Source organism: Xenopus laevis, chromosome 4L (assembly GCF_017654675.1).
Source record: "Xenopus laevis strain J_2021 chromosome 4L, Xenopus_laevis_v10.1, whole genome shotgun sequence".
In the NCBI taxonomy this organism is placed as follows: Eukaryota; Metazoa; Chordata; class Amphibia; order Anura; family Pipidae; genus Xenopus; species Xenopus laevis.
Window position 1 is genome coordinate 154,872,845 of NC_054377.1, and position 72,089 is coordinate 154,944,933.

Genomic DNA, 72,089 nt, shown 5'->3' on the forward strand with positions numbered 1-72,089 from the left:
GCAGAATTTTAAAAGATATAAAGACAAAGACACTTGAGGGGAAGGGGTGGATATATATATATATATATATATATATATATATATATATATATATATATATATATATATATATGGGTGTGTTAGGGAGATCGTTTAATTATTCTTTTAATTCCATCCTATCAATCAGCAATGAATGGCAGGAATAACCCGTGAGTGAATGCTGACATTGATCGTCAGGAAAGGAAAATTCCGATAAGTTGGTGTTGAATTTTTCCTTATTATTATTATTATAAATTAAAGTGATACAAATATAGACATAATGATTACTGTTATTACATAAACTTGATCTAATGAGCTGCACCAAATATTCACACTCTAGAAATACATGTTAATAATTAATAGGGATCATATAAGGATTTATCCAGTACATATTGGGTTCTCTGCATCAACTTGTTTGTATGTTGAATTAATAATCTCTGTGTACAGCAGGTTTAACCAGGGTCTCACCTCTCAAAATTGTAAATATTTTCATGTACATTTCAGTTATGTCCTCCTCCCTCTTAGTTAGATCACTATCAATATGCACCACCCTAATATTTGTGACTTCAGTAGATGCCTAGAATGGTTGTTATAGTAATGTACCAGCATATTTCTATATCTGGGTTATATAAATATATATATATATATCAAAGTGTCTGGATGCAGTCATAAAACATAGAATAATCCAACAACAATGTCCACAGGTGTGAAAGTTATTTATTAAAAAAACTTTCAACTAGAGTGCTCTCTCTCTATATACAGTATATATATATAAATTACACAAAGTTTAACCCCAGCACTCCAATATAGAACCCCAAGAGAGACCTATTTTTGCACAGCTGAACTGTAACTAGTAAAAAAGTTACAAAGTTTGTACAAAATATGCATAAGCTGACGCGCCCCGTCAAGGCAGTGTCCCCGTAATGCTAGCTCTCCCTACCCCCATTCAATGGTGTTTTTGGAAGAGATCATGCTAAATAAAGAGAAAAGCAGGTATGGTCTTTCTCCCCCCAAAAATAACACTTTTTTCACTTAGGTAGGACTGACGCATGGACACTGCCTTGACGGGGCGCGTCAGCTTATGCATATTTTGTACAAACTTTGTAACTAAAAGTGTCTTTTTTACTAGTTACAGTTCAGCTGTGCAAAAATAGGTTTCTCTTGGGGTTCTATATTGGAGTGCTGGGGTTAAACTTTGTGTAATTTGTTTATCAAGCCTCACCCGCGTGCACCCAATAAAAAGGGATGACCTGCAGTTTATTGTGTTTTATTATATATATATATATATATATATATACTCACTAGTGTTTTTATAAAAAGTAACCACACAAATTCATGCTTCAAATTTTAATAGGGAGGGAGTGTTGCTGCCGAAGGGACTAATGGAAAAGTAAATTACAATAAGTAGAAATTTACTTAATGTCTTGTAGAGATGTTCTGAATGAGGGACTCTGAAACTGCAGAAATGAGCCAGTCGTCTAAGTAAGGAATAATTCTTATGTCTTCTTGTCTTAATATTTCTACCACTGCCAAACACACGTGGAGCTGTGCTAATTCCAAAAGGCAGAACCTTGAATTGCAAATGATGAAGATTTCCTCTCAGAAAAACTGCAATGCGCAGAAACCTCCTGTGTTCTGGGAATATCGGCTCATGCAAGTAGACATCCCTGAGGTCCAAACAAGCCATGTAGTCGCCTTTGTCTACTATGTTTATGACGGACCTGATAGTTTCCATGTGAAAGGTCTTTTTCTTGATAAATCAGTTGACAAACTGCAAGTCTATGATTGTTCTGAAGGTCCCATTTGACTATGGAACAAGAAAAACCTTTGAATATGTCCCTTGATACCGTTATCCTGCTGAAACTGGTTTAAGAACATTTGAATGGACAAGTCTAAAATCGCTTGTTCTAGAGCCTCCTGCTTTAATAGAGAATTCAGAGGAGAGACTTAGAATCTCTTTGGAGGAAGAGGATGAAATTCTACTCAGTAACATTCCTTTACTTGAAGGACCCAAGGATCTGAAATGGTTTCCACCCATTCTGCCTGAAAATTTAGTTTTCCTCCCACAGGAAGCAGATTTCTGACATTAAAAGGATTCATTCATTAAAGGATTCATTCTTTCTCTGGAAAGGCTTAGAATCTCCTTTCTCTGCTGTGGAGGTTGAAACCCTCTTAAATGAACAAAAGGCGTAGGAATCTTGTTTTTTTACCTTCGCTTCTTAAGGAAAAGCTTTCCTGGGAGATGATCTTCTAGACCTAAAGAAAGAATTTCTGGTCCGTCTATAAGAATTTTCCTGAGGCCGTTTCTTCATTTTAGATCCAGACAGGGATTCAAGCAGTTTATCTAATTCAGAACCGAAGAGATGTCCAGGTTCGAAAGACATGGTACAAAGACACAAAATCCGCAGTCCAGGTCCTCAGCCACAACGCCCTCCTGGCTGATGTGGCAAAGCCATTGACTTGGCTGATAATTTTACTGCTTCAATTGTAGAATCACATAAGAAATCCACAGCCATGTTGATTTTGGTCAAGGATTCTAATAAGTCTTCTCTAGGACCTTTGTTATTGATATCCGTCTATAGTTAGTATAGGTATGGGTATATAGAATTTAATTAAAAGTAGAGAGGGGTGTGTATGGATTCTGGGTTTTCATTTGGAGGGGTTGAACTTGATGGACTTTGTCTTTTTTCAACCCAATTTAACTGTGTAACTATGTAACTGTCTCAACCAGTGTCTGGTGGAACGTGCGACCCCTGAAGCAGCCAATGCTGGTTTACACGAGGCCACTGCCGTAGAAAAGGTTCTTTTAAGGATGCTCTCCACTTTCCTATCCATAGGGTCTTTTAACCTTGAACTGGTATGAGAGTTCTTTTGGATAGCCCAGCTATCACCACATCCACCTTTGGTGGAGCCTCCCAAGACTTGAATTCCTTCTCCTGGGTTTAAAACAATAGTTTATGCCGTTTTGAGACCGTTGTTGCTTTTTCTGGACACTTCCATTCTCTAAGCATCAAATCCTTCATGATGGAATGTACAGGAAATGTTTTGATAATTCTTATTATCAGATGATAACTGACCCTCATCTGCATCCAATATATTCATTGTATATCTAACCCTTTTGGCTAACTTAGGGGTAGCTTCAGTAGGAAAAAGTACCAAAGTCTCTTGTTCTGAAGAAGATGAAGAATCTTCCCCTGAATTCTCAAATGCCATGTTGCCAGACTCTGGTAATTGATGGTCTCAGACACCTGACGTGCAGCACTAGATTGAAGTTCAGCCACCATCTCCTTCATAGAGACCCTTAGGAACTCTTCAATCCAGCAAGTCTGTTTCTTGTCCTTCTGTGCCAAATATTCCATACACGAATTGTAGAATCTCTCTCTACAGAATTATGTGGAAGCTTCTCCTCACAAGCTCTGCAAACTAGATGCTTTACTTTTCTCTGCTTCTTGGCAGGTGGATCCTCAGGAATAGAGGTGAAAATTCTGTAAATCAATAAACAGAGCTGTTAGTATCATGGTGAACACTATGACATGCTCAGGACAAAGGTGAGATGCTGTACCTATAAGCCTACACAGAAGGCTGCAACCAAGGTAGAAATCGGTACTTAGTACCTTCAACAAAGACTGCGTTCAAATGTTCCCATCAGTCACAAAAGGACACACCGTATACGCATCATCACAATAAATCATTTTACCTTGTGCGAAAATCTGAGACCTCGCTCGCGAAAAAAATCCTGAGACTTCTCGCGCATGGCAAAATCCCGCGAGCATCGTGACCATTGATAGGTGCGTTCGTCCAAGACAGTCCGAGATTAAACACCGCTTGCAGGAACTCCAGCTGTCAGACTCGGCCATCTTTGATAAGGGCAAACCCTGGGTTTACATTCCATCAAATATAAACGACCTAAGGGAAACCTTAGTCCCCCCGAATGAACCTTCCCCTAGGGTAGTCAGTTCTGCAGTCATTGGGCCCCATAGGAACCCGGACAGAACCTAAAAGAAAAAATGTTAATAGAGCCAGCACTTGCCTACAGCAGGTGGGATAATACAACTCTAGTGTGTATATAGATATAGATATAGATATAGAGATAGATATATATATAGAGATTTGGTGCCAAGGGTGACTTCATTTACTTTAAAAAAAAACGTTCCCATCAGCCTCAGTCGTATAAATTCCACGTTCATTGTATATAATAACTCACCACTAGGTGTCACCAGTACAGATCATGGCCATCCTGGGATCTGTAAAAGTGCATCGAAATGATATACACAGTGTTCAGAAAATGACATTATATATTAATACAAAGTTACCAATCACAGTATGTTAAAAACAATGTTGCAATAAACCTTGTTTTTGTCGTTTCTTGTTTCTTGTCCCACTTATGAGAAAACTCTGCTGTTATCACAGAAACAATTCAGCACCAATTGCCCAATTAACCCTCGTGGGGCAACACAGTCTGACTCATAGATCCACAAAGCTTCTCTTTATTATAGGGCCTTGTTACAGCAAATACGTCATCCATGGAGCCAAATTCAAATGGGGATTGATTGGTATAAAGCTCTATTTTATTCTACGCACATTATCCTTGAAGAAGGCGCCAATGGGGGCCGAAACATTGGATTGATGTACTGAATAAAGATTTATTAATTAAATCATACCTCCCAACATTTTGGAAGTAAAAAGAGGGACAAAAATGTTTTCTGCGTGTAGTGCGGCAATTTTTTTGACCACACCCATTTTAGTGGCCACACCCCATAATTACCATGTTCATTATAAAAATTTGAAAAGTTTCTATTTATCTAAACTGTTAAATTTACTTATTTTCTTATCTCAAAATTGTTACAAAGTATCTTATTTGCACCTGTTAGCTGTTCTGGGCTCTCTGCTAAAAGCCAATTAAGTGAGAAACTTTGTTTCTTTTTCTGGCTGTTCAGTGCAGAGAAAAGAGGGACTTTCCAGTACAAATGAGGGACTGCGGATTGAGCTGTCAAAAGAGGGACTGTCCCTCCGAAAAAGGGACATTTGGGAGGTATGATTAAATAACAGATTGGAGTGCAGCTGCTTATTACTAACTATATATATATATATATATATATATATATATATATATATATATATATATATATATATATATATATATATATATATATATATATATTGTGACAAAGAGCTATGTCCCAATAGGCTGCCTGTATATGATGGGAGGTATATAGCACCCAGCCTGAGGTATTGGCTCCTTTAAATCTCCAGGGTAAGACAGGTTAGGACCCTGGAGCAAGGATAGTTCAGTATGCTGCCCAATTAGTCCGCAGGTGGGGCTGTTTAAGGGAGCCTGGCGGGGAGTGGGGGTGTGTTGTACTGGGAGGCAGAGAGAACCTCTGAACACACGCTGTGAAGTGTTTTGTGAACAAACTGTGTGTTTGACTGCAACTCCAAATGGCAAATGTTTGTTACCATCGCTAGGAACTTTCCTATGGACTGTAACACTGCAAACCGGTGAGGTTTACATTATTATTTGACTGTTTAGCACAGAAATTGTGCCTGTTTAAGTTGTCCGGTTTGAACAATAAAACCCCAGGCAGGAGCCTGTTTCACTTTTGTTGCAAACCTAAGCCTCCTGTCTCCTCTGTAAGAACTGTTTTACCTGAGCCCTACCGGCTGCTTTGAGCTATTCCCCACAAATGGTGTTTCGGATGCGGGCAACAGAGAGACAGTGAGCATAATAGGACAACCATTGTTAAAAGGGCAGTGCTATCTGCTGCAGACTGTGGGAGTTGTAGTTCAACAACATGGAGGAACTTGTGTTGCAGCTGGCCAAAGTCAATGCTAGTCAGCAGGAGGCAAATGCTGCCCAGCAAGAGACCAATACCATCCAGAGGCAGAGTATGGCCACCCAGCAAGAGACTAATTGTTTGCTTGCAGCTCAACTGACAGCATTAGCAAAGGCGGTTGAGGCTGATCGACAACTCTTGACGGATGTGGTACAGCAGATGATTGCACTGGGGTCCAATGTGTCGAGTGGGGCCCCTAACACAGATAGCTCCATTAAGGCCAGTCGTTTTCTGCAAAAGATGACGCCACATGATGATGTTGAGGCATATCTGCATACTTTTGAAAGGACTGCCGAGAGGGAGTCTTGGCCCAAGTCCCAGTGGGCAGGTCTGGTAGCGCCTTTTCTGACTGGGGATTCGCAAAAGGCATACTTTGATTTGACCATAGCCGATGCCAAAGACTATGACAAGTTAAAAACGGAGATACTCCACCGCTTGGGTGTCACCTCAGCCGTGCGAGCTCAACGGGTGCACAAGTGGTCATACCAGCAAGAGAGGTCTCCCCGTGCCCAGATGTATGACTTAATTCATCTTGTGAAAAAGTGGCTGCAGCCAGAATCTCTGTCAGCTCCTCAAGTCGTGGAAAGGGTCACTATGGATCGCTTTCTGAGAGCTCTTCCGCCATCCTTGAGGAGATGGGTGAGTCATGCAGATCCCCAGACAGCCGATCACCTGGTGGAAATGGTGGAACGTTATATTGCCGCTGAGGACAACTTAGGATCGTTTCCACAACACCGCAAGCCAGCCACAAAACATCCATCTGCAAGGTCCCCAGGAAAAGCCAGTGATTCGTTGCCTCAGGATACTGGGGCTGACCAAAAGGCTATAGAATGGTCTAAAGGAGCTGACAAAACTCAGCTGTCCCCTCCAACCAAGGGTCAAGGCCAAGTGCAATGCTGGCGATGTAATGAGTGGGGTCATGTTGCTGCCAGGTGCCCACTACCTGCAGAGCCCATGGATTGTCACTCGGCTCAACAGGTGTCGTTGTTTGCTCACCCTGCGTGCACCGCAGACACTGACTTGCATATGGCGGTGGTAAAGGTGGGTGGAAAGTCTGTTCAAGCTCTGTTGGATTCCGGGAGCTTAGTCACAATGGTACACGCCAGTTTGGTAAGCCCAGACCAAGTTAATGAACGTAATCTTGGGGTGCTCTGTATTCATGGAGACTGTAAAAGTTATCCCACTGCTATAGTGACATTTGAAACTGTTACTGGTACTGCATGTCATGAAGTGGGTGTTTCCTCTGTTTTGATGCATAGTGTAATTTTGGGACGAGACTTTCCCCTCTTTTGGAAGCTCTGGCGAAAGGAGGGTTCTCCACAGGGGTCTGAGAAAGGGATTCCTAAGGATGCACCAGGGGTTTGTAAACCTAACTCAGAGGTAGTAACTGAAGGGGAGACCATGCTTGAAGCAGATAATTTTCCCCTAGAGGTACTAGCAGGTGAAACAGAGTTGCCCTTGGAGCCCTCCGAAGCATCCGATATGCCAGACTTGGAGGTCTCTCGGGTTAACTTTGGAACAGCCCAAATGAGGGACCCTACCCTGAATAGGGCCTGGGAAAATGTTAAGGTAATTAATGGTGAACCTCAGGAACCTGGGGCTGAGAGTGTATTCCCTCATTTTTCTGTCAGTCAAGATTTACTGTATCGGGTTGACAAAGTCCAAGGGGGGTGGTAGAGCAGTTGTTAGTGCCCCAGCCCTATAGGTGAATTGTCTTGGACCTGGCCCACACTCACCCCCTGGGTGGTCACCTACGTCAGGAGAAAACCCAACAGCGAATTTTACAAAGGTTTTATTGGCCCGGTATATTTGCGGAGGTGAAGGGGTATTGTGACTCTTGCCCAGAATGCCAACTGTCTGCCCCGGTACCTCACTTCCGTAGCCCTCTAGTGCCATTGCCTATCATTGAGGTCCCATTTGAAAGAATTGCAATGGACTTGGTAGGGCCACTGGTTAAGTCAGCTCGGGGGCATCAGTATATTCTCGTAATTATGGATTATGCTACGCGGTATCCTGAGGCAGTCCCTTTAAGAAACACAGCCTCCAAAAATATTGCTAAAGAGCTGTTCTATATGTTTACCCGCACTGGCATTCCTAAAGAAGTCCTCACAGACCAGGGTACACCCTTTATGTCTCGGGTTATGAAGGAACTATGTAAGCTCTTGAAAATTAAACAGTTAAGAACTTCTGTTTATCACCCCCAGACTGATGGGTTGGTAGAGCGCTTTAACAAAACCCTGAAAAACATGTTAAAGAAGGTGGTAGATAAGGATGGGAGGGATTGGGACTGTCTCCTGCCATACCTTATGTTCGCCATTAGAGAGGTGCCCCAGTCATCCACAGGTTTTTCGCCCTTTGAGTTATTGTATGGTCGTCATCCCAGGGGTCTCTTGGATGTAGCAAAAGAGACCTGGGAGCAAGAGGTAACACCCCATAAGAGTGTGGTGGAACATGTTACCCTCATGCAGGATAGAATTGCTGCAGTCATGCCCATAGTCAGGGAACACATGCAGCAAGCACAGAAGGCCCAGAGTCGGGTTTACAACCGTTCAGCTAAGGTTCGAACTTTCAACCCTGGGGACCGAGTATTGGTTCTTGTCCCAACAGTTGAGAGCAAGTTCCTGGCTAAGTGGCAGGGCCCGTATGAAATAATCGAGAAAATAGGTGAGGTGAACTATAAAGTTTACCAACCAAATAAAAGGAAGAAAGAACAGCTTTACCACGTAAACTTAATAAAACCCTGGAAGGACAGAGAAGTCCTCACGGCTATAATTCAACCCCTTCCTCCTACCCAGGACGGTATACAAAAGGTGAAAATAGCTGAAACCTTGTCAGAGCCACAAAAGCAAGAAGTCAGGGAGTTTCTGCAAAGAAACACTGAGGTGTTTTCTGACATACCAGGTTGTACAAATTTGATAAAACATGATGTCATTACTGATCCTCAGGTTCGGGTCCGCCTTAAGCCCTATCGGATCCCAGAGGCCCGTAGACAGGCAGTCGACGAGGAAGTGCAGAGGATGCTGGATTTGGGGGTAATTGAGAAGTCTGTAAGTGAGTGGAATAGTCCCATTGTGCTTGTTCCTAAACCAGATGGGTCTATACGATTTTGCAATGACTTCAGGAAGGTAAATGAAGTCTCAAAGTTTGATGCTTACCCTATGCCAAGGGTTGACGAGTTGATTGAACGACTAGGTCCTGCTAGGTACATAACAACTCTTGACCTAACTAGAGGGTATTGGCAGGTACCAATGTCAGAAACAGCTAGGGAGAAAACAGCCTTTTCTACCCCACAAGGGCTCTTCCAGTATGTTCGTATGCCATTTGGCCTCCAGGGGGCCCCAGCCACGTTTCAAAGAATGATGGACCAAATTCTTAGACCTCATCAACATTTTGCCTCTGCTTATTTGGATGACGTGGTCATTTTTAGCAGGGATTGGCAAAGTCACCTCCCCAGAGTACAGGCCGTCCTAAATTCCATTAGAGAAGCAGGCCTGACGGCAAATCCCAAGAAATGTGCCCTAGGTTTGGAAGAAGCCCGTTATCTGGGGTACACTATAGGGAGAGGTGTTATCAAGCCTCAAGTGAACAAGGTGGAGGCAATTAAAGACTGGCCCCAGCCACTCACTAAAAAACAGGTTCGTACTTTTCTTGGTATGGTGGGCTATTATCGTAGGTTCATTCCAAATTTTGCAAGCAGGGCTGCTCCTTTGACCGACCTGACCAAAGGGAAATGGTCCACAATGATTAAGTGGGGACCAGAGGCAGAGGAGGCATTCCATGATTTGAAAGTGGTTTTATGCCAAGATCCAGTGTTGGTCGCACCAGACTTCAAAGAGAAATTTGTTGTGCAAACTGATGCCTCTGGTGTTGGATTAGGTGCGGTATTGTCACAGTTAGTTGGGGAAGAAGAGCATCCAGTGGTCTACTTGAGCAGGAAGTTGACCCCTGCAGAAAAAAATTATAGTATTGTTGAGCGGGAGTGCTTAGCAATTAAATGGGCACTGGAAGCTTTGCGGTACTACCTTCTGGGCCGCCAGTTTGTGCTCATTACGGACCACTCTCCCTTAACCTGGATGTCACAGGCAAAAGAAAGAAATGCAAGGGTCACACGTTGGTTCCTTTCCTTGCAGAATTTCAATTTTACAGTGGAACACCGAGCAGGCAAACTGCAAGGTAATGCAGATGCCTTGTCAAGGGTCCACTGTATGGTGGCTAATGGTGTCCGAAACCCCGGGTTCGAACAGAGGGGGGAGGTATGTGACAAAGAGCTATGTCCCAATAGGCTGCCTGTATATGATGGGAGGTATATAGCACCCAGCCTGAGGTATTGGCTCCTTTAAATCTCCAGGGTAAGACAGGTTAGGACCCTGGAGCAAGGATAGTTCAGTATGCTGCCCAATTAGTCCGCAGGTGGGGCTGTTTAAGGGAGCCTGGCGGGGAGTGGGGGTGTGTTGTACTGGGAGGCAGAGAGAACCTCTGAACACACGCTGTGAAGTGTTTTGTGAACAAACTGTGTGTTTGACTGCAACTCCAAATGGCAAATGTTTGTTACCATCGCTAGGAACTTTCCTATGGACTGTAACACTGCAAACCGGTGAGGTTTACATTATTATTTGACTGTTTAGCACGGAAATTGTGCCTGTTTAAGTTGTCTGGTTTGAACAATAAAACCCCAGGCAGGAGCCTGTTTCACTTTTGTTGCAAACCCAAGCCTCCTGTCTCCTCTGTAAGAACTGTTTTACCTGAGCCCTACCGGCTGCTTTGAGCTATTCCCCACAATAAATATATATATATATATATATATATATATATATATATATATATATATATATATATATATATATATATATATACACACACACACTCATGCACTGATTACTGCTGTAATATTAAATGTAACATGTAATAAGTTTTGTCCTTTAACTGATCTCCTGTATAAATGTTTGTCATGCTAATTAACTAGTTGAATACTAACAGGAGAGGGAGTTTGAATGTACTTTAACCTTCTGACTGCTGATGTACTTGTGAATTAGTAGAACTAACCCTGAGCTCAGTTAGAGAGAGTGCCTGATACACTGGTTATTAAGTGAGGGATTGGAGAGAACAAGAGAATTATAGTAGATCTCTAGTTAATGAGAAATGGTGCCAGTGAGTACATGTGTTGGGTGTTGGTAAGTTTGGGGCATTTCATCGTCTAACCTTCATGTAAGTGATTGACACACTCACATTAACCCCTTGTAACAAACCCAAAGTCACATGTGGCTGAGATTCCCATTTCATGACACCAGAATTTGAGTGTTTTTTGTCTAGAGATGAACAAAAAGAGCTGCTATTTACTCTCATTATGTCTGGTGACCCTGTTGAGCAGCTGCTTTAAAGAAACATCACAGTAGAGATTTCACATCATGTAGGACTTGTAACAATCCTGCAATGAAGCACAAGCAACTCTTAGTCCTGTTTTCAAGAATATGATATGTATTAAAGAGACAGTAGCTGATTTGGTAAAGCAAACCACCAGAGGCGGGACATGCAACAAGGTCACCAAGGCAACCCAGCTGGCAGCTCAACGGCCTCCCTTCACGCGTCACAAGAAGAAATTCAAAAGAGACTTGAACAGGTTAAGATTAACAAAGGTCCAGGGCCAGATGGTATTCATCCCAGGGTAATTAGCGAGCTTAGCTCTGTGATTGCCAAACCTCTTTACTTAATTTTTCAGGATTCATTGAGATCTGGTATTGTGCCAAGAGACTGGCGAATTGCTAATGTGGTGCCTCTATTCAAAAAAGGATCCCGTTCTCAGCCTCAAAACTATAGGCCAGTTAGTCTGACGTCAGTATTAGGAAAGCTTTTCGAAGGGTTAATAAAGGATAAGATACTGGACTTCATAGCAAATCATAATACTATGAGTTTGTGCTGCATGGTTTTATGTGTAATAGATCTTGCCAGACTAACTTAATTTCTTTTTACGAGAATGTAAGTAGAGACCTCGATTCTGGGATGGCAGTGGATGTGATTTACTTAGACTTTGCTAAAGCATTTGATACAGTGTCACACAAAAGGTTACTGGTTAAATTAAGGAATGTTGGCCTGGAACATAGTATTTGTACCTGGATAGAGAACTGGCTAAAAGATAGACTACAAAGAGTGGTGGTAAATGGAACATTTTCCAATTGGACCAGTGTTGTTAGTGGAGTACCGCAGGGCTCTGTACTAGGTCCCTTGCTTTTCAACTTGTTTATTAATGACCTGGAGGTGCCATTGAAAGTACTGTTTCTATTTGTGCAGATGAGACTAAATTGTGCTGAACTATAGGTTCCATGCAGGATGCTGACACTTTGCACAGTGATTTGTCTAAACTGGAAAACTGGGCAGCAAACTGGAAAATGAGGTTCAATGTTGATAAATGCAGGTTATGCACTTTGGCAAAAATAATATAAATGCAAGTTATACACTAAATGGCAATGTGTTGGGAGTTTCCTTAAATGAAAAGGATCTAGGGGTCTTTGTAGATAACACGTTGTCTAATTCTGGGCAGTGTCATTCTGTGGCTACTAAAGCAAATAAAGTTCTGTCTTGCATAAAAAAGGGCATTAACTCAAGGGATGAAACATAATTATGTCTCTTTATAGGTCCCTGGTGAGGCCTCATCTGGAGTATGGGGGCAGTTTTGGACTCCAGTCCTTAAGAGGGATATAAATGAGCTGGAGAGAGTGCAGAGACGTGCAACTAAATTGGTTAGAGGGACGGAAGACTTAAATTATGAGGGTAGACTGTCAAGGTTGGGGTTGTTTTCTCTGGAAAAAAGGCGCTTGCGAGGGGACATGATTACACTTTACAAGTACATTAGAGGACATTATAGACAAATAACAGGGGACCTTTTTACCCATAAAGTGGATCACCATACCAGAGGCCACCCCTTTAGACTAGAAGAAAAGAACTTTCATTTGAAGCAACGTAGAGGGTTCTTCACAGTCAGGACAGTGAGGTTGTGGAATGCACTGCCGGGTGATGTTGTGATGGCTGATTCAGTTAATGCCTTTAAGAATGGCTTGGATGATTTTTTGGACAGACATAATATTAAAGGCTATTGTGATACTAAACTCTATAGTTAATATAGGTATGGGTATATAGAATTTTAATTAAAAGTAGGGAGGGGTGTGTGTATGGGGCTGGGTTTTCATTTGGAGGGGTTGAACTTGATGGACTTTGTCTTTTTTCAACCCAATTTAACTATGTAACTATGTAACAGGCGCAATAACGACACAGGATTGATCAGTAATGACGCTCACATGTGCAGTAATGCTGCTCACACGCATGCGCAATATCGTTCGGGGGACATAATCTGCCCGGAATTGCAGGTGAGTTCAGTGTAGGGGTCGGCAGAAGAGGTACCTGCCCAGCACCCCCTAATCATTGCGCCCTAGGCAGCTGCCTCTTCTGCCGACCCCTAGTCCCGGCCCTGCAAAGCCAGTGTCTAAAGTGGCAGTTACATCGGCCTGTTCTGTTGGATTCATCACGTTCACAAGTTCACGAGTTTAATTCTTCTAAAGTTGAGAATACTGAATTAACCCTTACGTCCCATACGGCAACAACCCTGAGATTTATCTCCCTCCCTGTCAGATAGGACAAGTTGTCAATCACAATTTAACTAACCCGCCTATAATTACCAGTTATCTCCCCCTCCTCGCCAGTGTTTTCGTGTCCTACTTGTGGTAGGTAAGTGGTTTTCAATAACCAATGTTTTTTCTCTTTTCAGTATGTGGCTTTCCAGGTCCCAAGGGGCTTGATGACCGCAGACATGACACCCAAGGGGTAAATTGCCGGGGGTAGATTACTGCCCTTAGGTGTTGGTCTTTCTTCCCATTATGTAGCCTTAGGGTTGCCAGTCCCAAAGATGTATGGATCATTCAGCAGTTAACTCCTTCCGGGAGTATGCGCTTTTTTTTCACAGTGACGTCTAAGGCCGCTGAGGAGTTACTGGTGGTCTGGGGACGCTGGAGTCTCAAGGAGTCAGGAGCGTTCTGATGGGCATGTGCACAAAAGTTGAGCGCGGTGTGGAAATTGTCACACGCCGGGAATAGTCGCCGGAAATAGTTGCGTGCGCTGAGAATTGTTGCGTCCCATGAGTACAAATCATGATGTCATTTACCCGCGTCGCCTTCTAGAAGTGGAGGAGAGTAAGGAGAGTGCACCCTGAGATTCCCTGCATTCATTCCTGCATGGATTGCAGCCCCCTCACTAGGCTATAAGGGACCTTGTGGTGAACCCCCCCTTGTTATTAATTTGTTTCATGGAAACTAATGATGTTGTTCTTGTGTTGCAGAGTCGACAGTTGCAAATAGAGAACCACCTGCAAAGAAGCGCAGGGAATCTAAACATTGGCAGTGCAGAGCTCCACCATGAAGGAGATGGTATCCCAGTCTCAACATGCGACTCATTTAGAAAGCATCTCAAGTCCGGTGCATTCTTCCTTTTCCAGCTCAGTTCAATTAGAAGAGTCAGATAATGATTCTGCCGTATCCTAAGATGAAGAAGAAGAAACTATCTGTCTGTTTCCACCTGACTGTACCTCCAGATTAATTAGGGGGGTCAGAACCACCATGGAAGCATTGGAGGGGGAGGACCCTAAGACGTCCTCATCACAACTTGTGGGGAAACCTAAGACTTTTCCTGTTCATACTATTATGTAAGATCTTATGACCCGAGACTGGAAGAGTCCGGAAAAAGGGCCCTCGATTTGTAAACGACATAAATTACTTTTTCCCATTCAGGAAAGTTCTCCAGAAGGCGGTGTAACTGGATTTTGCTCATTCTCGCAGTTGCTGCCGTACGTAAATTTTATACTTACCCAAAATGTACTTTTCCCTTCGGCAGCAAAAGTTGTCCCACCCTAATAAAGTTCTTGCATTCTGTGTATATATTTTTTTGATGCACTGGTGAGGAGGGGGAGTTAACTGGTAATTATAGGCGGGTTAGTTAAATTGTGATTGACCACTTGTCCTACCTACAGGGAGGGAGATAAATCTCTCGGTTGCTGCCGAAGGGACTAAGGGAAAAGTAAATTTCGGTAAGTATAACATTTACTCAATTTTAATATTAAGTGTATTCCGTCACTAATTAAAGTGCTGAGGCACACTCTGAATCTAGAAGATAGTCAACCAGAGTCTACTTCACCCTCCTTCTTTAAAAAGAAGAAAATGTACTTCCAACACATGCTGAAACTAAAGAAATAGGAGAAGGCTCCTAGGAAGATTTAAATTGAGACAAATTTTCACATCTATATTCTTTTTCTAAGGGTTACCTGGAATTCTGTGAAAATCTGGGAATGCTCCAGTAGAAGAAAACTGCCCTTCCATATCTCACCTTTAAAACATCCTATGGACCAGGGGCTTAACTATAGAGTAAGCAGAGGAATTCTGTCTGTTTATAGATGCCAGGGACTCTAGACAAGTTGCTAAGTGATCTTTTGCTCCTGCAGATTCTAAGCTACTCCTGTTTCTCCTAATTGATTCTATGGTTTTTGAATTTGGTATTGGGCTCATGACCTCTGCTGCCTGACCCGACCTCGACCTGCTTCTCATTTATGTTTCTTTGATACCCAAATTAACTTCAGCCTGAATCTCAACTTCTAATCCGTCTCTGCCTGAACCCTGACCTTCGCCTGGTTCCTGGACCTATTTCCATCCATTACTGGTTCTCCTGCCTATTTACACAATCTCTTCCCTGTTCTCACCTCCAGGGATTTGTATTGTGAAATCTGAAGGAGTTGCTTGAGAGCATCTAACTGGAAGCACCAGAACCTGGGTAGGGATGTCGCGGACTGTTCGCCGGCGAACTTGTTCGCGCGAACATCGGCTGTTCGCGCTCGCCGAATGTTCGCGAATGTCGCGCGACGTTCGCCATTTCGGGTTCGCCTTACCTGGCGCTTTTTTTTGACCTCTCACCCCAGACCAGCAGATACATGGCAGCCAATCAGGAAGCTCTCCCTCCTGGACCACCCCCACACCCCCTGGACCACTCCCCTTCCATATATAAACCGAAGCCCTGCAGCGTTTTTTCATTCTGCCTGTGTGTGCTTGGAAGAGATAGTGTAGGGAGAGAGCTGCTAGTGATTTGAGGGACAGTTGATAGTAAGTTTGCTGGCTAGTAATCTACTTGATACTGCTCTGTTATTGGAGGGACAGAAGTCTGCAGGGATTTGAGGGACATTTCAGGTTAGGTAGCTTTGCTGGCTAGTAATCTACCTTCTACTGCAGTGCTCTGTATGTAGCTGCTGTGGGCAGCTGTCTGTCCTGCTGCTGATCTCTCATCTGCATCTGTTCTTCAAACCACTGCCACCTAGCTGTGTGAGTTTTTTCACATTCTGTCTAAATATCAATAATAATACCGTCTCCAGAAACACCACCTGAGTGACGTAATGTGATTTCTGCCCTTTACAGCACAAAATGCAGCGCTGTGTCAACAATGGATTTTTTAGAAACATATTTGCCCTTGATCCCCCTCTGGCATGCCACTGTCCAGGTCGTTGCACCCTTTAAACAACTTTAAAATCATTTTTCTGGCCAGAAATGTCTTTTCTAGCTTTTAAAATTCGCCTTCCCATTGAAGTCTATGGGGTTCGCGAACTGTTCGCATTTTTGTCCGGACGTTCGCGAACATGTTCGCGAACTTTTTTTCCGACGTTCGCTACATCCCTAAACCTGGGTATGTGAAATTACCTAATACAATCTTCCATGAAGAGAAGGTGGTTTTGAGGGCAGTTCCATCATATCTGCCAAAGGTGATTTTCTAGTTTTCACTTGAATGAACCTATTGTTCTTCCTTCTTTGCCATGAGAGGAAGGACAAAATCCCATGGATGTCAGAAGATGTCTCAAATCTTACATTCAAAGAACGAAGAATGTCAGGAAGTCTATTGTTCCAGCAGGTGTAGGAAAGGTGAACCTGCATCAAAAAGATCATTGAGCAGCTGGATTACTAAAACTATTTCCAAAGTCTATTCTCTATAGGGAAGAACATTACCTTCAGATTTGAGGGTACACTCAACTTGCAGTGATGCAGCTTCATGGGCAGCAGAAGCAGTGGCGCATTCGGAGTTGATCTACAGGGCAGCTCTATAGGCATCCTCAAATACATTTGTTAAGCACTATAAATTAGATTTATTGGGTTTTTTGAGATTCAGTTTGGGCAGTCTGTACTTACAGTCTCTGTTGATTAAATTTTCAACATATCTATTTCCCCTCCCTTGTGTTTTATTGTTTGGGTATAACCCGATTGTTAGGACTATGTTTCAGGAGATGACCAGGATAGGAGGAAATTGTTTCATACTTACCCTAATTTTCCTTTTCTGGTCATCCCTATCTCTATAGCAGAATACGTTGCCTGTTGGAGTGTGAGCTCAGGAGGAGGTAATTATGGGGTAGGGGCATGATGGGTTCTTCTGTTTATCCAACTGTAGAGACAATAACCCCAATTATTAGTATTACACTGCCATAGGGCATTTATGGGAAAATGATGGGAAGTATGAAACAATTTTATCCTTTCAGGCTATTTCTTTCTTCCTTTACTGTAGTTTGAATGTTATTTATTTGGTCAGGACGAGGTTTGTTACCCCCCCTTTTTCTTTTCCTTTCCTCAGACAGACTATATAGCGCAGCAGGGAACTACTGTCTTATCATCATCTGATCCCTACGTGAAGGAAAGTCAAGCTTTGCAGATGCTTTTCTATCTGCTCCAGGTGTTTGCAGCCATTGAGCCCTAAATAAGATCCTTTACCTGAGAGAAATAATCTGCAGGAGGTTAGGTCCCATTTTCCCTGCTCATTGGCTACTGGAGCGACTGTGAGGATCTCCATGTTACTCCTGGACTGTACATCTGGGACATGTCTCCCCCTAAACTAATTGTTATGTTGTAAATACTGGAGGACTAAGGGGCACATTCACAAAAGGGCGAAGTTGCTGACGCTAGTGACTTTTCGCCAGCAGGGACATCGCTAATTCATGCGCAGGCGTCAATTCGCTAGCGAAGGGACCGTCACTAATGTTCATTCACACTCTATCATCAGGCAGGTTTTGCTCTTGTGAAAGATTATCACTAAAGTGCGGAATTTACTGACCGTTCCTCTTTCACCAGAGTTGCCTTCACCACCTCAGACCAGACGAAGTTCTATAAAGCTGCGACATCTTCACTTACATCATATCCTGTCAGCCGAAAATGCATTAAAGTTTAAAATACGCTGGCGATTTTTCCTTTTTTTAAGCGGGATTGGCCGCAAAAGTCCTAACAAACTTTTTTTGGGTAAGCGTTTTTTTCCAGACATTTCATAACATATGGAACATTCATTTTACAGTGGGCTCATGTGTAGGACATTATATTAACTCTCTTGTCTTATGGTTCCCTGGACTTGTGTAATAAAAAGTGGTCACTTCAATCATTTGCACCAACATTTTAATAAAGACGTCCATATCACTTAAAATTTTCCGCTATATGCAAATTGACCTAGAAAGATCACTAGAAAGTTCACATTTTAGTGAATCAGCGTATTTGTAGCGCATTTGCGTCTGGCGAAGTGGTACGAGGGGTGCGAAGCTGACGCTGGTGAAAATTCCCCCATTAGTGAATGTGCCCCTAGATTATGAAGAATATAGCCAGCTGGGAGCTTAATGACAAGTTATTAATTGCCAAAACACCATTACTGTTGCCTGACCACAATGGTAGCCACTTGTTCTCCAACCCTGCCCCATATGTCTATTGCCACTACTATTAGTAAAAGCTAAAGCAATTCCAGGTTTTCCTATAATTAAGGAATGCTCAGCTGTGTAAAGAAGACTCACCCTGGTGGTCTAGACCAGGGGTCCCCAACCTTTTTCACCCGTGAGCAACATTCAGATGTAAAAAGTGTTGGGGAGCAACACAAGCATGAAAAATGTTCCTGAGTGCTGCCAAATAAGGGCTGTGATTGGCTATTTGTAGCCCCTATGTAGACTGGCAGCCTACATGAGGTTCTGTTTGGCAGTACAACTGGTTTTCATGCAACCAAAACTTGCTTCCAAGCCAGGAATTAAAAAATAATCACCTGCTTTGAGGCCACTGAGAGCAACATCCAAGGGGTTGGGGAGCAACATGTTACTCATGAGCTACTGGTTGGGGATCACTGGTCTAGAGGGTCAGTGGGGACTCCCGGCTCGTGGTGTTTCTTCTTCTGTTGCCGGTTTGTGTTAGGGCATGCACTTCTGGCTTTTACGCACCTCGCATGTGACCTCATTGTGACGTTTGGAAATTCAAATTAAAAGGACTTCAGGCTACAATTTGTTGCCCCGCAAAAAAAAATTGCAAAACACATTGAAGTCAATGGGCATCAAAATGATTAGGGTTAACCGTAACCCATGACAACTGTTATACGGGCGCCTATTTTGGCTAAATGCATTAAAGTCAATGGGGTCCGAATAATTTTGACTCACAGCAATGTTTATGCTATTCTGACGCGTGCCCAAATTTTTTCGCCGCCGAATTTTCGCGGCAGTTTCACAAATGTATCCACCGGTGGTGAAATGCGGAAATTTGCCACAAATCCGCGCCTGGTGAATTTATTCACCCATCACTAGTATTGGCCCTTGCCTTCCTCACTATTCCTTCAACTCCGCCTGTAGCGACCTTGGCCTGCCGGACTATGCTTTTTGTCTATTATATTTGCCTTCTGTCCAAAACCTTGGAAACGCACGTGCCCCTTTTATTGTTCAGAAGGTAAGACCTGGTGGCATCTGAGTAGCTGAGGGCTCGTCCCAAGGACCCCCGTCACAGCCTCATTTTCATTGGCCAATGTTATATGTCTTTCCTTGATGTCCTAAACAGCAGCACATATGGGTTAATCCTATTACTTCTAATAGGACAGACAAGAGCCAATTAAACAATTAAGTGCCTATAAGTTCACCCCTCATCCCCCTTAGATTGTGTTTTTTCCCTCCTGGTAGGAAGACAAGATGCTTATATTCTTTTTCGGGTGCAGTCGACGTCCTGAAGATTCCGGGGCACAGAGCGTCCGATGGCCAATCAGGGAGTCACTTGAGTAGTTGTTACCCTGGAGCCCACGGCAGGTAATTGCGCTGGGACACAAGTCCATACAGACAATGGCGGGAGAGATGCCAATTGCGTCACTGAACCCCGGGAAAATCGGGTAATTCAAGCCGTGCTGCCCTCGTCTTTGTGTGTAATACACGTTCAGCTGCCTGTGGAGGCCAATAAGGTATTGTATGCCTGTCCAATCCTGTCTAATTTTTTTTCTTTAATGTTACTGGTCCTTTAAAAGACCACACAGACATCAGCGCTAAAAAAGTAAGCCCCCCCCCCCACACACACAAGTTATAAAAAGCTATTGATGGTCAGGGACCCCTTATAAGTTAAAAAAAAAACATTGGCACCAGGGCCCCCCATAAAAGTTTTTTTTTAAAAAAATCATTGGCGCCAGGGCTCTCCTTACAATTTAAAAAAAATTGGGGCCCCAAAAAATATTTTTTTAAAAAACATTGGTGGCAGGGGCCTATAGAATATTAAAATAATACATTGGTGGCCAGGGGATAAAAAAAACCACACACATTGGTGTTGAGAGGACTTCAACTTCTCCTCCTTTCATGACTTTTGGTCTTTTCGCAGCTTCGTGACTTCGGGTCATTCGGATGTTTGGCTTTTCGGCACTTCCGCATTTTGGCTGTTAAAGGAACAGTTCAGTGTGAAAATAAAAACTGGGTAAATAAATAGGCTGTGCAAAATAAAAAATGTATCTAATATAGTTATTTAGGCAAAAATGTAATGAATAAAGGCTGGAGTGAGTGGATGTGTAACATAATAGCCAGAACACTACTTCCTGCTTTTCAGCTCTCTTGCTTTCCACTGATTGGCTACCAGGCAGTAACCAATCAGAGACTTGAGGGGGGGGTCACATGGGACATAACTGTTGCTTTTGAATCTGAGCTGAATGCTGAGGATCAATTATAAACTCACTGAACAGTTATGTCCCATGTGGCCCCCCTTATAGTCACTGACTAACTCAGAGTTAGAGAGCTGAAAAGCAGGAAGTAGTGTTCTGGCTATTATGTTACACATCCACTCACTCCAGCCTTTATACATTACATTTTTGCCTCACTAACTATATTAGATACATTTTATATTTTGCACAGTCTATTTATTTACCCAGTTTTTATTTTTATACTGAACAATTCCTTTAAGGACTTCGAAAATGCCGCAGGCTTTGGCACTCAGAAAGGGGGCCCGACTCTTTCAAAAGTGCAGCACTGCCCGGGCCCCCCTTCATGCCTGGGCCTGGGACACTTGTCCCCCCTGGTGGTGGCCCTGTGCTGGAATATCTAAAACAAATTCACTATAGGTATTTAACATTGGAGACAAACATTACCAGTCATGTTGCCCATAGCAACCAATCAGATTGTTGCTTTTTGTGTTCTAATTTGTAGGTGAGTTTAGAAATGTAATTTCTATGAGCAACGTCCCTGGTAATGTTTGTCTCACATGTTAATAAATATGCCCCTAAAGAAAAGACAATATTATTCATTTTTGCACTAAAAACTTTCACTTGGATAATTTTTTTTTAGATATGTTGGATTTTTACAGTAGATGTGGTCTTTAATGACAAGTGACCTTGATTCAATAGCAGAGGAGCTACAAGTCCTATATAATAAGGTAATCAGGGGGTTATTTATCAAAATCTAAATTTGTGATTATTTGTCATTAAACAAAATGTAAAAACTCAAATGTGCACTTATTTATTAAAAAATGTTCATAACTGGAAAAACCTTGAATGCAGCACAATAATATTCTACAAAAACCCCTCAAAACTGCTGTAAAACCCGGGTCTGACAGGCCAAGAGAAATCCAGGAGCGACATATGCGGAGGATTGTGAGAATGTTCCAGACAAGCCAAAGATCATCTCCAAAGACCTGCAAGAAGATCTTGCTGCAGATGCAGGTGTATCTGTACATCGTTCTACAATTCAGCACAATTTGCACAAAGAACATGTGTATGGCAGGGGGATGAGAAGCCCTTTCTGCACTCACACAAACACACTCGCTTGTTCTATGGAAAAGATCATTTACACAAGACACAGACATTTGGGAACAAAGAGCTTTGGACTGAGGAGACACAAATTGACTTATTTGCTCATAACAAAAAGCGCTTTACATGGCGGAAGAAGAACACGACATTCCAAGAAAAACACCTGCTACCGACTGTCACATTTGGTGGAGGTCCCATCATGCTGTGGGGCTGTGTGGCTAGTTCAGGGGCTGTGTGGCTAGTTCAGGGGCTGTGTGGCTAGTTCAGGGGCTGTGGGGCTAGTTCAGGGGCTGTGTGACTAGTTCAGGGGCTGTGTGACTAGTTCAGGGGCTGTGTGACTAGTTCAGGGGCTGTGTGACTAGTTCAGGGGCTGTGTGGCTAATTCAGGGGCTGTGTGACTAGTTCAGGGGCTGTGTGACTAGTTCAGGGGCTGTGTGGCTAGTTCAGGGGCTGTGTGACTAGTTCAGGGGCTGTGTGACTAGTTCAGGGGCTGTGTGACTAGTTCAGGGGCTGTGTGGCTAGTTCAGGGGCTGTGTGACTAGTTCAGGGGCTGTGTAACTAGTTCAGGGGCTGTGTGGCTAGTTCAGGGGCTGTGTGGCTAGTTCAGGGACTGTGTGGCTAGTTCAGGGGCTGTGTGGCTAGTTCAGGGGCTGTGTGACTAGTTGAGGGGCTGTGTGGCTAGTTCAGGGGCTGTGTGGCTAGTTCAGGGGCTGTGTGACTAGTTGAGGGGCTGTGTGGCTAGTTGAGGGGCTGTGTGGCTAGTTCAGGGACTCTGTGGCTAGTTCAGGGGCTGTGTGGCTAGTTCAGGGGCTGTGTGACTAGTTGAGGGGCTGTGTGGCTAGTTGAGGGGCTGTGTGGCTAGTTGAGGGGCTGTGTGGCTAGTTCAGGGGCTGTGTGGCTAGTTGAGGGGCTGTGTGGCTAGTTCAGGGGCTGTGTGGCTAGTTCAGGGGCTGTGTGACTAGTTCAGGGGCTGTGTGACTAGTTGAGGGGCTGTGTGGCTAGTTCAGGGGCTGTGTGACTAGTTGAGGGGCTGTGTGGCTAGTTGAGGGGCTGTGTGGCTAGTTCAGGGGCTGTGTGGCTAGTTCAGGGGCTGTGTGACTAGTTCAGGGGCTGTGTGGCTAGTTCAGGGGCTGTGTGACTAGTTCAGGGGCTGTGTGGCTAGTTCAGGGGCTGTGTGGCTAGTTCAGGGGCTGTGTGGCTAGTTCAGGGACTACTGGAGCCCTTGTTAAAGTCCAGGGTTGGATTAATTCAACCCAATATGAACAAATTGTTCAGGATAATGTTCAAGCATCAGTCACAAAGTTGAAGTTCCGCTGCAGGGGTCGGATATTCCAACAAGACAATGACCCTAAACTCACTTGGAAATCTACAAAGACATTTATGCAGAGGGACAAGTCCAATATTCTGGAGCCCCCCGACTTGAATATCATGGGAAATCTCAGGGATGAGTTGAAGCAGACTGTCCATGCTCGGCAGCCATCACATTTAACTGAACTGGAGAGATTTTGTATGGACCAATGGGCACAAATAGCCACATCCACAATCCAGACACTCATCAAAGGCTATAGGAGGCGTCTAGAGGCTGTTACATTTGTAACTAAGTATTGATGGAATATCTCTGTTGGGGTGCCCAAATTTATGCACCTGTCTCATTAGTTATGATGTATATTGTATATTTTCTGTTAATCCAATAAACTTGATGTCACTGCTGAAATACTACTGTTCCCATAAGGCAAGTTATTTATTAAAAGGAAGTTCAGCCAGTGATAAACAAAACCCCAAAGAATTAAGAGGGGTTCCTAAACTTTTGCATGTGACTGTATGTATTATGAGTGTATGTTAGCCATTTATAAAGCTGGTTGGCCAGTGATATTCATTGTACATTAGTAGCCCCAGGAGGGAGGGCACTGGGCAACTGTAACTCCTTCACAACAATGGAATCAAGTAACACTCGGAACATATTTTAGCTTTTCTTTCTTTGTTTTGCACAAATCTGTATCTTACAGTTCTTCTATTTAGCAATTAGTTGTAAGCTCCTCAGCCTAGTATTACCCCACACTGTCCCCTCAATATCTCTCCCTGTATCTGCTGTTGGCCAGTTGTACTTATAGCAGAAATGATATGGCTTTCAGGGGTCGCAGGTTTCTGGAATATTTAGTGAGTATCTCATCAGAGGGAGGGGATATACAGGCTGAAGTGCTGCATGCAGGGCTCAAATTGCTTTATATGGGTCTGATAATAATGGGGCAGCCGCTGGGTCTGTTGGTAATAATGGGGCAGCCGCTGGGTCTGATAATAATGGGGCAGCCACTGGGTCTGGTAATAATGGGGCAGCCACTGGGTCTGGTTATAATGGGGCAGCCGCTGGGTCTGTTGGTAATAATGGGGCAGCTGCTGGGTCTGTTGGTAATAATGGGGCAGCCGCTGGGTCTGATAATAATGGGGCAGCCACTGGGTCTGGTAATAATGGGGCAGCCACTGGGTCTGGTTATAATGGGGCAGCCGCTGGGTCTGTTGGTAATAATGGGGCAGCTGCTGGGTCTGTTGGTAATAATGGGGCAGCCGCTGGGTCTGGTAATAATGGGGCAGCTGCTGGGTCTGTTGGTAATAATGGGGCAGCCGCTGGGTCTGGTAATAATGGGGCAGCCGCTGGGTCTGTTGGTAATAATGGGGCAGCCGCTGGGTCTGGTAATAATGGGGCAGCTGCTGGGTCTGTTGGTAATAATGGGGCAGCCGCTGGGTCTGGTAATAATGGGGCAGCCGCTGGGTCTGGTAATAATGGGGCAGCCACTGGGTCTGTTGATAACTGGGCAGGGAGTCATTAAGCGCTTGGTAGAACATTGACTTTGATTGAGTGTTTGGAACCTGTTGAGTTGATTTCTCTTTACTGTTCAGCCCCAGAATCAGAAGAAGGTCCCGTGTGAGTGTTGGAACAGACACTGGGGTTCAGCCGGGGGGGGGTAAGAAACATTTGTATTTGCCAGAAATCTCCCAGAGAAATGAGAGTCTCAGAGGGAAGAATAATGTTCTTGGGGTTAATCAGTGGGAGGGCACCAAGGAAAGGCGGGACTTGTCACATGGCTTTCACTTTAATTCAGACGACACGTCATTAATTAATGGCACTTGAGCTGAGAATAATAATCTTTTGCCAAAACTCAGTTCAGTGCAGTTTAGGAAAGGTCTGTCGGGGGTTAATTGCTTTGTCTCTTGATTGGATGGTGCTGCTGTGTGTAACTATGGGCCCCTGCCTTAGCAACAGGGGGACATGGCCCTACACTGCTGTCCTGACTCCTGAATGGAGGGGACGTGATTCTATAGAAGCCTGAACTCCAGAGCAGTAAGTGACAGCCTTGCCCCTGAGTTACACTGAATGTCAGCTCCTGGGTGTGATACAAATGGGACATGGAGACCATGTATGAATGTGAGTGGGATCAAGTGTATCCAATATGGCTCCTTAGTTACAAACTGATGTACTGATATTGGCAGGAGAACAAGGAATAGTAGGAGTTAAGGTAATAGACTCATAAAGATATAAATATGTTTATTATGGAGGAAGCTCATATCTTATTCACATAGTTATAATTAAAATACACAGCAATTATTTCCATTCTCATGGGCATGTCCTGGGCATGTAGCCATTATTATTATTATATATGTCTATGTGTAATGATCTATTACTTTGTTATTGTACCAATATAAAAAGGAGCTCAGCTGGGGGGGCTTCGGGACTTTATCTACAAGCAGACGTGTTGTGTAGAATAATTGGTCTTGTAAGGACCATTGGCCGATTGATGTTCTCTGGGAGTCGCTGTATTTGATTTGGGCCCGGGGTCCCCCAGCTGATGTTCCTCTCAGAAGTCTGACAAGGGAAGCTCTGCCAGACGTTGTCTTCAATCGGTATTGTATTACTTTTCTTACAATATATTATTCTTCTCTAATGATGATCAATGTGTGTGTGTTTTATTTCCACCCCTATATTTGATAAGTCTGCTGGGGGAAGTGCTCAGTTAGACATTGAGTTTGTGATAAGTCTGACAAGGGAACTTGTAGCAAGACACTGGGTACAGTCGATCACAGACACCTGCGTGGGGGGGTTCATCTGAGAAATATTTCCTTTGGACTGACCCACGGCCCAGAGAGGGGGGTGACGAAAATGTAAAAAATACATTTCAATCTGAAACGGCTTTAACTTACTTAGTAAGTGAACCAATAGGGAGCTTTCCCACAGTGGACTGATAGTGGGCAGTTTTCACAAGTGTCAGTCACTTTCATTGTGCAACACACGACATTTACACTTGCCCCCCCCCGTGCCATTCCTGTGTCAGTGAGTCCGTGTGTCCCAGTAGAAGGTGTGTGTCTGTACAATAAAGTTCAATGGGAAATGAATGGAGAGAGGAGGAATAAGGAATAAGGGGCACCAGATACACAGGGAGCACATAAAGCCGCTACTTGTGCCTAAACTACTGGGAATGATATGGGTCCCACTCAGGAGCCACATGATACAAGTGATACTTTTGCCTAATTGGGGTGCCAGACTGGGGGGGGACACTGGACTTACTTGTGCCTGGGGGTGCCCTTATGTTACTCACCCACTACCCCAGTGATCCCCAACCAGTAGCTCATGAGTAACATGTTACTCCCCAACCCCTTGGATGTTGCTCCCAGTGGCCTCAAAGCAGGTGATTATTTTTATATTCCAGACTTGGAGGCAAGTTTTATTGTATAAAAACAATATATACTGACAAACAGAGTCTCAATGTAACTGTCAGTCCATATAGGGGCCACTAACCAATCACAGCCCTTATTGGCACCCCAGCAACTTGTTTCATATCTGTGTTGCTCCCCAACTCCTTGTACATGTGAATGTGCCTCACTGGTGAGAAACGTTGGGGACCCCCAGCTCTAACCCCACTGACAGTTGTGCCACTCACCCCCCTCCTCACTTAGTGGCGTCTCAGGACATGACTGTACCCCCATACTCACCCCTGTGTCACTCACACTGTCCCCCCACATACCCTGACGCTGCCTGACAACCTCTGAGGGCTCATGTGCTGCAGGGAGTGTGAGTGAGGCTGCTGGAGAGACTGTGTGACATCATAGAGTGTGAGCTTCAGACCAACAGGGAGTTTTTGTCCCATACTCACTCCTATACTCACACTCTCACTCACTCCCATACTCACTCTATCTCCCACTCACTCCCATACTCACTCTATCTCCCACTCACTCCTATACTCACACTCACTCCCATACTCACACTATCTCCCACTCACTCCTATACTCACACTCTCACTCACTCCCATACTCACATTATCCCCCACTCACTCCCATACTGACACTATCTTTCATACTCACACTCTCTATCACTCCAATACTAACTCTCTCACTCACTCCCATACTCACACTATCTTTCATACTCACACTCATTCTCAAACTCTCACTCACTCCCATACTCACACATCTCCCATACTCACACTCTCTCTCACTCCCATAATCACACATCTCCCATACTCACACTCTCTCTCACTCCCATAATCACACATCTCCCATACTCACACTCTCACTCACTCCCATACTCACACTATCTTTCATACTCACACTCATACTCACACTCTCAATCACTCCCATACTAACACTATCTCTCTCACTCACTCCCATACTCACACTATCTCCCATACTCACAGTCTCACTCACTCCCATACTCCCACTAGACATAATGATGAGTGTCTTTAGCTGCAAGTGAAGGATTACGTTGGAGACAAGTGCGCCCCCTACAGTCAGAGGATTGAGCAGCTCAGGTTCTCTGAAGACCGTTCCAAGTTTTAGCCGAGGGGGGGGGGTTGCAAAGAACAAATGTCAATTCCCTACACTTTATATATTTGTATAATAGTCAATTTATATTTGTATTCAGATTTCTGTAAATATTATATCAGATAAAAGAACTATTTACACCTTCTCCATTTCTGTCTGAGCCCGACATGCACAACTGGCCCCCTGGGCAAACATGGACACGGCTACTTAAAGGGACCTGTCACCCAGACACAAAAATCTGTATAATAAAAGTCCTTTTCAAATTAAACATGAAATCCAATTTCTGTTTTTTATTAAAGCATTCATAGCTGTTGTAAGCTCATTTAAACATCTCAGCTGTCAATCAAATATTGTCTGCCCCTCCTCTATGCCTTAGGCAATTACTTTCACTTTCCATTCAGCACTTCCTACATGTCACTGCTCTCCCCACATTCCCCCTCTCTCTTTACCATTTAATTGTGTAACCAGGACATGGGGATGGACATCAGGTCCCCCATTCTCTTTATCATTTAATTGTGTAACCAGGACATGGGGATGGACATCAGGTCCCCCATTCTGGTGCACAAACAAGACTCTGAGATGATACAAGACTTGTCTTAATAACAGTGTCCCACAATATGGCTCCTGTCTGCTTGTTATAATTATGAATTCCCAGACTGAAGGAAACAAGATTCAAATCATTTATACAGTGTAATTAAAGTTCATTTTACTTGACTGATGTGATTAAAAAAATTTGGAATATTTTTTTTGGGCGATGGGTCCACTTTAGAGGGGTTGTTCCCCTTTAAATTAACTGTTAGTAGGATGTACAGAGGGATATTCTGAGACAATTTGCAATTGTTTTTCATTTTTTATTATTTAGCTTTTTATTCAGCAGCTCTCCAATTTCAGCCATCTGGTTGCTAAGGTCCAAATTCTCCTAGCAACCATGCACTGATGTGAATAAGAGACTGGACTATGATTAGGAGAGGCCTGAATACAAAGAGGAGGAATAGTTTAACCCTCTGGGCTCAGCTCTTCACACTGGGGCTTATTTATAAACCCCGGGCAGTAACCCATAGCAACCAAATGTTTCCTTTCATTGCTCAACCCACAGCTGTGTGAATAAGCCAATCACTGACTGACATGCAAATGAGTCCCAGTACTGAGTGTGTTTAACTCCTCCCCCACATTCCCAATCGTGTAAGTCAGGGCCAGTCCTTCAGCTATTGGCTCTCGGGTCAGTCTTGTTGCAGGAGCCACACCCCCTTTTCACCTTCTCGCTGGTCTGGGTCTCAGTACAATGTTCCCAGTGCATCATGGACAGGCTGAGATTAAATGCACAGCAAGTGGGCGGGTCCAGTCAGCGCCTCATCAACCCTGTGACTGATCCCCAGCAAGTTAGTGTGCAGTGTGGCAAGTTAGTGTGAAGTGTGCCAGGCTTGCAATGCATCGTGGGTCCCATTCAGCAAACCAACGTGAGAGGAAGTAGCAGCCACTGACAGTCACTGGGTCCCATCACTTACACTACAGGCCCGAGACTCATGGGCTCATTTACCCACAACACCCTCTTACTGACACATTGTTACACTCACCTCACTCACTACTTCTACCTCTCTCTGTCTGTCTCTGTGTCTCTCTGTCTATCTCCGTGTCTGTCTCTCCGTGTCTAGGAATGAGCAGTGGCTGGTGCATCAGTTCATTCCAGTAAGTCTCCTGCTGGTATTGGGGTTCACTCTGGGTCATCACCCCAAACCTCCATCACATGACCCCCCCTCTGTACTGGGTGTTGGGGGGAGGGGGAAGAGGAGAATTAAAGTAAATGGCTCAGCATGGGGGGCGGGACAAGTAGAAAGAGCCAGTAAGGAGGAGGAGGCGGGGCTTGCAGACACAGCTGCTGATTGGGGCAGAAAGGAAAGAGCAGTCTATAGGACAAAAGGTTTCTGACAATGGATTTATTGGACACAAAACACACATGGCTCCGCCCCCGGCACTGCCCAATGTTCTGCTTAGCAGAAAGCTCCTCCCACTCCCTGGCTCAAGTCCATTCTCCAGATTTGGTCACAGATGGGTTCCGCCCACAAGCCACGCCCCCAGGCTATTTGTGCTTTTTGGGCTTTTTCTCCGTTTGCTTCTTCTCATCCTGGGCACAGTCCTGCGCCGGGAGCCATTTCAGCGGGTTCTTTCTGTACATGGGCCACGGGGGCAGGGTCAGCTGCAAGGAGACAACACATCACTTTTGGCCAGGGATGCACCAAATCCAGGATTCGGTTCGGGATTCGGCAGGGTAGACCCATCTACCCAACCGAACCGAATCCTAATTTGCATATGCAAATTACAGGTGGGAGGGAAATCATGTGACTTTTTGTCACAAAACAAGTAAAAAACATTTTCCCCTTCCCACCCCTAATTTGCATATGCAAATTAGGATTTGGTTAGGTATTCGGACAAATCTTTCACCGAATCCAAAAATAGTGGATTTGGTGCATCCCTACTTTTGGGTCACCAAGGGCCCCCTTACTTGCAACTACCAAAAACCGGACTACAACTCCCAGAATGCACTTAAACAGGTAGTGCCCCTCCCCCACGTGTGCAACATGAGTGCAATGAATAGGTTTTTGGAGATTGGGTTTAATCAGGAGACATTTCGGTTTCTTGTTATTTCTTGCGCTAAATTAATTATACAGCTCCCCCTCCTTCACCCTTTGTTGTGACTGCTTTGTTAGCAGGAGGCTAATATGCTCCCAATGAGGAGACTGTGTATGTCCCTGGGGGAGCAATGGTGGAGCCTCGACATTCCAACACTTGTTCCAAAGAAAACAGTTAGGGAGGGTGTCCCAGCAGCAGTAGTTTATAAAATCAAAGCTTTATTTACAGTTTTTTGGGTTATATTTCCCATCCTGACGCGTTTCATGCCCCGTTCTGGCACTTCATCAGTGGTGATGTCAGCAATTGCTCTAGATCTTCTAGTTATAGTAGAACTATAGTAATAATTGTGTATATAAATGATCCATTAATACTCCTCTCACATTTGTAATAATACTGAAATGCATCAGAACTCGCTGCAATTCATAGGACCCGTAATAGGCAAATAATGTTGTTTGATGTTTTTAATTGAAGGTGCTACTGTATCTAAGATATAGAGCAATTGCTGACTCCGCCTCTGATGAAGAGCCAGAACGAGGCATGAAACGCGTCAGGATGGGAAATATAACCCTAAAAACTGCTGTAACTGAAATAAAGCTTTGATTTTATAACTACTGCTGTTGGACTTTCTCTAGAACCTCTTTCTTTGGACTGAGTATTGTGACTGGAGACCAGTATGTGGAGGTGCCTCAGCAGCGGTGGGAGTTGCGCCCCATTTGAGAGAGAAAAGGGGACACTGTACAGACATGTAATTCTTTTGTACGTCTACATTCCAGCCCTTGTGCCTTTAATAATAGTAAATGTGTGTGTTCCAAAGCTGATTAGCAGGGATGGGCGAATTTGACCCGTTTCGCTTCGCCAAAAATTCGCCGCCGGCGAAATGTCGCAGACGCCCATTAAAGTCTATGGGCGTCAAAAAAATTTTGACGCGCGTCTTTTTTTTTGACGCACACTGCCATACGAGTCTATGGGCGTCATTTTTTCGGCGAAACGAGGCGAAAAATTCGCCCATCCCTACTGATTAGTCTGCCAGTGTCACCCAACCAGTGAATAACCCCAGACCCAACTGTCACTTCTACAGCAAACTGGAGGCAACGTCCCATGGGGTCTCACCCTCTCCCACTGGAATGATGTCAGTAAAGGATTTAGTAGATCCATCTTGTGCCCCCCCGAACTGCCCAACTTCTTATTTATCAAACGTTATACGAATTTCTTACCAAACAAGAGACAGCAAATCCTGCGATCACAATGTACACGGTCCAACCAAACTGCTCAATCACATAACCATAGAGAAAGCCCACGACCTGGGAAAGAGAAACCGGTTTTATAATGTGTCCTGTAACACTGCTGTACAACTGCCATGTGACCTACAGCCCCAACTGTCACTCTCCTATTCCTCAACCAACAGCCCTTCTCCTACTCTCATACTCACAGTTCCCTGTATAACTCAGCCTGCAGCCTTGTGCCTTTATATGGTCACAGAACAACCCCTCAGTGACTTCTAATATCCTTATCATTTACAGTAGGGGGTACATTATCCCTTATAATACATGAGTGATACTCAGAGTTCCCTGTATAACTCAGCCTGCAGCCTTGTGCCTTTATATGGTCACAGAACAACCCCTCAGTGACTTCTAATATCCTTATCATTTACAGTAGGGGGTACATTATCCCTTATAATACATGAGTGATACTCAGAGTTCCCTGTATAACTCAGCCTGCAGCCTTGTGCCTTTATATGGTCACAGAACAACCCCTCAGTGACTTCTAATATCCTTATCATTTACAGTAGGGGGTACATTATCCCTTATAATACATGAGTGATACTCAGAGTTCCCTGTATAACTCAGCCTGCAGCCTTGCGCCTTTATATGGTCACAGAACAACCCCTCAGTGACTTCTAATATCCTTATCATTTACAGTAGGGGGTACATTATCCCTTATAATACATGAGTGATACTCAGAGTTCCCTGTATAACTCAGCCTGCAGCCTTGTGCCTTTATATGGTCACAGAACAACCCCTCAGTGACTTCTAATATCCTTATCATTTACAGTAGGGGGTACATTATCCCTTATAATACATGAGTGATACTCAGAGTTCCCTGTATAACTCAGCCTGCAGCCTTGTGTCTTTATATGGTCACAGAACAACCCCTCAGTGACTTCTAATATCCTTATCATTTACAGTAGGGGGTACATTATCCCTTATAATACTAGGAGAACTTACCGCAGAGAAGAGGATGATGCCTTGGAATATCTGTTCAGCGAGTTTCTGACCCTTGAAGTCCTATAGAATAAAGAGAGATAAAAGGAGAGCAAAACTTAGCGGTGGATACCCAGAATCCTCGGCCCTTTTCACCAATGATAATGAAGTACAAGGCTGGGGGTGGAGAGAAGTGTCAGTTTAAGTACAAGAGCCCCGCCCATATAGAGCCACACACAAACTGCCGAGTCTGGCCCCAGTGGCTCCGCCCATTAAGGCACATTATTAAAGGGCCAGTAACAAGCTGATGTTCTTTATCTGAATATTGTAACCAGAGCAGATGTTCTCAGGTGTCAATCTGGAGGAGTCTGTGGCAGCAAAATGCAGCAAAGTGAGACCCAAGTGCTGTGAGCAGGCAGGCTGATTTCCAGGTAAGCACAAGGCAGTTGGTACTAGAGGTCAGTGAGGGGGGTATTTATTAGAGACATTACACTGATTAAGGAGGGTGGGCACAATGTTACACATGGTAATTCCCAAGCCCCAGTGTCATAGATGAACCCCAGAAATGTCTGATAACTAAATGCAAAATTCAGCCCCTGAGACAAATGCAGAGATGAATAAATCCATAAACATAATCTGCTGCAGTCAATGGATATTGGGAGCTTGGTTACAATCACAGTTTTTGTGCAGTTCCCCTTTAAACTTGCTATGGGGGAATAGATATACCAAATACCATAAACCTGTTGCAGCAAAGGTATTCCCTGTACTAAGCACAATTCAGCAGGAACAGTCCCTAAGTTTGCTCATAGTCTGTACAGAGAGATCCCATAAAACTATGGCAGCATAGGTATTCCCTGTACTAAGCACAATTCAGCAGGAACAGTCCCTAAGTTTGCTCATAGTCTGTACAGAGAGATCCCATAAAACTATGGTACATAGGTATTCCTCTGTACTAAGCACAATTCAGCAGGAACAGTCCCTAAGTTTGCTCATAGTCTGTACAGAGAGATCCCATAAAACTATGGTACATAGGTATTCCCTGTACTAAGCACAATTCAGCAGGAACAGTCCCTAAGTTTGTTCATAGTCTGTACAGAGAGATCCCATAAAACTATGGCAGTATAGGTATTCCCTGTACTAAGCACAATTCAGCAGGAACAGTCCCTAAGTTTGCTCATAGTCTGTACAGAGAGATCCCATAAAACTATGGCACATAGGTATTCCCTGTACTAAGCACAATTCAGCAGGAACAGTCCCCTAAGTTTGCTCATAGTCTGTACAGAGAGATCCCATAAAACTATGGTACATAGGTATTCCCTGTACTAAGCACAATTCAGCAGAAACAGTCCCCTAAGTTTGCTCATAGTCTGTACAGAGAGATCCCATAAAACTATGGCACATAGGTATTCCCTGTACTAAGCACAATTCGGCAGGAACAGCCCCTAAGTTTGCTCATAGTCTGTACAGAGAGATCCCATAAAACTATGGTACATAGGTATTCCCTGTACTAAGCACAATTCAGCAGGAACAGTCCCTAAGTTTGCTCATAGTCTGTACAGAGAGATCCCATAAAACTATGGCAGCATAGGTATTCCCTGTACTAAGCACAATTCAGCAGGAACAGTCCCTAAGTTTGCTCATAGTCTGTACAGAGAGATCCCATAAAACTATGGCAGCATAGGTATTCCCTGTACTAAGCACAATTCAGCAGGAACAGTCCCTAAGTTTGCTCATAGTCTGTACAGAGAGATCCCATAAAACTATGGCAGCATAGGTATTCCCTGTACTAAGCACAATTCAGCAGGAACAGTCCCAAGTGGGTAAAACTAATGGCCCTTTATGGGTATATGAGTTATTCAGAGATTTCCCAGGTTGCTGGTGACAAAAAGCGATATCACAATCACTGACTGGAAAATTTTGGGAGACAGAAGAGAGGATGTAGAAGTGAGGTCACATGACTGTGATTGGATGAGGAGGATGAAGGAGGAGTGATTAGTAAGAGATATACAACATACCTCCCAATATTTTGGAATTAAAAAGAGGGACAAAAAGTTTTTCGCATGAAGCGCGGCTTTTTATTTTGACCACACCCCTTTCTGTGGCCACACCCCCTAATTACCATGCTCATTTGACAAAATTTGGCAGGTTATGAAAGTGAAAATATTTCTCCTTATCTAAACTGTGTTTTTGTGTCTCAAAATTGTTACAAAGTCTCTTATTTGCACCTGTTAGCTGTTCTGGGCTCTCAAAGCCAATCTAAATCCAATTAAGTGGGAAACTTTGTTTCTTTTTCTGGCTGTTCAGTGCAGAGACATGAGGACAAATGAGGGACTGCGGGTTGAGCTGTGAAAAGAGGGACTGTCCCTCCAAAAAAGGGACAGTTGGGAGGTTTGAGAGATATAAAGAGATACAGAGAGGAGACATTATATAGAGAGAGAAGTAAATAAAGAGGCCGCACAGTGAGTGACAAGAGGATTCAGTGAGTGACACGTGAGATGAAGACAATGATCAGACACACAAGTCACGTGGTTGCACAGTTGGCCTCACGTTATGTTCCAGTTAAAGACTCCCCTCCCCCCGCAGAAAGAGCAGTGATTGTTCCCCGGCTCAGGCTCTGTGCGTCTCACTCACCATCTGGGTCGGGACGGAGCTCAATATTCCCAACATGATCGCGCCAGTAACAGCTGTCCCTCCCACCGGAAGTGCCGCGGAACCAAAGCGACGTCAGCTGACAACAGGAAGGACCACAAGCTGCCCGGGCTGTGCCTGCCGGAAGTCTCCCTGAGCTCTCGGTATCCGGGTCCTGGTGTTGTTGTGACGTAGAAATGAGGGAGGAGTTTGCTGTATAAGTAGAGCAATAGATTCCCGGGCTGCCCGCGCTGTGCCGGTACAAAGTGCAGCTTCTGTCCGACCTCCAATCACAACAATCCGGCCTAGTGCTGCCCTGACTCCAGTCTGGACATGGACATTAAACCGTCCAGTGCAGTGAATGGAGCCAGTGTAAACAAACCCCTCCCTGCACCAGCTGCAGCCTTAGGCTTCTAGATAAGAGTCCTCTAATGAGTACTGAGTGCTGCTGCCAGACTGAGAGTGGGTCAGTCAGTGTTGTAGTTGCTTTGGGGAGAGAAACACAGAGAACTGAACCATGTGATCAACTCACCAGTCTCCTCTGAACTACTGGAACTGCTTATATATTCCTTTTCCTCTCCCTGCACACTGGGCACCACACGGTTAATCCCCATCATCATGTGACAGGAAGTAGCAATAAATACACTTATATATTATATTATATATACACCTCTGTAATAATGTAAGATAAGGAAGGAAACAATTGTAACAATTAAAGATAAGCATCAAATAAATGTAACAATTTAAGAGAAGCAAAGAAATAAGTGTTACAAATTAAGATAAGCAAAGATACGATTGTAACAATTTAACGTCATTTCATGTGACCTCATCCCAAGACTAGCAGGGCCTCCAGCATATATCCAACAAGTATAATCCAGTAATTGAACAAGTATGGAGAAAGAATTCCATGAGGCGCAATATATCGCAGGAGCCTTTATTCACCATCACACGACATGTTTTGAGCTAAAAGCTCTTTTTAATACACTTGGAACATGTCGTGTGATGGTGAATAAAGGCTCCTGCAATATATTGCGCCTCATGGAATTCTTTCCCCTACAATTACTGGATTATGCTTTGGAAGGAAGCAGGGGTTAAAGATACCTTTCCAAGGGTAAATATACCGGTGCAGTGACGTAACTAGCGGGGGAGTAGAGGGTGCAGTTACACCAGGGTCCGCTCCCCCTCGGGGCTCGCCGGAGATTGTGCCACTACGCGGCTGAAAGGAAAGCGCCTGCACGTCGCTGCCGGGTGCGTTTAGTTATGTTAATGTTGAGAGCGCAAACAGGTGGTGTAGGGGGAGCCCGGCTGTACCACCAGCAGGCTGGAAAAATCAATTCACCAACCCTCGTCACTTCGCTACCTGTGTTAGTTTATAGTAAGCGCCCTACAGGTAGGGTTGCCACCTTTTATAAAAAAAATTACCGGCTGCTGGGGGGCGGGCCGTGATGTCAAAAGGGGCGGGGCCACGCCACGGACGCCAGAAGAGGCAAAAAAAAGGTAAATTGCATTGGATTGGGGGCAGGTCGATGGCTCCTTTTGATCGTATTACAAATTTACCGGCAGTTACATTGTGTCATGGCCGGCACCCGATACCAGAACAAATGCCAGGCACCCTGGTCTCGGCTTCACCAGTAGTGTGACCACCGTTGGGCTTCGGGAGGAGGAGCCCTCAGCTTACTTGGGTGCCACCTGGACTTAACGAGGGGTACAAGGTGAGATGTTCTGGCTGGCAAAGGGGCACGGCTGTTAGCAGAGTCTTTTGGGCTGAAGGTCACGGTACAAATGGAACAAGCGAGAGAATCGTCAGACAGGCTGGGTCGAGGCAGGCAGATAATAGAATCGTCAGGCAGGCAAGGGTCAAACCGGGTAATCAAACAGAAGGGATCAGGCAGAAAGAGTAGTCGAGATGCAGGCAAAGGTCAGAGTTCGGATATCAGAATAGTCAGGAACAGGCAGGGATCAAAAACCAGGAATCACAGTTAAAGTTTTACAAGAACAAACAGCACAAGACTTCAGGAACACTAGAATAACAATTCTATCACAGGCACCCTCTGGAAGCACTTTCAGACTATTTATAGTTTCAATTTGGCACCTGCGCCTTTAAGGGACACGGAGGAGCGCGCGCCCATAGTGGAGCAAGATGGCGCTGGAGCATGCGGCGGGCGTCCCCACGATGTCGCGGCGGGTGACCCCGCCACACAGGTATTCTTATTACATGCAACAATTGTAGGATAGGAAGGAGCATTACAATCCGCAGACTTGGCTGCAAAATTCCTTTATTGTCACAACATGTTTCGGATCATCATGGATCCTTTTTCAAGTGAAAAATACAATTACAAAAAAGACCAATTTATAACACTACACCCACATTGTTACTCCTCCCTCAGTGACATCACATATTAATCAATCAATTATTTAAAGTAGAGTGCATTTCCCATCCTAAAGTCGTGTTTGTCCACCAGAGGAACTGTGCACCTTGCAACACACTGCAACATTAAAAACAATGTAACATTTAAAATTTAACCTTAGTACTTAAAGGCAACATTAAAATTGATACAATATTTTATTAACTCATAAAAGAATTACTTGAAAATTCTTAAAAAAGTATCTTAAAAGAGTATCTTAAAAAAGTAATTTAAAAATAATTTATGAAGAAATAAATAGTATTGTCTAATAGACAGCAGAAATGAAATAGCTTCCAAAATAGTGACACAGCTTTCGGACACATATGGTAGGCAGACTCTGAAAAGAGTAGTGCCTAATTTTCAAGTAATTCTTTTATGAGTTAATAAAATATTGTATCAATTTTAATGTTGCAGTGTGTTGCAAGGTGCACAGTTCCTCTGGTGGACAAACACGACTTTAGGATGGGAAATGCACTCTACTTTAAATAATTGATTGATTAATATGTGATGTCACTGAGGGAGGAGTAACAATGTGGGTGTAGTGTTATAAATTGGTCTTTTTTGTAATTGTATTTTTCACTTGAAAAAGGATCCATGATGATCCGAAACATGTTGTGACAATAAAGGAATTTTGCAGCCAAGTCTGCGGATTGTAATGCTCCTTCCTATCCTACAATTGTTGCATGAGTACAAGTTTGGCCTGGCTGGTGTGGCCTGAGTAGGAAAGTGAGCTACACAGGTGGAGATCGTTTGGACAAAACTTCATTTTTGCATTCTTATTACATATTGCCGGTAAATTTGTAATACTGGCCGGGTGGCAACCCTACCTACAGGTGGGCGTGCCGAATAACCCACTGAGAGTCTGCACGAATCCCGCCGAACTAGGCTGAGTCACTGATTGTCGCCGCCCAGTCCCTGGTTTGCGTCCAAAAAGTTGTCAGCAAATGTTCTGAATCCGGCACCCCCCAATCTGTCAGCCCTCCCACTGCCAAAGCCGGCTGTGACATGATCAGCAAGGTGCTGTATTTATATGTCTTGTGTTATTGCTTCATTCCAGCCTCTGCTTGTCTGTTCCGTATCTCCTGCGCTCCCTGGTTATCTTCATTCCACCTGCACAGACATGCATCTGTCATAACTCTATATACCGGATTATTCCCATTATACATACATGTATATACATACTGTATTATCTGTGTGTATACAAGATATACCTAGAACTTCTCAGCTTTCTACATACAGTCCTAACTTTGTATACTTTGTTCCTTATATAAATATAAACCTGCACAGTCCTGCATATACTGTCCTCTCAGTATATACTGTTTTTCATATACTTATATATGCTGACATACTCCACAGCACTTACTACGGAATTTTTATTTTATATATATATATATATATATATATATATATATATATATATATACACAGTGTACTCTACTCATGACCCCAAGACTCATAATGGGAATTGCCACCGCACCATCCTTCTATGAGTTTTGGGGGGGGGGGGGCAGTTGCAAATTTTTGCACCAGGGCCCTTTGGTTTATAGTTACGGCACTGTCACCGGTGTGACTTCACTTAGCACCTCCACCATATGTCACTTCTCTGAGGGTCTGAGCTGTCACACATCTCAGTCAGTCACCTATATATTTATCTTTATTCCCTATTAATAACATTGGGATCACTGACCTTCCTATATATTTATCTTTATTCCCTATTAATAACATTGGGATCATATCACTGACCTTCCTATATATTTATCTTTATTCCCTATTAATAACATTGGGATCACTGACCTTCCTATATATTTATCTTTATTCCCTATTAATAACATTGGGATCACTGACCTTCCTATATATTTATCTTTATTCCCTATTAATAACATTGGGATCACTGACCTTCCTATATATTTATCTTTATTCCCTATTAATAACATTGGGATCACTGACCTTCCTATATATTTATCTTTATTCCTATTAATAACATTGGGATCACTGACCTTCCTATAGATTTATCTTTATTCCCTATTAATAACATTGGGATCACTGACCTTCCTATATATTTATCTTTATTCCTATTAATAACATTGGGATCACTGACCTTCCTATATATTTATCTTTATTCCCTATTAATAACATTGGGATCACTGACCTTCCTATATATTTATCTTTATTCCCTATTAATAACATTGGGATCACTGACCTTCCTATATATTTATCTTTATTCCCTATTAATAACATTGGGATCACTGACCTTCCTATATATTTATCTTTATTCCTATTAATAACATTGGGATCACTGACCTTCCTATAGATTTATCTTTATTCCCTATTAATAACATTGGGATCACTGACCTTCCTATATATTTATCTTTATTCCCTATTAATAACATTGGGATCACTGACCTTCCTATATATTTATCTTTATTCCTATTAATAACATTGGGATCACTGACCTTCCTATATATTTATCTTTATTCCCTATTAATAACATTGGGATCACTGACCTTCCTATATATTTATCTTTATTCCCTATTAATAACATTGGGATCACTGACCTTCCTATATATTTATCTTTATTCCCTATTAATAACATTGGGATCACTGACCTTCCTATATATTTATCTTTATTCCTATTAATAACATTGGGATCACTGACCTTCCTATATATTTATCTTTATTCCCTATTAATAACATTGGGATCACTGACCTTCCTATATATTTATCTTTATTCCCTATTAATAACATTGGGATCACTGACCTTCCTATATATTTATCTTTATTCCTATTAATAACATTGGGATCACTGACCTTCCTATATATTTATCTTTATTCCCTATTAATAACATTGGGATCACTGACCTTCCTATATATTTATCTTTATTCCATATTAATAACATTGGGATCACTGACCTTCCTATATATTTATCTTTATTCCCTATTAATAACATTGGGATCACTGACCTTCCTATATATTTATCTTTATTATTTTTATTATTTTATTTATTCCCACTGATTATGTAGAAGAAATGGACAGAGAATGAGAGTTTATAGAAGGACAAGCAGCTCAGCATCAGCTTATTATTATTATTGTTATTATTATTATTAATGTCAGACAATATGATACTGGGACTTTCTTGTACAAACATGAAACACTGAGGAAAGAGAGAAGACGGATCAATTCCTTAATTGTATCATTGATAATTAACTGCTTCATGACTTATTAGTTGAATATGAATTACTCACATCAGACAGGAAACAACAGACAGAGAAGGAAGTGGGAATTTCTGCCCTGATTTAAGATGGCGGCGCGCGTCTTTTTCCTCCGGTCACGTGACGAGTGCAGCCGCTGGTGCTGAGGTGGCGGCGCAGTGAGTGCGGGGTCGGGAGCCGAGGGACAGGTGAGTGATGGGGGATCAGTTTCTCATTGTGTCCGGCCCGCGGGCTGTGAGGGAAGTGACTGTATTGGGATTTGGAGACGTTTGTTCCATCCCGTGTCCCTGAGGCAGACAAGTCGGTATTTACTCTCTCCCTCCTCGGGACTCACTGACAGTAATGGCGGCCAGTTCCCTCCAGTGAGACGTGTAATCTTCCCCGGCCGAGTACCGACCCCCCACATCTCTGTGTCACATGTACTGACCCAAACCCCCCTACTAATGAGCTGCTCCATCCCTCCTGCTGCTTCAGACTGTACCATTCCACTTCAGGGGCCTCATTGAGATCTTTCATTTCCGGGTTTGGTCAGTAATAAGGGGGCGGGGCATGCACGAGTCTCAGCCAATAAGAATACTGCTGGTTCCTGTGTCTGTATCTCTGTGACTTTAACCTGTTGCTTTCCACTTACACAATGTCATTGTCTCCATCAGGCTGAGGAATCAAGTGAGAAGATGAGGAGAGGTGAGAACTGAGTCTGTACTTTACTTCTATTCATCATTATCTGCCTCTTTATTATCCCTCTTACTCACATTCATTTATGGGAAATGGATCTTCTTTTATTTCTTTATTTCTTATGTGACATTAATATAATAAATATGTGACACTGGCTGATCTATTTCCCAATGTCACTTCTCTACTGCCCAACCCACAATTACTACACCAGCCCCATGTGCTCTCATAATGTCACACCCACTACTTCTATTACTCAATATCATGTCATAGAATATAAGGTCATGTAATGTAATATAATATAATGTAATATAATGTAAGATAATATAAAGTAATATAATATAATGTTATATAATATATAAGGTAATATAATGTAAGATAATGTAATATATTATATAGTGAATAAAGTACCCCCTTTTGTAAAATATAAGGATATTATAAGTTACCGAGGAGTTTCATGACCATATAAAAGTACGAGGCCGAAGGCCGAGCTATACAGGTCATGGAACTCCGAGGTAACTTCTAATATCCTCATATTTCACAACTGGGGGTACTTTATTTATTATAATACACAAATTTTAGTGAGTCATGTGACAGAAATGACATCACAACTCACCGTTTATAACTGATGACATCACTACTCACCGTTTATAAGGATATAATTTACAGGATATTCATGGCTTTTGTGTATTATAAGGTAATATAATGTAATATAATATAAGGTAATATAATGTCATATAATATAATGTCATATAATATAATATAATGTAATATAATATAATATAAGGTAATATAATGTCATATAATATAATATCATATAATATAATATAAGATAATATAATGTAATATAATATAAGGTAAGATAAGGTAAGATAATGTAAGGTAAGGTAATGTGAGATAATGTAATATAATATATAAGATAATATTATGTAATATAATATAAGGTAAGACAAAGTTTTTTTTGTCCCAGCGTTTGCTTCCAATATTGTTGCAGCTGCAGATTGCAGGAGTTTGTGTCACACTGGTAAAGTAGTGAATAAAGTAGAAGGATAAACGGCTTCATCGGCAGTGATTTCTCTCTGACCTGAAACACTTGGTATTCACACTGCTAAATAAAGAAAGTGTTAGTTCAGTTTGAAATCAGGGATTGTTCTAACTCTCTGCTTTTGATCCTTTTCGGATCAGCACTTTCCCAATCGATATTCATCAATGTAGAAATAAGGAGAGACTGTTGTGATCAAAACTTTAATGGCAGACGACCTGCTAAGTACACGACCTGTTTCGGGCCTTGTCTGCCCTTTCTCAAGTGTGAAATCACTGCCTCTGAAGTTGTTTATATCATATAATATAATATAGTCTAAGGGAATCACTACGGCAGCTCCCTCCCATTTCCTTTGCAGAACGTTGGACTAAATAACACAAATGTGAAACGTAATTTGCAGAGATTCATTGTGTCACTGAGTTGCCCCAAGGGTTAAAGGGCCAAAACTTCTGGCTTTGGATCCAGTTTGGGGGGACACCAGATATTAGGGTCCTGCACAAAGGGGTGGGATTTCCCGCACTCAATCCTGGATTTGCTGCCCCCCTAATAATATCCCTGCCAGACTTATATGTGTATATTGTGCCTTGTGTCCCTTCCAGTTCATATAACTGTGATCCTATTGGCTGCCGTCATCTTCCTGCTGGTTCTGCACCACAATATCCTGGGCCTCAGCGACATCCTGAAGAGACAAAACTCAGGTGATTGTTCCTCCCCAAGTCCTGTGTCTATTCACTAGTTTCACTTCCAGACATAATTCTGTCTCCCCTTGATTCCCCGTTCTACAGACACTGGCCCCTTAGTCTTCCAGCGACTTGAATCCCTTCCTGATGCCCCTGACATTGGCCCAGAACATGGACACGGGGAGGAGATTGCTGTGGTGATTCCAGGGGTGGAGGAACGACTTGGAGGCCTCATTGCCACCATTAACAGTATCTCCAGCAACACCAAATCTAATGTTGTCTTCTATATCATCACTACCAATGACACCAAGAAACACATCAGGTAATTGCACCCGATTCAAACATAATGCCATCTGCTCTTTCTGCAGAAAATGGAGATAGACTGGCTACATGTTGGGTTGGACATGTTGTCCAACGTTCCGCAGATATTGGATTGGATATGGTGACCAATGTTCCTGAGATATTAGTAGATATTGGATTGGAGATGGTGACCAATGTTCCTGAGATATTGGCAAATATTGGATTGGAGATGGTGACCAATGTTCCTGAGATATTAGTAGATATTGGATTGGAGATGGTGACCAATGTTCCTGAGATATTAGTAGATATTGGATTGGAGATGTTGTCCAATGTTCCTGAGATATTGGCAGATATTGGATTGGAGATGTTGTCCAATGTTCCTGAGATATTGTCAGATATTAGGTTGGAGATGGTGACCAATGTTCTGTAGATATTAAGCTGGCCATAGATATAAAGATTTTTAAAAGATCTTTTTGTTATTATATGGTATTAGACCAATCTTGAAACAATTGTTTAATTCTACGATTTGTCCATCAACTAAAAAGACCATTTCAAGCAATGTTGTCTAGTTGAAGCCAGGAAAACTGAGGGGAGCTGCTTGCTTGGCCCTGCAAACAACTGGACAATAGATTTCACTGTGACAGAAAATTTTCTGTCCTGGCCGATCAATTTTCTGACCGATGTCAGTTAAAAAATCGTTAAATGCACGATCGTTCAATTCCGACTAACCTCATGATAATTTGAAAGATTGGTTGGACTAAAATCAGTCTAAAAATCATTGCGTCTATGGGAGCCTTTAGGTTGGAGATGTTGACAGATGTTCCTAAGATATTGGCAGATATTGGGTTGGAGACGGTGACCAATGCTACTGAGATATTGGCAGATATTGGGCTGGATATTGACCAATATTCTGCAGATATTGGGTTGGAGATGTTGACCAATGTTCCTGAGATATTGGGTTGGAGATGGTGACCAATGTTGGCAGATATTTGCTTGGAGTTGTTGACCAATTTTTTGAGCTATGGGCAGATATTTACTTAGAGATGTTGATAATCTTTTTGAGATATTGGCAGATATTTGCTTGGAGATGCTGACTGAATTTTAGAGATCTTGGCAGATATTTGCTTGGAGATGTTGACCAGTTTTTCGAGATATTGGCAGATATTTGCTTGGAGATGGTGACCATGTTCCTGAGATATTGGGTTATATAGGGTTATGTAAAAGCCCAGGGAAAAGGAGTCACGCTTGTGTACCATTACTTTCTTGCAGTTCTTGGCTGGATGGCACTGACCTGAAACGAGTGGCGTATAAGCTGCTGACATTTGATGCCCGTGTTCTTGATGGGAAAGTGCGGGTCGATGCCGGGGCGGAGCCAGTGAAACCAGTAAGTATCTGAGCCACAAGGTCCATATCACTAAGGCGACAGGTATCTCAGAATGGGGTATGGGCTCTGCTCCTCAGGTCCTGGTGTGGTGCTGCTGAACACATGGAGAGAAGTAGGAACTAGCCCAGGTCGTTGGAACAAGAGCTGACAGTGAAGAGAGTGGATTTGTTTGGCGAGTCTGTACTGCGCAGGGGCGTGTCTGTACTGCGCAGGGGCGTGTCTGTACTGCGCAGGGGCGTGTCTGTACAGGGGAATCCATACAAAACATTTGTTGACATTTGTGTCTCTCCACAGATGACATTTGCCCGGTTCTACCTGCCCAGTTTGCTGCCTGGAGCCAAAAAAGTCATTTACTTGGATGATGATGTTATTGTACAAGGTCAGTTTTACTTCCCCTTGGGATGAGTAGGTGCAACTAACACAGTGACTTTATTATGAAACTAGTTGGCAATAAGGAATTAGCATCTTAGCCAGTGCTCAGGGTTGGGCCCTCAATCTCTAGGGGCCACTGGTCCTGTTCTGTTCCCAACTACAACTCAACCCAGTGACTCCGCTGCTTCTATCAATTTCACATAAAACCTGAATCTCTGAGACCTCCGTGGCCACTTCTCTGCTTTGGGGAGTCCAATAACCCCAATATGTTCCTTGGGCAGCCCATACTGATATGAGCAATTGTAAGAATTGGGTAAGTGGCCACCACTGGGCTAACGGAACCAAATTGTGGCTCCCTTCCCAGTTCTTCAGGATTGGACTTCATGTTTTGAATTGGGAGTTCGGGTCACAACCGACAAAAGAAAGTGGAATGAGGGAAGAGCCAATCAGAAGTGGGGGGCTTATGTCTTCCAGGGGTCCCTGTACTAAGGGGGGTTCTTTGTTAATGTTGGGAGCCTCTAGGGGGCAGTTTTGGGATCTTTTAATTGTTTTGGGTACAAAGTGTCGGATCCAGTCCCCTCTGGTGGGTGGTGTCAGTAACTGCCCCATTGGCTGATTAATTGCCCCTTTCTCTGCACAGATGACATTGTGCAACTGTACAACACCCCAATCAGCCCCGGCCATGCGGCTGCCTTCTCTGAGGATTGTGACTCCGTCACCTCCAAATTCCCCGTCAGAGGGGGCGCTAATCAGGTGCGTGTGACCCCCGGAGTCTATATATGTGATTTACTAAATATTAATACTAATAATTCTATATCCCGCCCCTCCCTCAGTACAATTACATTGGCTTCCTGGACTACAAGAAGGAGCGGATCCGGAGCCTGGGAATAAAGGCCAACACCTGCTCCTTCAACCCGGGGGTCTTTGTGGCCAACCTGACCGAGTGGCGGCGGCAGAACATCACCCGCCAGTTAGAGAAGTGGATGGAGCTGGATGTGACGTGAGTTTCACTTACTGAATAGCCGCCATATTGGACTGTAGGGGGAGGGGTCAGTGGCCAGAGACTGGGGGGTATTGGCCAAGTGATGGGGGGGCAGTATCTGAATGAATTGGATTTTGGGAATGTAAATCCCTATTAATTGTCACCTGTTTATTTAGTGAGGAACTTTACAGCAAGTCATTGTCCGGCAACATCGCTGCACCCCCCCTCCTCATTGTCTTCTACAGACTGTACTCCAACATTAACCCTCTGTGGCACGTCCGACACCTGGGTAAGTGTTCCTGCTCAATTTTGCTTAGTACAGGGGATACCCTGTACAGACTATGAGCAAACTTAGGGGCTGTTCCTGCTGAATTGTGCTTACCGTATATACCCGAGTATAAGCCGAGGTACCTAACTTAACCTGCGAAAACGTATTGACTCGAGTATAAGCCTAGACACAACTACAGCCCTGTCTCCCAGCAGCGAACATTCCGCCAAAGCGACCACCCAGGCAATCAACCGGACTTCTTTGCAAAGTTGATGGTGACCGAGAATTGCCAAACGGATTACTGTGTGTATTGTCCCACTGTCCCACTACCATGTGCAGAGGGTGCTGTGTGATATTGTCATCACTGTTAATCCTTCATATAACCAACAGAGGGCGCTGTGTGATATTACAGTCTCTCCCCAAGTGAACTGTTGGTATAGGAATGATTAAAAGTGACTGCAATCTCAGCTACTGCCCACTGACTCGAGTATAAGCCGATATACCTATGCTGCCATAGTTTTATGGGATCTCTCTGTACAGACTATGAGCAAATTTAGGGACTGTTCCTGCTGAATTGTGCTTAGTACAGGGAATACCTATGTACCATAGTTTTATGGGATCTCTCTGTACAGACTATGAGCAAACTTAGGGACTGATCCTGCTGAATTGTGCTTAGTACAGGGAATACCTATGTACCATAGTTTTATGGGTTCTCTCTGTACAGACTATGAGCAAACTTAGGGACTGATCCTGCTGAATTGTGCTTAGTACAGGGAATACCTATGTACCATAGTTTTATGGGATCTCTCTGTACAGACTATGAGCAAACTTAGGGACTGATCCTGCTGAATTGTGCTTAGTACAGGGAATACCTATGCTGCCATAGTTTTATGGGATCTCTCTGTACAGACTATGAGCAAACTTAGGGGACTGTTCCTGCTGAATTGTGCTTAGTACAGGGAATATCTATGCTGCCATAGTTTTATGGGATCTCTCTGTACAGACTATGAGCAAACTTAGGGACTGTTCCTGCTGAATTGTGCTTAGTACAGGGAATACCTATGCTGCCATAGTTTTATGGGATCTCTCTGTACAGACTATGAGCAAACTTAGGGACTGTTCCTGCTGAATTGTGCTTAGTACAGGGAATACCTATGCTGCCATAGTTTTATGGGATCATTCTGTACAGACTATGAGCAAACTTAGGGGGCTGTTCCTGCTGAATTGTGCTTAGTACAGGGAATACCTATGCTGCCATAGTTTTATGGGATCTCTCTGTACAGACTATGAGCAAACTTAGGGACTGTTCCTGCTGAATTGTGCTTAGAACAGGGGAGATGCTGATATTATTTACTATGTGTTGTAGGTTCAAGTACAGGAAAACGTTACTCGCCGCAGTTTGTGAAAGCCGCTAAACTTCTCCATTGGAACGGACATTTTAAACCTTGGGGCAGAACATCTTCGTTCCCTGAGATTTGGGAGAAGTGGTTCCTGCCAGACCCCTCGGGGCAGTTCTCACTAATCAGGAGACACGGAGAGTGATGAGTCTGCGACTCCCGGACGTCGGTGGAACTCAGGGAAGAGACAGACGGGGGACGATCACTTGTTCCTATTGTGACATTGGGGGGGGGGTCTCATTGTTCCTGTGGGGGCCAAGGCCTCGCACCCCTATAAACTGCTCACGTTTCCCCCAACTTACTCCTCAAAGTCAGAATTCACAGTAGAGCCAATCACAATACAGGGTTGGGGCCCTCCTGCCATTGCAGGGAATGTCTAGCTGACTTGGTCACCACTAGAGGCGGGACTGAGACACAACTATTGCTCCTCCCACTAGTCATAACCGCAGGAACCCCGCCTCCTTCTTGCCATAGTGTTGCTGCCTAAATAAATTTATGTTTAGAGACTGGGCCAATCACAATTGGTAATTTGTCTCTCCCCGAGGAAATCTGTTACTTGCAACATGGAGCAGCGCCCCCTAGTTTTCTTATTGTGTGTTTTATATATTAAATCTATTAAATGATAATGTTTCTGAGTTGGACATTGTTCTGAGATAAAAATCTGTATCACTCATGTATTATAAGGTATAATGTACCCCCTACTGTAAATGATAAGGATATTAGAAGTCACTGAGGGGTTGTTCTGTGACCATATAAAGGCACAAGGCTGCAGGCTGAGTTATACAGGGAACTCTGAGTATCACTCATGTATTATAAGGGATAATGTACCCCCTACTGTAAATGATAAGGATATTAGAAGTCACTGAGGGGTTGTTCTGTGACCATATAAAGGCACAAGGCTGCAGGCTGAGTTATACAGGGAACTCTGAGTATCACTCATGTATTATAAGGGATAATGTACCCCCTACTGTAAATGATAAGGATATTAGAAGTCACTGAGGGGTTGTTCTGTGACCATATGAAGGCACAAGGCTGCAGGCTGAGTTATACAGGGAACTCTGAGTATCACTCATGTATTATAAGGGATAATGTACCCCCTACTGTAAATGATAAGGATATTAGAAGTCACTGAGGGGTTGTTCTGTGACCATATGAAGGCACAAGGCTGCAGGCTGAGTTATACAGGGAACTCTGAGTATCACTCATGTATTATAAGGGATAATGTACCCCCTACTGTAAATGATAAGGATATTAGAAGTCACTGAGGGGTTGTTCTGTGACTATATATCACAATTAGTAAATACCAATTAGATTAAGATTCCTTGATATCAATAACAGTTTTATGGCATCAGATTCAGTTTTTGACTCCCCTGAGTCAGCAGTGAAATGGAGGGGACTCACGTGTCTCTAGACAGCAGTGGGCAGCAATGGGTTAATCCCACCATTATGTATGAGCCAAATAAATGAAAAGACCTCCCTTTCCCCCTCAGCCCTCATATTATCGTGTCGGGGTGTATGCAGGGACCCCAATAGTTTGTTTCATTGGAGTCATTTGCAGTTTCCTCGTGAGACAACCTCAGTAATAGAAGTGCTGCGAGTTCATTAGCGCAGGAGATTCTTCATTTAAACAGACAGAAGGCAGTTTGGGGAGATTGTCTCCCCCCAGAAGAGGCGATTAGTCGCCAGGAGACTAAAGGTGACCATAGACGCACAGATAATATCGTACAAAACGTAATTTTCGTCTGATATTGACGAGCCGACCGATATGAGCAGAAGACTTGGACATTAGTCAGTGGTCGGGCTGGATGGAAAATTTTGTTCGGGAGCCTTTGAAGGGACCTAAATATCGGCCATTGTTACTGCTGAATCATCAGATACAGGTACTAGTCTATTGTTTCTATATGTATATCCCCCCGTATATCCACCCGTATATCCACCCGTATATCCACCCGTATATCCACCCGTATATCCACCCGTATATCCCCCCGTATATCCCCCCGTATATCCACCTGTATATCCCCCCGTATATCCCCCCGTATATCCACCCGTATATCCCCCCGTATATCCACCTGTATATGTGACCAGCTCTACACGTGTGTATTGAAACCAACCATCTTTTCCAAGAAAGATCCTAATTGTTACGTCTATGTCACCTTAAATCTCCCCAAATCTGCCCCAACCCTTAAACAATAAAGATATAGAAGATATAGAAGGAGCCCCTGTGTTGTTCTCCTGTAAGGACTGATTGACATAACGTGTAGATAATGAGCCTCGTTCTCACTCAACAACTAACGAGACAGGGAAGAAGAACATTGGCTAAAGCCTGTGATGTACAGTTCCACACACACAGTTACTGATTAAATCAAGGAATATTGGTCTGGAACTTGGAAATAGCAATATCTCTACTAATTGTCCATTTCAGTATCACTATAGTCTTAGATATTCCCCAACCTCACTGTCCTCACTGTGATGAACCCCCTACTCTGTTCCTTTAAATGAAACTTCTTTTCCTCTAGTCTGAAGGGGAGGCCTCTGGTACGTGATTCTCTTTATGGGTAAAAAGGTCCCCTGCTATTTGTCTATAATGTCCTCTAATGTACTTGTAAAGTCTAATCATGTCCCCTCACAAGCGCCTTTTTTCCCCCAGAGAAAACAACCCCAACCTTGTCAGTCTCCCCTCATAATTTAACTCTTCCCTCCCTCTAACCAGTTTAGTTGCACTTAGTCTCTGCACTCTCTCCAGCTCATTTATATCCCTCTTAGGGCTATTCCACACGGGGAGATCGGCAGGCGTTTGCGGTCGCGGCGACAAAGCGCAGCGCCAGTCGCCGCGACCGGCGCAGGCGACAGTTTTGTATGGGCGCCTATGTAAAAACGCCTGTGCTAACCACACGAGGCGATGCGCTTTTCAACAGTCGCCTGAAAATGCCTCGCCAGGCTTTTTCAGGCGACTTTTGAAAAGCGCATCGCCTGGTGTGGTTAGCACAGGCGTTTTTACATAGGCGCCCATACAAAACTGTCGCCTGCGCCGGTCGCGGCGACTGGCGCGGCGCTTTGTCGCCGCGACCGCAAACGCCTGCCGATCTCCCCGTGTGGAATAGCCCTTAAGGACTGGAGTCCAAAACTGCCCCCATACTCCAGATGAGGCCTCACTGGGGACCTATAAAGAGACAGAATTATATTTCATCCCTTGAGTTAATGCCCTTTTTTATACAAGAACTTTATTTGCTTTAGTAGCCACAGAATGACACTGCCCAGAATTAGACAACGTGTTATCTACAAAGACCCCAAGATCCTTCTCATTTAAGGAAACTCCCAACACTCTGCCATTTAGTGTAGAACTTGCATTTAGATTTTCCTGTTCCTTCCAGTTGGCAGTGGACAAGAATGGGTTAATCCCTCCTGTGCTGCAGTGGGAGAGGATATTAATAAATTGCTGCTTCCGCCCCCGGCGCCATCTTTTTTTTCTCCTGTCGCTCCCCCGCAGTGGCACAAGGGTCCCCTCCTGAAGCTCCAGGACAGAGATATTCCTCACGTGAGTGTGAGAGAGGCCTCCAGGCTTGGGCCATATGTGCGTCACCGGTGCTGTCACTCACAAAGCCGCTTGTCTGCAACGCGCACAATAAGTCACCGCTTTCCAGCTTCCAAAATGGCCGCACTCAGCATGCGCAGAAGGTACACAAACCCGGAAGTAGACGCGCACTGTATTCAGAAGCAGAACGGAAGCCAGACGCTTCACAGACGCCGTCCTTCTCCCCCGGCGTAGTTACCAGTGAGGTGGTCTCTATGTGCCATTGTGCGGAGCCCGCGGGACTCTCAGATAATGACGGGAAATCTTTCTGGGAAATTCCAGACAACAAACAAGTCATCAGTAGGAAAACGAAAAAGATGTTTCTTATCAAAAGTAATGGGATTGTCCACCCAAAGTGGCTGCCGCCATAACTAGAGGGAGCAGAAAATCAACCCTCCCAGTCGATGAGGGGTGTCACTTACAGGGGTTCTTCACCTTCCAAACACTTTTTTCAGGTTTTCACGTTACTTTCCATTATTTATTTTTTTTACTATTTTTACAAAATCGAGTTTCAATTTTGCAACAATTACTTGGTCCATTTCTCAGCAGCATCTCTGGAGTATCAGTAAGTATTGTATCAAGTGTAAAGCTGGCCACAGATACAAAGATCTGATTGTAGGAATCAACGTACGATTAGACTTTCCCATCTCCCGACCCCCCAATAACCATTCAGATCAAAGTCTTACCAGTCAGATTAGTTAAAGAACAGATCAGCAATGTGACGATATCTGTGTCCAACCAAAGCTGGTGAGTCTCCCACTGAAAATCCTATGATCCCCAATACACACAGAGATATTACCCACAGCCGACAGGAGTTTTCTAACCTGTCCCATGTCGGGACTCTCCACACACGGTCTGAAAATCGTACGAATCCTCGATTCATAAGATCAGATCTTTGTGTCTATGGCCAGCTTAACAGTTGCCTTTAATGAAACTCAGAGATTCTGCTCAGCAGGGACAAAGATAACAAATGTATCAACTAAATGTATCAGTTTAGAACAGATTACTTAACTGTGATTGGCTGATTCTCCTCTGATCACTAGTCAGTGTGGTTCATTTGCATACACACGGCTCTGTAGGGAGGGGCGGGGCCAGTGTGTGAGGGAGGAGGAGTCTTCTGGTGAGACTGGGTGTGACAGTGTGTCTGTACAGAGACGTCTCTTATGTGAAGGGAATGACTTGTAGGAGGTGAATGTTTAGTTCTGTGTGTGTGTTGGGAGGAGAGTGTGTCATATTCACAGGGGGGGAGAGGAGGGTGTGGGGGGCACAGGCTTGTGTGGGGTCGGAGGAGGGAGGAGGAGCTGCTGTGTGAAGGGACAAGTGATCTGTGACTGATCCACATGGAGGAGGAGGAGGAGGGGCTCATGGAGTGTCTGTGTGTGAGGGAAGGGAAAGTCAGTGCTGGCTGGAAGGTCTGTCACTTGTGGGGACGTGTGAGGAGGGAGAACTGTGTATGTGTGTGTGTGTGTGTGTGTCTGTGTGTGTATATGTGTATGTGTGTGTGTGTGTATGTATGTATGTGTGTGTGTGTGTGTGGGGGGGGGGGGTGACTGTGTTATAATGGGGGTTGTGAGGAGAAAATGTCATGTTAGTACTTGGGGAGGGCTGGTGAATAGTCTCATGAGGAGGGAGAGATCAGTCACTATCAGACAGGGCTCAGCTGATATTTCTCACTGTTTGGGGGGTAAGTTGTAAGTGGTCAGACTCCATTTTGTACAGGGGAGTAAGTGTTGAGAGGGTGAGTTCATGTTGTTATGGAGTGTGACTTTCACATGATACTGAAACTGTAGAAATAAATGAGCAATACAAGCACATCCCTGAGTGTTCTTATTGTGTCTGTATTCTACACTCACTCACTCTGCCTGTGTCACATACATTACATTCTATTCTCTCTAATCATTACACCCGACAGCCCTGGGATTTATTATTAACCCCCAACTCCCATGTACCTGTGTCACTGAAGGGAAATATAGATATAGATTTGTTTCATTAGAGAACTGGAAAGGACTTGGTATTTTTCACATCCAGTAAGTGATTTCTGATAATTAGTACAACCCTGAGGAAGCCTGGCCTTGCACATCGCACATCTCTAGATCTTTCTCTCTCCATCTCCAGCTTCAGAGCGGGAGGACATGGCTACAAGAAGAGAGAAGGTTGCAGATAACCAACATCCCTACAATCTACTCCTATAACCAGGCCTCAAGGCTAATGCTTAGCAGAATTAATAAATATATTCTCAGTAGCCGCAGTGTAGGGAGGCTACACCACTGACCAGAAAATCCGGCTTTTACATTTGCAGCCGGGTCGTCACGTGACCAACCAGCCGTAACCTGGAACGGAGGAGAAGCAGGTGTTGGTGCGAGTCTATCCTTGCCTGCACAAGCCGCTCCTCCAGCCGCACAGATATACAGCACCGGCTAGTGCCTAACACTCACCAGCAGGGAAGGGCAACCCGCGGACCTTGACATCGTGACTACGCACAAGTTCCGTCAGTCCTCCCTTTGCCGCACAAGTCCTACAGCAGTGGCTGGTGCCTCAAGACTACTCATAAGGGGGGAGAGAGGAAGGCCACACTGCAGACCCACAGCTAGGGGTGAGCGCTAATAACGGATGGTAGTTAGCTCTCCTGCCAACCCCAGAAGGGGAAAACCCAGGAATCCTGCAATACTCACCTGGTCCCTGGAGGACATGAACCAAAACCACAGGGGAGGGTGTTTTTGTTTCCCGTCTTTAGAAGGAGGGGCCCATCTCTTTAGGACCTGAAGAAACACTGGTTATTCAAGTGCTGGGGAGTTGCTGTGTTATATACAGGGAGGAAGAGGAGGAATATGGATTTCAATCAACTTCTTTCATGAGTGATCTCCCTGCAGTGAGCACCAATTTGGTTTTTTGGGGTGCTACCACCATTAAAGTAGACCTGTCACCCAGACACAAAAATCTGTATAATAAAAGTACTTTTCAAATTAAACATGAAATCCAATTTCTGTTTTTTATTAAAGCATTCATAGCTGCTGTAAGCTCATTTAAAAATCTCTGCTGTCAATCAAATATTGCCTGCCCCTCCTCTTTGCCTTAGGCAATTCCTTTCACTTTCCATTCAGCACTTCCTACATGTCACTGCTCTCCCCACATTCCCCCCAATCTCTTCACCATTTAATTGTGTAACCAGGACATGGGGATGGACATCAGGTCCCCCATTCTGGTGCACAAACAAGACTGTGAGATGATACAAAATGGCTCCTGCCTGCTTGTTATAATTCTGAATTCCCAGACTGATGGAAACAAGATTCAAATCATTTATATAAGTGTAATTAAAGTTCATTTTGCTTGACTAATGTGATAAAATAGGATTTTGAATATTTTTTTTGGGTGACGGGTCCCCTTTAATATGGATATGAGATTACATTTCTTGTGATAATGTGGGCGTGGTTATATAAAAAAAGGGGAGCGGTCAACACTGGCTTCCACCTCGTAGTCCAGAAAAGTTCCAGCCCTCGAGAGAACTCAAGTTGGTTGAAATGAATGTGGATGATCTTATTACCAAGTTTATTAGCAATTCGTTTATTTGTTGAACCCAAAGCTGCAGACTGAGGCTGTGACTCACGTGGAAACAAAACAAGTGAAAATCCAAATATTTTTATTGAAAGGTGAAATCCAGATACAGCAGATCATATTATGAGATTCACAGAACCCAGGACATTCTCCATGTGAGGAGCGTTTGGCCCAATCCATGGACCTGGAAGTAGAATAGAGGATTCCCAGGCTGCCCTTCTGCATGTCGGGGCCACAGCCTGCAGCTGAGGGGGAGCCAGGGTTACATGGATGTGGCATTAGCGGTGGGACCCCTGTGTGACCCTTATAGGGCTTTACGTCTCCCCAGTCACACAGAGGGTGCAGCTGACCAATGAGGACGCAGGACTGTGTGATCCAATGGGAAGGAACAATCTCGGCAGCGTTTTATACAAAGTCGGTGTTGAAATCGTAAGTGTCATCATCTGCAGCCTGATCAAAGCTCACGGCCGGACCGGCTGATTCTGTGGGACGAGACGCAAGGGGGGGGGCTTAGCATAGGCTTGATCCAAGTGGGGGAGACAATGTAGAGAGTATGGGGGAGGGAAGAGGTGATTGGATATAATTCACTTACTTGAATCCTTTTCTTTTGCAGATGTCACTTCCTGTGTCAGACTCTTGGCTTCCAGGTCCTGCAAAGATCAGAGAATTAGCACAAAATATCAGATACAGAGACACTGGGATAGGGTGGCCTTGCCCTGACTTCAGCTGGTGCTCACTCCCTCACCTCTTCCTCCTCACTGCCTTCATCATCATCATCTTCTTCCTCCTCCATATCCTCCTCCTCCTCTCCATCATTTTCTTCTAACTCTTCTTCAATCAGCTCTGGTTCTGGATCCACCAATTGGGTCTCATCCATGATGGCGCTGGTAGGTCCAACGGAGGCAAAGACCACTATGTTGGCAGAGTTGGGGCATTTTAGGGCTGCAGGAAGAGAAAATAAACGTGGGGCTTTCAGCATCTGAATGAGGAGCAGACAATATGGCACGGTGTAGAGCTTGCTGAACTACATGTCTCTGCAACCAAACCATGAAGGGATCTTATATCAGGATTAAAGCTCAGCCGATGTGTATTGAGCAGCACCGGAGGCCCAAACACCCACCTTTCAGGGTAGAAGCGTTGTCCATGGCCAGCTCCTCGCTACAGATGCCGCTGCTCATCGCTGCTACAACCTCTCTGCTGATGTGGGGCTGACAGACAGGAGAGTCGAGGGGCCGGCAGTAATATTTCATTCTTGGTCTTACAGGAGAGAGAAACCAGACAAGTGTGAGGGTTATTACACCAACGACCCAATCCCCTAAATAATGGGGCCCAGTAACCCCAGTTTGTTGTAGCAGCCCCAGAGCCCCCAGCACATGGCGTCAGTAAAGGGACAGAACTATAGTATAATGGATATGTCAGATCTTTTACTTACCCCATCCAATCATTAAACAGCAGTCGTCCGGCCCCCTCTGTGTCAGGCACGCCCCCTTTCTTCAGCATCCCCCGTCTGTGCGCGAGTAACGTGAGACATTCCAGGCTGTTCCTATAGTCAGCAATGGTGTAGTGCAACATCAGCTGCAATAAAGGGACAGGGGTTACTGGGATACTGGGCCAGTCCCACATATAGTGGGAAAGGGGAGGAGCCAGGGCTAGGTGGCAGCATGGCAAGTGTTAACGGCCAGAGCCGGGGGTAAAACCCCAAGGAGCAGAGGCTCAGAGGACTCACCTCCTGTTTGGAGCAGTGTTTCAAGATGGCTTCCACTGCAGCCAACACGTCCACTTTACTCTCAGACGCACTTCTCAACATGAGCGCAACTGGCGGATTGTGGGGCGACACCAACAGGGCAGGGCTGTCTAGCAGTCTAATCTGGGGGTCCAGTCGCACCTCCTGCAGGAACCTGAGGGGAAATTCATGGGGTGTAAGAGGAGGAGTCACATAACACTTTGTGTGGCCTCAAGGTCTGATTGGACGGAAGCTCCACAGGAAAGTCAGCCCCAATCTCTCCTCATCTCACTGAGCCACCAGGAACATTTCTTCCTTCTCTTCTCACTCACTAACACTTCTTTATGCTCAACCCACCCGTCAATTGAGGGAAAGTTCAACCCCAGGGACAGCCTTGCACCTAAACTTGTGCCTCAATGACTCCCACATTGAATGACTGGAGCACCCACGATACACACAGATGGGGGGCACTTATATTCCTACTTTGTGGTGCCTTTGCTGGGGCCGACGTTACACACGTGAGACTGTTTCAGGCTGTTGATGACACTGCTCTTCCCCACGTTGGCAAATCCTGCAGAGACAGAGACAGACAGTGAGACACAGACACACTGACCAATCACTGACAATCTACGCTACAAATCCTGTGCATGTCTATAGGTGGCCATAGACATAACAATTACGATCTTTCTTTGAAAAGATGTTTCCAAGAAAGATCGTTTGTTTCAATACACACGTGTAGAGCTGAATGGTCAGATATAATATAGAAACAATAGAATTCTACCTGTATCTGATGATTCAGCAGTAACACTGGCTGATGTTTGGGTCCCTTCAAAGGCACCCGATCCAAATTTTCCGTCCAGCCTGATCAACGAGCCAATTGATATCCAAGTCTTCTGCCGATATCGGTCGGCTCTTTTTCCACCATCCACGCAACGAATATCGGACGAAAATTCATTTCGTACGATATTATCTGTGTGTCTATGGCCACGTTATCAGAGTGTAACAGCCCTCACGTCCCATAATCACATGAAGAACAGTATGACCGGGGGGGGGCGGTGCTTACCAATCACACCCACTTTAATTGCCTCATTGTGGGAGGGGCACAGGCTGTGAAGGATCTTCAGTAAGACCTGCCCCCCGGGACATTTGGGGTCTGTGACCAGATCAGCGCTGACGGGAACCTTCTTCTTCTTCTTCTTCTGCACCAATAATAAAAGAGAATAAGTGTCAGAGCCAATCAGCTGACGTTACACAAACAAGAGACAATGAAGCAAATGACTCCCAGGTCCCTTCTCCTCTCACACCTGTAACTCATTGTATTTATATCTGGCACAGCAACAACACACACACATATATATTTATTTATTACACACACATATATATATATCTATTTATTACAGACACACACACACACACATATATATACATATATATTTATTACACACACATATATATATCTATTTATTTATTACACACACACATATATATATATATATATATATTATACACACACACACTCATATTTATTTATTTATTACACACACACATATATATACATATACATATATATATTATACACACAGAGTTTATCTCTGTCAGACACTAGTCATGTGCTCAGAACAGAAGAAAGAGTGGATAAGGCCAAGCCCTGAGCTGTACATCCCTGCCCTGTCTGCACTACACCTTTGCTCAGCACAGAGGAGAGAGGGGGGGGGACTATACTGGTGCCTAATGGGACAAGTGGATATAGTGACAATGGGCCCAGCAATTGCAATGGGAAAACGTTGTATCGAGGGCAGAGAGAGGCGCCAGACAATTTCCCATCAGCTGAAATCAGAGTTGGATCTTGTGCTCAGTCATAAACCAATCAGAATCCAGTTTAGTCTTCATGTTTCAGCTTGAGCCCAAGTAGCTGGATATTTACCAAGAGGAATGAGAGCCATTAACCCCCTCCTGTCTGTGACTAATACAAAGACCAGCAGCGCCCCCAGTGACCGGCCAGTTAGACTCAGCACAACTGTCAGCTACACACTGACTGGCAACAACATCCAGTCACAACAACAACATCGAGTCACAACAACAACATCGAGTCACAACAACAACAACATGAAGTCACAACGTACCTCACTCTTGTTCTGTATTTGTGCAACACATCTGAACGGCACGGTGGGAAGCTCAGCGCTCAGAACCTGCAGCCACTTCTCTACCATCTCCCTGGGCACAAGATCTGCAAAACAGACACAGCTTAATGGGGTCTCCTCTCTACACACGGGGGGGGGGGTCTCCTCTCTCCCCTGGGTTTGTCTCCGATATTAATCGCACCCCAAGCTTTGCTGCTGAATAACAATCTCTTACTCTGGAACCAACGGAACGAGACAAGCAGAGATCAGAGTTGGATCTGACAGTCGTCATGGTTACATCAGATTTATTTCACGTTTCTCCTCATCTCTTAGCGCTGCCTCGTCCGCACTGGCCCTTTAAGGTGTGAAATAGAAGAGCCAATGGCAGGGAATGTGCCAGTCACCTGATTTATTGAGAAGGAGCAGAAGTCTCTTATTGGGGGATTTAAGGACGACTTCCTCCGCCTGAGAACATCGACTGCCCAATGGGTCCCTGGCATCCAGAACCTCCACAATAACATCGCTCTGCTCCAGCACCTGAGGGTGACAATCATGTGACACGTTTAGCCCCTCCCCCTCACACAAGACCAATCCCAGGGCCCAATCTGAAAACCCACCTTGTTCACCTGCCGACACAAAACCACGTCCGGATCGTCAGGAGTTTTAGTTACTTTTCTCTTTTTATCCTAAAACAGACAGTTTTATATTTATATATATTAATCAACCACTCACTGGTCTCTCTCTCTATATATATTAACCACTCACTGTTCTCTCTCTCTCTATATATATATATTAATTAACCACTCACTGGTCTCTCTCTGTATATATATATATATATATATATATATATATATATATATATATATATATATATATATATATATATATATATAACCACTCACTGTTCTCTCTCTCTATATATATATATATTTATTACTTTTCTCTTTTTATCCTGAAACAGACAGTTTTATCATTAACCTCTCAATCATCTCTCTCTCTCTCCATCCATCTCTCTCTATATATATATATATATTAACCACTCACTGTTCTCTCTCTCTTTATATAATAACCACTCAGTGATCTCTCTCTATATTTATATATTAATTAACCAGTGATCTCTCTCTATATATTAACCACTCACTGTTCTCTCTCTCTCTCTATATATTAACCACTCCATGTTCTCTCTCTCTCTATATATTAACCACTCAGTGTTCTCTCTTGCCGCCATTAGTAAATTGTTTCACTGCTTTACACCTTGTCGCCCCAATAACCCTCATTTATCAGAACTACTTTGATTGGATAACAGCTCAGCCAATCATCAGCCTCTGGAACATTTGCAACTTACCCTTTTTTCTTTCTTTTCAGAATTGTTATTTTTCTTCTCCTCCAACTTTCGTTTCTTTGCCACTTCCTTCTGTCGATCTAATTTCTGCTTTTGCTTCAATTCCTCTTGCTTCAAGGGAAACAACACTTTATATTTATCAGCCAGTCACCCCCAAATTCCATATATCACCCACAGATACTGTCTATATACACCCCGACTGTGCCAGATACAGCCATAACTATATATCTTATATACAGCCATAACTATATATCTTATATACAGCCATAACTATATATCTTATATACAGCCATAACTATATCTCTTATATACAGCCATAACTATATATCTTATATACAGCCATAACTATATCTTATACAGACAATAAGTAATGACCTGCTGACGTCGGAGTTGTGCCTCCTGCAGGATCTGAGCTTTGAATGGGGCAGCGTTAGGGACAGTGATGTCTTTCTTGTGTTTCCTGGGGCCGCTCTTCTTGGCCTCCTTCTTCACCTTGCGCTTGTGCTCCCGGACCTGAGGTTTGGGGTGAGGAGAGAGTGAGACTGGGGGAACAAACACTACATATAAATATAAAGGCCGGGGGGGACTCACCTTTTTCTGGATTTTGTAGCGTTTGTGGCAGCTCAGGCGTTTGCTGGATTTCCTTAGCTCTGTAACAACAAGGACAAGACATTTCAGCTGCTGCACAGGGACTACTTGCCCTTTAAATACATCATCATCAGTGTTACACACGTCACACAGCATTAGTGACCCCTGAGAATGAGAGGGCGGGAGGGGGTCTCATGGTTAAGAGGGGGTCTCGGGGTCCCAGAGGTAGGAGGGGGGCTCATGGTTAAGAGGGGTCCCAGGGTCTGAAGGGGGGTCCCAGGGGTGGGAGGGGGTCCCAGGGGTAGGAGAGGGGGTCCCAGGGTAGGAGGGGGTCTCAGGAGTAAGAGGGGGTCCCAGGGTGGGAGGGGGTCCCAGGGGTAGGAGGGGTCCCAGGGTAGGAGGGGGTCCCAGGGGTAGGAGGGGGGTCCCAGGGGTAGGAGGGGGTCCCAGGTGTGGAGGGGTCCCAGGGGTGGGAGGGGGGTCTCAGGGTGGGAGGGGGGTCCCAGGGGTAGGAGGGGGTCCTAAGGGTGGGAGGGGGTCCCAGGGGTGGGAGGGGGTCTCAGGGGTAGGAGGGGGTCTCAGGGTAGGAGGGGATCCCAGGGGTAGGAGGGGGTCTCAGGTGTGGGAGGGGGTCCTAGGGGTCCCTGAATGCCTCACGGAAGGCCGGGGAGTGACCGAGGGTCGGAGAAGTCGGTGTCAGTAGTAGAGAGAATATGAGGAGAACACTCGGTGTATCCGGGAGCCCCAGTAGAACAAGAAGTAGAAGTAAATGAGACAGAACTCAGGGGAGGGTGAATAAGAAACAAACACTCACTCGGACGTTTCATGGCCGCTGTCTCTCGCTACTGATCTCACCACGTGTGAGACTTCTGTGCGCGCTCCCAAACCAACAGTAACGCGCATCACGTGACACCAGTCTCACGCGAGATCTTGGCTTCCTGCGGTAGCGGCAATACGGAAGTGACCTAATCACGTACTGCGTCTGACCCAGCGTGCCTCCATCCTGTCCTGAAACCCCGCCCCGTGTAGGCATCTTGGTGCCGGCACCGATTCTCCTGCTTCTGCTTCTTCCCAAACTTTCTAACGACCCCCTGACACCGGCACAATCCTGGCGACCCCCGTGTGGCAGCGGCAGCGCTTGTCTGTCTGGCGGAGAAGAGGAGTGAGTGTCTGTCTGTTACATGTGGGGAACCATTGTGTCTTGTGTCTCCTCTTGTTATTGTTATTCTTCTCTTTCTCTAGATTCTCATACTTTATCCTCTCATTATTATTCCCTATATCCCCCATTATTATCCTCTTATTCCCTATATCCCCCATTATTATCTCTTATCCCCTATATCCCCCATTATTATCCTCTTATTCCCTATATCCCCCATTATTATCTCTTATCCCCTATATCCCCCATTATTATCCTCTTATTCCCTATATCCCCCCCATTATTATCTCTTATTCCCTATATCCCCCATTATTATCCTCTTATTCCCTATATCCCCCATTATTATCCTCTTATTCCCTATATCCCCCCATTATTATCTCTTATTCCCTATATCCCCCCATTATTATCTCTTATTCCCTATATCCCCCATTATTATCCTCTTATCCCCTATATCCCCCCATTATTATCCTCTATTCCCTATATCCCCCATTATTATCTCTTATTCCCTATATCCCCCCCTATTATTTATCCTCTTATTCCCTATATCCCCCCATTATTATCTCTTATTCCCTATATCCCCCATTATTATCCTCTTATTCCCTATATCCCCCCCATTATTATCCTCTTATTCCCTATATCCCCCATTATTATCCTCTTATTCTCTATATCCCCCATTATTATCTCTTATTCCCTATATCCCCCATTATTATCCTCTTATTCCCTATATCCCCCCATTATTATCCTCTTATTCCCTATATCCCCCCATTATTATCTCTTATTCCCTATATCCCCCATTATTATCCTCTTATTCCCTATATCCCCCATTATTATCTCTTATTCCCTATATCCCCCATTATTATCCTCTTATTCCCTATATCCCCCCATTATTATCCTCTTATTCCCTATATCCCCCATTATTATCTCTTATTCCCTATATCCCCCATTATTATCTCTTATTCCCTATATCCCCCATTATTATCCTCTTATTCCTATATCCCCCATTATTATCTCTTATTCCCTATATCCCCCATTATTATCCTCTTATTCCCTATATCCCCCATTATTATCCTCTTATTCCCTATATCCCCCATTATTATCCTCTTATTCCCTATATCCCCCATTATTATCTCTTATTCCCTATATCCCCCATTATTATCCTCTTATTCCCTATATCCCCCATTATTATCTCTTATTCCCTATATCCCCCATTATTATCCTCTTATTCCCTATATCCCCCCATTATTATCCTCTTATTCCCTATATCCCCCATTATTATCCTCTTATTCCCTATATCCCCATTATTATCCTCTTATTCCCTATATCCCCCATTATTATCCTCTTATTCCCTATATCCCCCATTATTATCCTCTTATTCCCTATATCCCCCCATTATTATCTCTTATTCCCTATATCCCCCCCATTATTATCTCTTATTCCCTATATCCCCCATTATTATCCTCTTATTCCCTATATCCCCCATTATTATCCTCTTATTCCCTATATCCCCCCATTATTATCTCTTATTCCCTATATCCCCCCATTATTATCTCTTATTCCCTATATCCCCCATTATTATCCTCTTATTCCCTATATCCCCCATTATTATCCTCTTATTCCCTATATCCCCCATTATTATCCTCTTATTCCCTATATCCCCCCATTATTATCCTCTTATTCCCTATATCCCCCATTATTATCCTCTTATTCCCTATATCCCCCCATTTATTATCTCTTATTCCCTATATCCCCCATTATTATCTCTTATTCCCTATATCCCCCCATTATTATCCTCTTATTCCCTATATCCCCCATTATTATCCTCTTATTCCCTATATCCCCCCATTATTATCTCTTATTCCCTATATCCCCCCATTATTATCTCTTATTCCCTATATCCCCCATTATTATCCTCTTATTCCCTATATCCCCCATTATTATCCTCTTATTCCCTATATCCCCCATTATTATCTCTATTCCTATATCCCCCATTATTATCTCTATTCCTATATCCCCCATTATTATCTCTTATTCCCTATATCCCCATTATTATCTCTTATTCCCTATATCCCCCATTATTATCCTCTATTCCTATATCCCCCATTATTATCCTCTTATTCCCTATATCCCCATTATTATCTCTTATTCCCTATATCCCCATTATTATCCTCTTATTCCCTATATCCCCATTATTATCTCTTATTCCCTATATCCCCCATTATTATCCTCTTATTCCCTATATCCCCATTATTATCTCTTATTCCCTATATCCCATTATATCCTCTTATCCCTATATCCCCATTATTATCTCTTATTCCCTATATCCCCCATTATTATCTCTTATTCCCTATATCCCCCATTATTATCTCTTATTCCCTATATCCCCATTATTATCCTTTATTCCCTATATCCCCATTATTATCTCTTATTCCTATATCCCCCATTATTATCTCTTATCCTATATCCCCATTATTATCTCTTATTCCTATATCCCCCATTATTATCTCTTATTCCCTATATCCCCCATTATTATCTTTATTCCTATATCCCATTATTATCTCTATTCCTATATTTTTTTATTCCCTATTCCCCATTTATCTCTTATTCCCTATATCCCCATTATTTCCTCTTATTCCCTTATCCCCCATTATTATCTCTATTCCCTATATCCCCCATTATTATCTCTTATTCCCTATATCCCCCATTAATCTCTTATTCCTATACCCATATTTCCTTATCCTATATCCCCCATTTATCTCTTATTCCTATATCCCCATTATTATCCTTATTCCCTATATCCCCCATTTTTATCCTTATTCCCTATATCCCCCATTATTATCTCTTATTCCCTATATCCCAATTATTATCCTCTTTTTCCCTATATCCCCCTTTATCTCTATTCCTATATCCCCATTATTATCTCTTATTCTATATCCCCCCATTATTATCCTCTTATTCCCTATATCCCCCCATTATTATCCTCTTATTCCCTATATCCCCCATTATCTCCTATTCCCATATCCCCCATATTATCCTCTTATTCCCTATATCCCCATTATTATCTCTTATTCTAATCCCCATTATTATCTCTTATTCCCTATATCCCCATTATTATCCTTATTCCCTATATCCCCTTATTCCTTATTCCCTATATCCCTTATTCTTATTCCTATCCCCCATTATTATCCTCTTATTCCCTATATCCCCCATTATTATCTCTTATTCCCTATATCCCCCATTATTATCCTCTTATTCCCTATATCCCCATTATTATCTCTTATTCCCTTATCCCCATTATTATCTCTTATCCCTATATCCCCATTATTATCTCTATTCCCTATATCCCCATTATTATCCTCTTATTCCTATATCCCCCATTATTATCTCTTATTCCCTATATCCCCCATATTATCTCTTATTCCCTATATCCCCATTATTATCTCTTATTCCCTATATCCCATATTATCTCTTATTCCTATATCCCCATTATATCTCTTATCCCTATATCCCCCCATTATTATCCTCTTATTCCCTATATCCCCCATATTATCTCTTATTCCCTATATCCCCTATTATCCTCTTATTCCCTATATCCCCATTATTATCTCTTATTCCTATATCCCCCATTATTATCCTCTATCCCTATATCCCCCATTATTATCTCTTATTCCCTATATCCCCATTATTATCCTCTTATTCCTATATCCCCCATTATTATCCTCTTATTCCTATATCCCCATTATATCTCTTATTCCCTATATCCCATTTTATCTCTATTCCTATATCCCCCTATTATTATATCCTTATTATTCCCTATATCCCCCATTATTATCCTCTTATTCCCTATATCCCCCATTATTATCCTCTTATTCCCTATATCCCCCATTATTATCCTCTTATTCCCTATATCCCCCCATTATTATCTCTTATTCCCTATATCCCCCATTATTATCTCTTATTCCCTATATCCCCCATTATTATCCTCTATTCCCTATATCCCCCCTTATTACCTCTTATTCCCTATATCCCCCCATTATTATCTCTTATTCCCTATATCCCCATTATTATCCCCTTATTCCTATATCCCCCATTATTATCCTCTTATTCCCTATATCCCCCATTATTATCCTCTTATTCCCTATATCCCCCATTATTATCCTCTTATTCCCTATATCCCCCATTATTATCCTCTTATTCCCTATATCCCCCCATTATTATCTCTTATTCCTATATCCCCCATTATTATCTCTTATTCCCTATATCCCCCATTATTATCCTCTTATTCCCTATATCCCCCATTATTATCTCTTATTCCCTATATCCCCCATTATTATCTCTTATTCCCTATATCCCCCCATTATTATCCTCTTATTCCCTATATCCCCCCCATTATTATCCTCTTATTCCCTATATCCCCCCATTATTATCTCTTATTCCCTATATCCCCCATTATTATCCTCTTATTCCCTATATCCCCCATTATTATCCTCTTATTCCCTATATCCCCCCATTATTATCCTCTTATTCTCTATATCCCCCCCCATTATTATACATAAATATAAATACTATATATAAATGTCAATAACTGGTGTGTATTTTACTATAGGAGACAACAGAACCAGTGAGCTCCAAGAGGCGTCGGACGACCTCTCCTTCCAGCAGTGTCAGTGGGGGGGACTTTGATGACAGCCCCCACTCTACAAGCACCCCCAACTCTGGGCGCAAGAGAAGACGACCCCCACATGTGGCCCCTGTGGATCCAGTAAGTAGATGGGAAGCTCATGTACAAGTGATGTCCCTCACATACGGGGGCAGATCCATTTGTCCCCCATGTGGGTCAGATATTGTGCAGCTCATGTTGGGACTGTCATTCTTCCCTATATTTATATACAGTAAATAGATATATATATATAGATATAGATATTTATACAGATACACTTGTTTTCATTGGATGTAAGACCGGCCTCTCTGTAGGAGCAGGGAAATCATTTTGTTACAGGGAAGTCTTATTTCCTTCTCTTTTCCATAGTCAATGAGCAACTGGGGGGATTCACTTTGTGGGGGGAGGTGCTGATAGTGCTGAGAGAAAGTATTTCCTGATATCGCAATATGGTAAAAAACCTCTTTCTCCCACATTTGACCTGTCTCTCTCTCTCGAGTGGCAAGTGTGCAGGCGTGCGAGTGTGCAGGTAGGCGTGCGAGTGTGCAGGTAGGCGTGCGAGTGTGCAGGTAGGCGTGCGAGTGTGCGGGCGTGCGAGTGTGCAGGTAGGCGTGCGAGTGTGCGGGCGTGCGAGTGTGCAGATAGGTGTGCGAGTGTGCAGGTAGGTGTGCGAGTGTGCAGGTAGGTGTGCGAGTGTGCAGGTAGGTGTGCGAGTGTGCAGGTAGGTGTGCGAGTGTGCAGGTGTGCGAGTGTGCAGGCGTGCGAGTGTGCAGATAGGTGTGCGAGTGTGCAGGTAGGTGTGCGAGTGTGCAGGTAGGTGTGCGAGTGTGCAGGTAGGTGTGCGAGTGTGCAGGTAGGTGTGCGAGTGTGCAGGTAGGTGTGCGAGTGTGCAGGTGTGCGAGTGTGCAGGCGTGCGAGTGTGCAGGCAGGTGTGCGAGTGTGCAGGCGTGCGAGTGTGCAGGCAGGTGTGCGAGTGTGCAGGTAGGTGTGCGAGTGTGCAGGCATGCGAGTGTGCAGGTAGGCGTGCGAGTGTGCAGGTAGGTGTGCAGGCGTGCGAGTGCAGGTAGGTGTGCAGGCGTGCGAGTGCAGGTAGGTGTGCAGGTAGGTGTGCAGGCGTGCGAGTGTGCAGGTAGGTGTGCAGGCGTGCGAGTGTGCATGTAGGCGTGCAAGTTTACAGGCGTGCCAGTGTTCAGGCGTGCGAGTGTGCAGGTAGGTGTGCAGGCGTGTGAGTGTGCAGGTAGGTGTGCAGGCGTGAGAGTGTGTGAGTGTGCAGGTAGGCGTGCAAGTTTACAGGCGTGCGAGTGTGCAGGTAGGTGTGCAGGCATGTGAGCGTGAGAGTGTGTGAGTGTGCAGGCAGGCGTGCGAGTGTGCAGGTAGGTGTGCAGGCGTGTGAGAGTGTGTGAGTGTGCAGGTAGGCGTGCCAGTGTGCAGGCGTGCAAGTTTACAGGCGTGCGAGTGTGCAGGTAGGTGTGCAGGCGTGTGAGCGTGCGAGTGTGCAGGTAGGTGTGCGAGTGTGCAGGTAAGCGTGCAGGCGTGCTAGTGTGCAGGTAGGTGTGCAGGCGTGCGAGTGTGCAGGTAGGTGTGCAGGCGTACGAGTGTGCAGGCGTGTGTGAGTGTGCAGGTAGGTGTGCGAGTGTGCAGGTAGGTGTGCAGGCGTGTGAGAGTGTGTGTGTGCAGGCGTGCGAGTGTGCAGGTAGGTGTGCAGGCGTGTGAGAGTGTGTGTGTGCAGGCGTGCGAGTGTGCAGGTAGGTGTGCAGGCGTGTGAGAGTGTGAGTGTGCAGGTAGGTGTGCAGGCATGTGAGCGTGTGAGTGTGCAGGCAGGCGTGCAAGTTTACAGTCGTGCGAGTGTGCAGGTAGGTGTGCAGGCGTGCGAGTGTGCAGGCGTGTGAGAGTGTGTGAGTGTGCAGGTAGGTGTGCAGGCGTGCGAGTGTGCAGGTAGGTGTGCAGGCGTGAGAGTGTGCGAGTGTGCAGGTAGGTGTGCAGGCATGCGAGTGTGCAGGTAGGTAGGTAGGTGTGCAGGCGTGCGAGTGTGCAGGTAGGTGTGCAGGCGTGCGAGTGTGCAGGTAGGTGTGCGAGTGTGCAGGTAGGTGTGCAGGCGTGGGAGTGTGCAGGTAGGTGTGCAGGCTTGTGAGAGTGTATGAGTGTGCAGGTAGGTGTGCAGGCGTGCGAGTGTGCAGGTAGGTGTGCAGGCATGTGAGCGTGTGAGTGTGCAGGCAGGCGTGCAAGTTTACAGGCGTGCGAGTGTGCAGGTAGGTGTGCAGGCGTGCGAGTGTGCAGGTAGGTGTGCAGGCGTGTGAGAGTGTGTGTGTGCAGGTAGGTGTGCAGGCGTGCGAGTGTGCAGGTAGGTGTGCGAGTGTGCAGGTAGGTGTGCAGGCGTGCGAGTGTGCAGGTAGGTGTGCGAGTGTGCAGGTAGGTGTGCAGGCGTACGAGTGTACAGGTAGGTGTGCGAGTGTGCAGGTAGGTGTGCAGGCGTGCTAGTGTGCAGGTAGGTGTGCAGGCGTGCGAGTGTGCAGGTAGGTGTGCAGGCGTGGGAGTGTGCAGGTAGGTGTGCAGGCGTGTGAGAGTGTGTGTGTGCAGGTAGGTGTGCAGGCGTGTGAGAGTGTGTGTGTGTGTGCAGGTAGGTGTGCAGGCGTGCGAGTGTACAGGTAGGTGTGCAGGCGTGTGTGAGTGTGCAGGTAGGCGTGCGAGTGTGCAGGCATGTGTGAGTGTGCAGGCAGGTGTGCAAGTTTACAGGCGTGCGAGTGTGCAGGTAGGTGTGCGGGTGTGCAGGCGTGCGAGTGTGCAGGCGTGTGCGAGTGTGCAGGTAGGCGTGTGAGCGTGAGAGTGTGCGAGTGTGCAGGTAGGTGTGCGAGTGTGCAGGTAGGTGTGCAGGCGTGCGAGTGTGCAGGCGTGTGAGAGTGTGTGAGTGTGCAGGTAGGTGTGCAGGCGTGTGAGAGTGTGTGAGTGTGCAGGTAGGTGTGCAGGCGTGTGAGAGTGTGTGAGTGTGCAGGTAGGCGTGTGAGCGTGAGAGTGTGAGTGTGCAGGTAGGTGTGCGAGAGTGCAGGCGTGTGAGTGTGCAGGTAGGTGTGCAGGCGTGTGAGTGTGCAGGTAGGTGTGCGAGAGTGCAGGCGTGTGAGTGTGCAGGTAGGTGTGCAGGCGTGTGAGTGTGCAGGTAGGTGTGCGAGAGTGCAGGCGTGTGAGTGTGCAGGCGTGTGAGTGTGCAGGTAGGTGTGCAGGCGTGCGAGTGTGCAGGTAGGTGTGCGAGAGTGCAGGCGTGCGAGTGTGCAGGTAGGTGTGCGAGAGTGCAGGCGTGCGAGTGTGCAGGTAGGTGTGCGAGAGTGCAGGCGTGTGAGTGTGCAGGTAGGTGTGCGAGAGTGCAGGCGTGCGAGAGTGCAGGCGTGTGAGTGTGCAGGTAGGTGTGCGAGAGTGCAGGCGTGTGAGTGTGCAGGTAGGTGTGCGAGAGTGCAGGCGTGTGAGTGTGCAGGTAGGTGTGCGAGAGTGCAGGCGTGTGAGTGTGCAGGTAGGTGTGCGAGAGTGCAGGCGTGTGAGTGTGCAGGTAGGTGTGCGAGAGTGCAGGCGTGCGAGTGTGCAGGTAGGTGTGCGAGAGTGCAGGCGTGGAGTGTGCAGGTAGGTGTGCGAGAGTGCAGGCGTGTGAGTGTGCAGGTAGGTGTGCGAGAGTGCAGGCGTGCGAGTGTGCAGGTAGGTGTGCGAGAGTGCAGGCGTGTGAGTGTGCAGGTAGGTGTGCGAGAGTGCAGGCGTGTGAGTGTGCAGGTAGGTGTGCGAGAGTGCAGGCGTGCGAGAGTGCAGGCGTGTGAGTGTGCAGGTAGGTGTGCAGGCGTGCGAGTGTGCAGGTAGGTGTGCGAGAGTGCAGGTGTGTGAGTGTGCAGGTAGGTGTGCAGGCGTGTGAGTGTGCAGGTAGGTGTGCGAGAGTGCAGGCGTGTGAGTGTGCAGGTAGGTGTGCAGGCGTGTGAGTGTGCGAGAGTGCAGGCGTGTGAGTGTGCAGGTAGGTGTGCGAGAGTGCAGGCGTGTGAGTGTGCAGGTAGGTGTGCGAGAGTGCAGGCGTGTGAGTGTGCAGGTAGGTGTGCGAGAGTGCAGGCGTGTGAGTGTGCAGGTAGGTGTGCGAGAGTGCAGGCGTGCGAGTGTGCAGGTAGGTGTGCGAGAGTGCAGGCGTGCGAGTGTGCAGGTAGGTGTGCGAGAGTGCAGGCGTGCGAGTGTGCAGGTAGGTGTGCAGGCGTGTGAGTGTGCAGGTAGGTGTGCGAGAGTGCAGGCGTGTGAGTGTGCAGGTAGGTGTGCGAGAGTGCAGGCGTGTGAGTGTGCAGGTAGGTGTGCGAGAGTGCAGGCGTGCGAGTGTGCAGGTAGGTGTGCGAGAGTGCAGGCGTGCGAGTGTGCAGGTAGGTGTGCGAGAGTGCAGGCGTGCGAGTGTGCAGGTAGGTGTGCGAGAGTGCAGGCGTGCGAGTGTGCAGGTAGGTGTGCAGGCGTGCGAGTGTGCAGGTAGGTGTGCGAGAGTGCAGGCGTGTGAGTGTGCAGGTAGGTGTGCGAGAGTGCAGGTGTGTGAGTGTGCAGCTGTGCATGCATCTTTGTGATTAGGGCCTGACAGTAAGTAATGGCTGTTGCTGCACGGCTCTACATTGGGGGCCCCACACTGTAACATTTATAGAGAGTTTTAATCTGTTTATCCTTTCAGATTGCAGTTTGCCATGAACTTTACAACACAATCCGGGATTATAAGGATGAGCAGGGCCGGATACTGTGTGAACTCTTTATTAGAGCCCCCAAGCGCAGGTAAGTGTCCCACCCACAATCATTTCCATGTTCCCCTTATCCAGACTTATATAGAGCAGCAGTTATAAGTGTGTTTTATTAGCTTTGTCTTATTCTGCAGCTTCTCACACACCTTCATGCATCATGCAATCTGAGGTCCCATCAGTCCTTGTTCCACTGAGCTTACAATCTAAGGTCCCTATCACATTCCCATCAGTCCCTGTCCCAGTGAGCTTACAATCTAAGGTCCCTATCACATTCCCATCAGTCCCTGTCCCAGTGAGCTTACAATCTAAGGTCCCTATCACATTCCCATCAGTCCCTGCCCCAGTGAGCTTACAATCTAAGGTCCCTATCACATTCCCATCAGTCCGTGCCCCAGTGAGCAATTGTTTAGCAGGAGCAGTAGGCACTGTTGAGAGCACTGTTATAACATTTAATTAAAGGTGTGGGTTCCCGGTGGCCTCCCAGGCACTTATTCCAAAATCTAAGGGTGAAGGCTTATTTGCTATCAGCACATAAATTTAGGATAGCAGTTGGTTTACGGTTGGGTCTCTGAAAGAATAATCTTATTTTACAAATTTAGAGAATGGGTGGATATTTAGCTGGATTTATTTATAAGATGTTTCCCTGACACAGAAACCAACCGGATTATTATGAAGTGGTTTCTCAGCCCATTGACCTGATGAAGATTCAGCAGAAGCTGAAGATGGAAGAGTATGATGACGTGCGCTTACTCACTGCAGACT

The 72,089-nt window shown here is 44.6% G+C and overlaps 4 protein-coding genes and 1 non-coding gene across 5 annotated transcripts in view; 2 read left to right on the forward strand and 3 right to left on the reverse strand.

Moving 5' to 3' along the window:
- Window positions 1-29,641: 29,641 nt before the first annotated feature.
- spcs1.L (signal peptidase complex subunit 1 L homeolog) lies at window positions 29,642-35,226 on the reverse strand. Its single transcript, NM_001171719.1, is given in 4 exon segments — window positions 29,642-29,916; window positions 31,565-31,651; window positions 32,576-32,635; window positions 35,183-35,226. Coding segments are annotated over 4 exon segments (300 nt in total). The 5' UTR covers window positions 35,219-35,226; the 3' UTR covers window positions 29,642-29,799.
- Window positions 35,227-40,854: 5,628 nt separating this feature from the next.
- glt8d1.L (glycosyltransferase 8 domain containing 1 L homeolog) lies at window positions 40,855-48,517 on the forward strand. Its single transcript, NM_001092886.1, is given in 10 exon segments — window positions 40,855-40,982; window positions 41,448-41,478; window positions 43,108-43,206; window positions 43,294-43,510; window positions 44,758-44,872; window positions 45,167-45,251; window positions 45,885-45,997; window positions 46,078-46,244; window positions 46,403-46,515; window positions 47,861-48,517. Coding segments are annotated over 9 exon segments (1,095 nt in total). The 5' UTR covers window positions 40,855-40,982; window positions 41,448-41,468; the 3' UTR covers window positions 48,037-48,517.
- Window positions 48,518-55,082: 6,565 nt separating this feature from the next.
- On the reverse strand, window positions 55,083-61,631 carry gnl3.L (guanine nucleotide binding protein-like 3 (nucleolar) L homeolog; the record flags this gene model as incomplete). Its single annotated transcript, NM_001087179.1, is given in 15 exon segments — window positions 55,083-55,496; window positions 55,607-55,664; window positions 55,760-55,956; window positions 56,135-56,271; window positions 56,447-56,589; window positions 56,741-56,912; window positions 57,221-57,308; window positions 57,801-57,936; window positions 58,861-58,964; window positions 59,262-59,394; window positions 59,475-59,543; window positions 60,203-60,310; window positions 60,575-60,712; window positions 60,791-60,849; window positions 61,602-61,631. Coding segments are annotated over 15 exon segments (1,632 nt in total). The 3' UTR covers window positions 55,083-55,419.
- LOC121403555 lies at window positions 59,111-59,188 on the reverse strand. Its single transcript, XR_005967406.1, has one exon. It is a non-coding gene; the product is annotated as a small nucleolar RNA SNORD19 (small nucleolar RNA).
- Window positions 61,632-61,874: 243 nt separating the features above from the next.
- The window catches only part of LOC108705353 (protein polybromo-1-like), a gene marked incomplete at its 5' end in the record, with an annotated part of 55,778 nt that continues 45,563 nt past the window's right edge, over window positions 61,875-72,089 (forward strand). Inside the window, 4 exons of the mRNA XM_041591073.1 lie at window positions 61,875-61,949; window positions 66,547-66,702; window positions 71,264-71,361; window positions 71,980-72,089. The exon at window positions 71,980-72,089 is cut by the window's right edge and continues 38 nt beyond it. Coding sequence (XP_041447007.1) covers window positions 61,875-61,949; window positions 66,547-66,702; window positions 71,264-71,361; window positions 71,980-72,089 — 439 coding nt within the window. The remainder of the gene's footprint in view (window positions 61,950-66,546; window positions 66,703-71,263; window positions 71,362-71,979) is intronic.